Raw genomic sequence first — 72,089 nt, 5'->3', positions numbered from 1 at the left:
GAAATCCACATTTAGACCATAAACCATAAGACATAGGAGTGGAAGTAAGGCCATTCAGCCCATTGAGTCCATTCCGCCATTCAATCGTGGCTGATGGGCATTTCAACTCCACTGACCCACATTCTTCCCATAGCCCTTAATTCCTTGTGACATCAAGAATTTATCAATATCTGCCTTGAAGACATTTAGTGTCCTGGCCTCCACTGCACTCTGCGGCAATGAATTTCACAGGCCCACCACTCTCTGGCTGAAGAAAAGTCTCTGCATTTCTGTTCTGAAATTTGATATGTGGGAGGCTTTTAAAGAGAGGTTGACTAGAGTCAGGACAGACATGTCAATAAGGGATTGAAATGGCAGGATTAGGAAACGCTGGATGACAGATGAAATTGTGAGACTAGCTAAGAGGAGAAGGGATGCATACATAAGGTCTAGGTAGCTGAAAACAGACAAAGCTTTGGAAGAATATCGTGAAAGTAGGACCAATCTGAAGTGAGGAATTAAAAGGGCTAAAAGGGGTCACAAAATATCATTCACAAACAGGATTAAGGAAAATCCCAAATCCTTTTATTCATATATAAGGAGCAAGAGAGTGACTAAAGAAAGAGTTGGCCCACTCAAGGACAAAGGAGGAAAGTTATGTGTGGAGTCAGAGAAAATGGATGAAATTCTTAATGAGTGATTTACGTCGGTATTCACCAAGGAGAGGGAAATGACAGATGTTGAAATTGGGGATAGATGTTTGATTACTCAGGTTCAAGTCGGTTTAAGGAAGGAGGGTATTTTAAAAGGCATCAAGGTGCACAAGTCCCCAGGTCAGGATGGGATCGATCCCAGCTTACTGAGGGAAGCAAGAGAGGAAATAACTGGGGCCTTAATCGATATCTTTGTAGCAACCTTGAACATGGATGAGGTCCCAGAGGACTGGAGAATTACTGATGTTTAAGAAGGGTAGCCAGGATAATCCAGGTATGAACCAGTGAGCCTGATGTAGTGGTAGGGAAGTTGCTGGAGAAGATACTGAGGGATAAGATCTATTTACATTTGGACGAAAATTGATTTATCAGTTATAGGGTGCATGAAGTTGTGCAGGGAATGTCATGTCTTACCAACTTTATAGAATCTTTTGAAAAAGTGATGAAGTTGATTGATGAGGGAAGGGCTGTGGATGTCATACACATGGATTTCAGGAATGCGTTTGATAAAGTTCCCCATGGCAGCCTCATAAAGAAATTAAAGTCGCATGGGGTCCAGAGTGTAGTCACTAGCTGGATAGAGAACATGCTGGGCAACAGGAGACAGACAGTAGTAATGGAAGGTGTTTCTCAGAATGGAGAACAGGAATCCGTGCTGGTACCGCTCTTGTTTTTGATATACATAAATGATCTGGAGGAAGGTATAGGTGGTCTGATTAACAAGTTTGCAGATGACACTAATATTGGTGGAGTAGCAGATAGTGAAGTGGACTGTCAGAGAATGTAGCAGAATATAGACAGATTGGAGAGTTGGGCAGAGAAACGGATGGATGGAGTTCAAACCAGGCAAATGCGATCTGATGAATTTTGGAAGATCCAAATCTGGAGTAAACTGTACGGTGAATGGAACACCCTGGGAAAATTGATGCCCAGAGAGACCTGGGTGTTCAGGTCCATTGTACCCTGGAGGTGGCAACACAGGTCGACAGAGTGTTCAAGAAGGCATATGGCATACCTTCCTTCACCAGACGTGGTATTCAGTACAAGAGTTGGAAGGTCATATTAGCATTATATCAGACTTTGGCTTGGCCACATTTGGAATACTGTGTACAGTTCTGTTTGCCACATTACCAGAAAGATGCGGATGCTTTGGAGAGGGTGTAGAGGAGGTTCACCAGGATTGCCTGGGATGGAGGTTGCTAGCTATGGAGAGATGCTTAGTAGATTAGGATTATTCTCATTACAAAGTCGAACGTTGAGGGGGGACCTGATTGGGGTCTACAAAATCATGAGAGATATAGACAGGGTGGATAGCAAGAAGCTTTTTCCCAGAGTGGGGGACTCAATTACTCTGGGTCATGAGTTCAAAGTGAGAGTGGAAACATTTAAAGGAGATATGTATGGAAAGTTCGTCACACAGAGGGTGATTGATCCTGGAGCATGTTGCCAGAGGCAGGCACAATAACATCATTTAAGATATATCTAGATACAAACATGGATGGGCACAGAGCAAAGGGAGACAGACCATTGGAAAATTGATGATAGGTTTCAGTGGATGATATGGACCAGTGCAGGCTAGTAGGGCCATAGGGCCAGTTCTTGTGCTATAATTTTCATTGCTCTTTGTTCTTTGAACTGAGGAAGCTCAAAGGAACAGAGTGATCGTGGGTGCTTCTCCACTGATCACTGAATGTGGCAAGACAGGTTAATAGAGCAGTTAAGAAGGCACAGGGGACACTTGCCTTTGTCATGTCAGGTGTTGGCTATAAAAGCAGGTGGATATGCTGCAGTTAAGCAGAACATTGGTGAGGCCACAGCTGGAGTACTGTGTGCAGTTCAGGTCACCACATTGTAGGAAGGAGGTGATTGCACTGGATGGGGTGCAGAGGGAAATCACCAGGATGTTGTGTGGGATGGAACCTCTCAGTGATGAAGAGAAATTGGATCATCTCGGGTTGTTTTCTTCAGAGCAGAGAAGGTGGAGGGGCACCTGATCGAAGTGTATAAGGTGATGAGGGGAATGGACAGGGAGGAGAGAAAGCAGCTGTTCTCCTTCTTGGGAGGGTCAATAACAAGTTGGTTCACATTCAATGTCAAAGATAGGAGGTTTCAAGATGTTTTGAGGAAAGTGTTTTTGACCCAGAGGATGGTGGGGGGTCTGGAATACACAATCTGGGAAAGTAGTTGAGGTGGGAAACCTCACAAACTTTAAAAAGTACTTGGATGAGCAGTTGAAATATCCTAACATTCAAGCTATGGGCTTCATGTTGGAAAGTGGGACTGGTATAGGTTTAGTGTAGTTTGGCTGGTACACAGTTAATGGGCTGAAGGGCCTCTTCTATACTGTGTGATTTTATGATTCTGTCGTGGGTAGTTTCGGGCTCCTTATCTGAGGAAGAATGTTCTGGCTGTGGAAGGAGGGCAGCGAAGGTTTACCAGACTGATTCCTGGGAGGACAGCACTTAGATCTGATGAGAAACTGGATCAGTTAGGATTATATTCACTGGGGTTTAGAAATTTGAGAGGAATCACATTGAAACCTGTAAAATCCTAACAGGATAAGACCGGTAAACACGGGAATTGTGTTCCTGATGACTGGAGAGTCCAGAACCGGGAATTACAGTTTAAAGAAAAGGGAAAGGCCATTTCGGACTGAGATGAGGAGACATTTCTTTAGCCAGAGAGTGGGAAGCTTGTGGAATATTTTGTCACAGAAAGCAGTTGAGCCCAAATATTAAATGTTTACAAGAAGGCGAAAGGGATTAAAGGTTATGGAGAAAAAGTGGGAACAGGGGACTAAGTTGGATGATCAGCCATGGTCATATTGACTGGCAGAGCTGACTCGAAGGGCTGAATGGCCTCCTCCTGCTCCTAGTTCCTCTGTTTCTATGTTTGAGAGACTGTTCATAAACATGGAAACATATGGAATTATAGAGTCACAGAGTCATCGAGTCCTACAGCACAGGGACAGGCCCTTTGGCCCAAACTGGACCGTGCTGACCAAAATATCCATCCACACTAACCCCATTTCCCTCCATTTGGCCCATATCCTTCAAATTACATACTATCTATGTATTTGTCCAAATGCCTTTTAAATGTTGTTAATGTACCCGCCTCAATCACTTCAGCTGGCAGCTCATTCCATACGAGTACCACCCTCTGTGTAAAAATGTTGCCCCTCAGGTTCCCGTTTATTCTAACCTTCAACTGATGCCCTCTAGTCCTTGATTCCCCAACTCTGGGACAAAGACTGAGTGCAGTCACCCTATCCATGTCTCTCAAGATCTTATACACTTCTAAAAGATTCCCCTTTAGTCTCCGACACTCTTCAGAAAAATGTCCTAGCTTGTCCAACCTTTCCCAAAAACATAGATGTTGAAACCTGGCAACATCCTTGTAAATTTATTCTGCACTCTTTCCAGTTTAATAATATCCTTCATATAACAAGGTGACCAAAACTGAGCACAATACTCCAAGTGCAGCCTCACCAATGTCATGTACAATTGAAACATAACTTCCCAACTTCTACACCCAGTGCCCTGACTGATGACGGCCAGTGTGCCAAAAGCCTTCTTCACTGCCCTGTCTAACTGTGACTCAACTTTCAGAGAACTGTGCACCTGAACTCCGAGATCCCACTGTTCCACTACAGTCCTGAAGGCCTTACCATTCACCATGAAACTCCTACCTTGATTTAACTTTCCAAAATGCAAGAACTCATACTTAAACTCAATTTATCATTTCTTTTCCCACTTCCACAGCTGATCAAGGTCCTGTTACAATATCTGATAACCTTCCTCATTGTCCACAATACCGGCTATTGTAATGTCTTCTAAATCATTGATATTGATAACAAACAGTAATGGACCCAGCATCAATCCTGAGGCACTCCACTAGACTCAGGCCTCCAGTCTGACAAGTATCCTTCCACTGTGTCCCTCTGCTTTCTCCCATTCTCGCCAGTTAGAGAAAAGTATTTATCTTTGGTCAGGAATTAGTTTGGAGGTAGGAGACAGAGAGGAGGGATAATGTGTGTGCTCTCCAATGAGCAAAATCTGGATAGTGGTGTCCCCAGGGAATTGGGCTAGAACCTCAGCATTTCACGATATTTCTAAATTACTTGGATGAAGGAATAGACAGCCATATATCCAATTTTGTTGATCACACTGAGTGAGGCAGTTTGGAGGAAGTTACAGAGATAGGGAGAGTGGAGGACAGGGAGGGACTTGAGAACAAGGATGAGAATTTGAAAATCAAGGTGTTGCTGGACCAGGAGCCAATGTAGGCACAGGGCGCAGGGGGTTGGAGGAATGGGATTTGATGCGAGTTTAGATATGGGGCAGCAGAATTTGGGATGAGCTGAAGGTTACGGAGGGCAGTGGCTGTGATGTGTGCAAGCACAACATTGGTATGGTCATGTTTGGAGTCCCATGCACATGACAGAGATTTTCAGTGGCTGATCTTTGTGAGATGGAGGATATGGGGCTCAGATCAGCCCCAAAGATGAGGCCAAGTTTGTAAAGAGTCTGGTTGAGCAGCAGATAGTGCTCAGGGAGAGGGATGGAGTTTGTACCGGGAGCTGAAGAGGAATGGCTTTGATCTTCCCAATGTGTTTCCCAGTGAGCCTGGCTCCTCAGTCCTGACTGCTCTTAGTTGCTGTGATTGTCACTGATCAGACACTTATTAGTAGAGATTCTGACCACAGCAGAAAGCCCCAGTGTAAAAAATAACTGCAAAGACTGTCAGAGCACAAGGTTGAAACTTCACCAAAAGAGGAAGTGAAATAAAGAGCTCGGAGCAGCTGGACGTTTGTTACTGAGATGGGAGAAAACTGTGAACTGTCTGCACCCCCAAGAACCTGACAGCACAGGAGGCTGGTTCTGGGATTTTTCTTTTCAGAAACAGCACAGTGATGGGAAAAAGGACAGTCACTCTCTCACAAACACATACACCTGCACACGGAGATCAGAAACAGAACCCAGCAGCAGCTCTGTCTCCAAGCTGTAAAACCTGAACGGAATTGATCCCTCATTCAGTTTTTAATTGGCAGGATAGACCAAGCAGGGGAAGCAACACAGTGGTGTGTACAGTCAGAAGGGAGTTACCCTGGGAGTCCTCACCATTAACTATGGAACCCATGAAGCCTCATGACAGCAGGTCAAACATGGGGAAGCAAACCTCCTGCTGATTATCACATAGCACCGCCCTCCCCTCCAACCTCAACTGAGCAGTCAGTCCTCCTCCATGTTGAACAACACTTGGAGGGAGCACTGAAGGAGGGAATGATGCAGGATATACCCTGAGTAAGGGACTTCAAAGTCCACCATCCAGAGCTGCTCAGAATCATCACTACTGAGCAAGCTGGTCAGGTTCCACCTGATTCAGCTGCGAGACTGGACCTGGGGCAGGTGGTGAGGGAACCAACAAGAGGGAACAACATACTCACTATCACCCTCACCAACCTGCCTGCTGCTGGTGTATCTGTCCATGACAGTAATCAGTAAGGGTGACCATCGCACAGTCCGTGTGGAGACAAAATCCCATCTTCACATTGAGATTACCTTACATTTTGTTGGGCAAGAGATACGGAATCTCAGGAAGAATGTTTTTTAGCAGCAATTGGTAATGACTTGGAAATTAGTGCCCATTCAGGTGAGGCAGGTGAAGACACTCAGTGATTGCAATGGCAGATTGGATGGGCTCTTGATGAAAATAAACCTGCAAGGCTCTGGGGGTCGAGTAGGGGAGGGGGTGGGACTGACTGGATTGCTCCATGAAATGACAGCATTTACACACTTAGTCTCACCTTTACACAAAGACTGGGAGAAACAGACAAACCAGTTCACAGAAGTGTTTTCTCAAGCAAAACACTCTTGAACCAACTCAGAGAACACACCAGTCTAGATTTACTAGAATAAATCAGCAAATCAATGGCAAGGGAACAGCGAACCAAAAGTGATGGAACTAAACAGTATATTCAATAGCACAAACAACGAGAGAGGGAGGGATGAAGAGGGCAGAGAGGATACTCTCGGGGTCTGAAGGCTCTGCCGTCAATGATGGGATGGAGGAAGCAGTAATGGGCAGGAGACCAGAGACAGAAGATGGAAGGGGGAGGGAGGGAATGTGAGTCTACAGCAGGACACAGAGTGAGGGAGGAGGGAGGCCATGGAGGCAATTGGCTGGCAGTGAGGTCAGATTCTGGAACAACTGTAGTTGTGAGACAGGGAAGGGACCCTCCATATCAGACAAGTTGGGGTTGATGGAATGTGGCTTCAGGAAGCTGGGAGAAGACATTGAAATCATAGAGTCAGGAGGTGGGATGAGTAGGAATTGGGGATTCTGTGGTCAAGAGGCTGAGGTAGTGCAGAGACAAACAATGTTGTGCAGATTGAAATAAGGGACCTATGTGATGGACAGGATGTGGGGTTTGCAGCTCAGGAAGGAGGCCCATGTTTACTGTTTGTTGGTCCTATGGGAAGGTGCCCCATGTTTACATCATCATAGAGTCATAGAGGTTTACAGCGTGGGATCAGGCCCTTCTGCTCAACTCATCCATGCCGACCAAGTTTCCAAAACTGAACTAGTCCCATCTGCATGCATTTGGCCCAATCCTCTCTAAATCCTTCCTATCCATGTTCCTGTAAAAATGTCCTTGAAATCTAGTAATTGTACTCCCCTCCACCACTTCCTCTGGCAGCTTATTACACATACACACCAACCTCTGTGTGAAAAGGTTGCCTCTCAGGCCCCTTCTAATTCTTTCCCCTCTCAACTTAAACATATTCCTTCTCGTACTGGACTCCCCTACTCTGGGGAAAAAAACTTTGGCTATTCTCCTTATGTATGGCCCTCATGATTCTATAAACCTCTCTAAGGTCACCCCTCAATCTCCTGCATTCACTGGAAAAATCTCTGAGCTTATCCATCCTCGCCTTGTAATTCAAACTCACCAACCTTGGTAACATCCCTGTTAATCTTTCTTTTATCCAAACCAGTGCAGTAACTTCCTTCCTATAGCAGGGTAAATAGGAATGTACACAGTGTCCAAATGTGGCCTTCCCAATGCCTTGTACAGCTGTAACATGATGTCCCAGCTCCTGTACTTCCTGCTTTGACCAGTGAAGGCGAGCGTGCCAAATACCTTCTTCACCATCCTGTCTACCTGTGTCACCACTTTAAAGGAACTATGTACCTGTACACCTCAGTCTCTCTGTTCAACAACACTCCCCATGGCTCTACCATTAATTGTGTAATTCCTGCCCTGGTTTGTCTTACCAAAATGCAACTCCTTGCATTTATCGAAATTAAACTCCATCTGGATTTGTTGACCCACTGGCCCAGTTGATGAAGATGACATTGCATTCTTAGATAACCTTCTTCCCTGTCCACGATGCCAACAATTTTAATGTCAGCCACAAACTTACTGACCATTCCTGCTATTTTCTCATCCAAATTGTTCATGTAAATGATGAACAACAGTGGATCCAGGATCGATTCTTGTGGCAGACGGCTGGTCAGTGGCCTCCAGTCTGAAGAACAACCCTCTCTCACCAACCTCTGCCTCCTACCTTCAGGCCCATTTTATATCCAATTGGTTAGCTCTCCCTAGATCCTCTGTGATATAATCTTACTAAGCAGTTTACCATAGGAAATCTTGTCTAAGGCCTTGCTAAAGTCCATGTCGACAATGTGTACTGATCTATTTTTATCTATTTCTTCAAAAACTCAACTATCCACTTGTCTCTATTAGAAGGACAAGTGAATAGGAGGCCCACATTTCCTGGTCTTCTTGGAGTATCCAGTCAGAAGGACGTCCATGTTTACTGGTCTCCTTTGGAGAGTCCATTAGGAAGGAGGCCAACATTTCCTGGTCTTTATTGGAGGCTCAAGGAGGAATGATGTCCATGTTTACTGGTCTCCATTGGGGGCTTCAGTGGGAAGGAGGCCCATGTTTCTCCATGGAGCACTCTCGTGAACTGACGTCCATGTTTACTGTTGGCGTTGGAAATGCGATAGGTGGAAGGAGGTCATAGTGAGGGTGATAGGCCGGAGTGGGGGTGGGGACGGAAAGGTCAGGAAGAAGATTGCAGGTTAGGAAGGCGGTGCTGAGTTTGAGGGATTTGACTGAGACAAGGTGGTGGGAGGGGAAATTAGGAAACTGGATAAATCTAGGTTCATCCCTTGTGGTTGGAGGGTTCCTAGGCGGAAGATGAGGCGTCGTGTTGCTATGGTCTGTTGGCCCACGGGGTGGTTGACCAACCAACCCAACCACCCCGTGGCTCGACACTTCAACTCCCCCTCCCAATCTGCCAAGGACATGCAGGTCCTTGGACTCCTCCATCGCCAGACCATAGCAACACGATGGCTGGAGGAAGAGCGCCTCATCTTCCGCCTAGGAACCCTCCAACCACAAGGGATGAATCTAGATTTCTCCAGTTTCCTCATTTCCCCTCCCCCCACTTGTCTCAGTTAAATCCCTCGAACTCAGCACCACCTTCCTAACCTGCAATCTTCTTCCTGACCTCTCCGCCCCCACCCCCACTCCGGCCTATCACCCTCACCTTGACCTCCTTCCACCTATCGCATTTCCAAAGCCCCTCCCCCAAGTCACTCCTCCCTACCTTTTATCTTAGCCTGCCTGGCACACTCTCCTCATTCCTGAAGAAGGGCTCATGCCCGAAACATTGATTCTCCTGCTCTTTAGATGCTGCCTGACCTGCTGCACTTTTCCAGCAACACATTTTCAACTCTGATCTCCAGCATCTGCAGTCCTCACTTTCTCCTCCATGTTGTGCAAAGACAGGATGGATCAGTGGGTCAGAGCCTGTCCTGTCCCTCCAGCTCACACTGACGGCCTGAGGATCTCCTCTCTCTGCTGGGCCTTCATGGAATGAGGTTTGTGTCCAAACCAATCCCCAGTGAGAATAGGCCAACAGCACAAAACTGCCCTTCATTTACCAACAATCTGTCCATCTTTCTAAGAGATACCAAAACCTGGTCGATGTAGAAATGGGCCTTTACTCCAGGAGAAGACATGCTTCTGGGGTCAAGGGTTAACATCCATTAGTGGGGCAGAGCAGAGAGAGATTTATCCTGAATTCAACTGTCTCCACCTGGGACACTGTGAGAAAGAGAGAGAAGTGAGACAGAGAAAGAGAAGTAGAGGTCGAGTGGGATGTGGAGAAGGAGGGAGAGACAGAGGGAGAAATAGAGAGGGGCAGATAACATTTGGAGGTTTTCAATTGAAGTGAGAGATGGAGCGAGTGACAGAGACAGTGAGAGATGGAGAAAGATTATGAGACGGAGTGAGGAAGCGTGAGTGAGTTGGAGAGAGTGGCTATGAGACAGAGTGAGAGAGAGGGAATATGAGAGAGATTAACAGTGGGAGAGAGAGATAGATGTAGAGAGATCAAAGTAGCAGATGTGAGACAGATAGGGGAAAAGAGAGAGAGGGAGAGAAAGGTCCTAGTCACAACATTCTGGGAAGGATGTGATTATACTTGAGAGGGGGCAGAGGAGATTTCCCAGGCTGCTGCCTGGGATGGAGGGTTAGCTATGAGGAAAGATTGGAAAGATTGGGGCTGTTTTCCTTGGAGCATTGAAGGTTGAGAGGGACCTGATAGAGAGGTATAAGATCATTGTTGGCAGTGATACGTTGCATAGGAAGGCACTTTATACAAGAGTAAAGGACTCAATAACCAGGGACAGAGATTGAAGGTAACACAGACATGGTCTCATAGAGACTTGGAGCAGGAGTAGGCCATTCAGCCCTTTGAATCTTGTGTGTCATTCAGTATGACATGGCTGATCCTCTCTCTCACTGCTATATTTCTGCTTTCTCCTTATTTCCTTCATGCTGTTAAAATGCAAAACAACTATCTCTCTTTTTTTCTTGAATATATTCAGTTCCTTGTCCCCCACAGCCGTTTGTGGTAGAGAATTCATCAGGCTGACCATCCTCTGAGTGAAGAAATGTTTCCTCATCTCAGTCCTAAATGTTCTACCCCGTATCTCCCTGAGACTGTGTCCCCTGGTTCCAGACTCCCCAACCAGGGGAACCTCCTTACTGCCCGGGCCTGTTAGACTTTTATATGTTTCAAATAGATTCCGTCTCATCCTTATAAACTTGAGTGAATCCAGGCCCAGTTGAGTTGCAGAGTGAGAGAAGAATTGAGGAGAAATGTTTTCACCCAGAGGGTGGTGGGAGTCTGGAACTCACTGCCTGAAAGGCTGGTTGAGTCACAAACTCTCATGACATTGGAGCAGTGTTTAGATATTCCCTTGTGTTGCTGTTGCCTCCAGGGTCATGGGCCAAGAGCTGGAGGATGAGATTAGTGTCATCACATCTTTGTTTACCAGCACAGACACAATGGGCCAAATGGCCTCATTCAGTGCTGTTCACATCAATGACTCTGAGACAGAGAGAGTGAGATAGAGAGAGAGAAGAGGAAGTGTGAGGGGCTGACGTGGCTCTCTCTGCCTGATGCTATTTACATACTGAGGAACACCCAGTCAGACTCTCACAGGCTGGAGCTTTATAAAGCAGAGCCCAGTGAAGGGAGAGTTTATCAGGAACCAGGCACAGGGACAGGAGCACACACCATGATTTCACACATCCAGCTGATCTGGCCCCTGGCATTCTGTGTCGCAGGTACAAATCTCTCTCCTTCCACCTTGAATCTTTAGCTGCTCTCCATTTCACTCCAATTCCACTGACTTGTGATTGATGGGAAAATGCTGAAACCAGAGGAATGCTCAGTGTCTCCAACAATCTCTCATTTGACCGGCTCTTTCTGTGACAGTTCTGACTTCACTGTGTTTCTCTCTGATCCCTCAGGTATCAGTAGGGACATCATCATGACTCAGTCTCCCCCGGTGCGGTCAGTGGGACTGAGCCAGACCGCAACCATCACCTGTACGGCCAGTCAATCAGTTAACAATGAGCTTTCCTGGTACCAGCAGCGAGAAGGTCAGAAACCCTCTCTCCTGATCTATGCTGCAACAAATCGATTCACAGGAGTCTCCGATCGATTCACCGGCAGTGGATCAGGGACCAGTTTCACCCTGACAATCAGCAACATTCAGAATGAGGATGTCGCTGACTATTACTGTATGCAGGATTACAGCTGGCCTTAACGTTCGGTAAAGGAACCAAGCTCAGACTGAGTAAGTAAACCTCAATCCTCCGTTATTAACCCTTTCAATACTGAAACTTTCTAAATCACAAATGCTGAATTGATGCAGGTGTTAGTGGGGAGCTGCAGTGAATGATTGAGGAGCACTGTGTCTAACAGGGTGTCCAGCTGTATTTCTGTCGTCCTATTGCCCTGCTTAAGCAGCAAGATATAAGTCAGTCAGCTTTACTCACCATGTGGAGGAGCTCTGTCCATTTGCAGCCTGTGGTCCCATTCCTGCAGCATGGAGTGAAATCAGTGAGTAGCCTCCTGCCAGTCTCAGTGTGACGGACACGGGGCAGAGTTTGATGTGAGCTCTGGCTCCCTGTCCCAGTCCCTGATCTCACTGACCTCAGCAGCAGCAGCAGCAGCAGCAGCAGCAGCAGCACAGTGAGACACCGAGCTCCCACCTCCCCCAGCTTTAACTCTGCTCAATCACACAATCACAGAATTGTTACAGTGTACACGGAGGCCGTTCCACCCATCCTGTCTGGACCGGCTCTCCGAATGAGCAATTCACTGAGTGTCATTCTCCTGCCTTCTCCCTGTCATCCTGCACATTGTTCCTTTTCAAATAACAGTCTCATTCCCTTCAGAATGTTTCAATTGAAGCTGCCTCCACCACACTCTCAGGCAGTGCATTCCACACCTTAACCACCCACTGGCTGAAAATGTTTCGCACTCATCTCACTTTTGCCTCTTTTACTAATTATTTTCAATCCATGGCCTCTCCCTCTCAATTCTTTCTCAGGTGGGAACATTTTCTCCTAGTTTACTCTGTTCAGACCCCTCCTGATTTTGAATTTCTCAATCAAATCTCCCCTCTGCCTTCTCTTCTCTGAGGAAAACAGTCCCAACGTCTTCGGTCTATCTTCATAACTAACATCCCTCATCCTCAATGGGTCAGATAGCCCACTCCTGCTCCTATTTCTAATGTTCTTATTACCTTATCTTCCGATGTGAGAGACACACATCAGATTTCCACTTAACACTCTGTGGCTGTACCTTCCCAGTCTTATTCCCAACACTCCGTGCAGACCCATCCTTACACAGTGACCCTGATTTAGAATTTATTACTCTCTCTCCCTCACTCTGAAACTGGGTCAGAAGTTCTATTCCTTATTCTGGTGCTATCTATCTCTCCCAGGATTCTGTGCACCTCTGTGTTCCTCTCTGGTATTAGCTCCTGGATCCCACAGGCCAAGATAGTTTAAACCCTCTCCAACAGCACGAGTAAATCACCCCAAAGGAACTCAGTCCCAGGTCTGTTCAGGAGCAACCCGTCTGGTCTGTACATGTCCATCTCCCCCCAAAGCCAGTCCCAATGTTAAAATAATCGAAAGACCTTCCTCCTGGACTGTCTTTTCAGTTCCACCGTCACCTGTGCTATCCTCCTCTTTCTATTCTCAGTTGTGTGGGGCACTGGGGGTAATCTTGGAGATTCCTACTTTTGAGCTCCTGCTGCTAATTCCCTCTGGAACTCCCTAAATTCTGACTGGAGGACCACATCCCTTTTCTCCCACTGTCACTGGGACCGATGTGGACCACGACTGCTGCCTGTTCCCCCTCTCCCCTCAGGGTGCTCTGCAGTCGCTCAGTGACATCCTTCACCCTGGCACCAGGGAGACAACACACCATCCTGGATTCTCATCTGCAGCTGCAGAAACACCTATTGATGCCCTCACTCTCGAATCTCCTCTCACTATTGCTCTTCCAGTCTTCCTTGTGCCCCCCGTGTACAGCTGAGCCCCCCATGGTGGCAGGGACTTGGCTCTGGCTGCACTGCCCAGATGAACCATCATTCTGATCAGGATTCCAAACTGAATCCTGGTTGGAGAGTGGGATGCACTCATGGGATTCCTGTACTAGCTGCCTGGTCCTTTTGGACTGTCTGCTGCTCCCCCATTCCCTCTCTCCCTGCATACTCTGAAACTGCAGAGTGACCACATCTAGAAACGTGCTCTCTACGGAGCTCTCAGCCTCACGGACGTTCCTCACTGACACCAGCTGCTGCTCAAGCTCCGAAACCCGGAGTTCCAACTGCTGTCACTGACCACACTTCCTGTACTCATGGTATTCCAGGAAGCAGGACAAGCAGTTCCCTCATGCAACCTGATGCTCACTCTCACCAATCCCTGATTATCTTTTGTCAAAGTTCTTTTGAGAAACAGCAACAGCAGGGCCCACAAACCAGTACTTCCAATGTCCATACAATCACAGAATTCCTACAGTATGGAAACAGGCCATTTGGTCCAACAAGTCCACGCTGACCCTCCGAACAGTAACCCACCCAGACCCATTCCCCTACCTTTTTAACGTCCATTTACTCCTGACTAATGTACCTAACCTGCACTATGGGCAATTTAGCATGGCCAATTCACCGAACCTGCACAGCTTTGGACTGTGGGAGGAAGCCAGAGCACCCGGAGGAAACCCACACAGGCACAGGGAGAACATGCAAACTCCACACAGACAGACGCCCGAGGCTACAATCAAACCTGGGCCCATAGCGCTGTGAGGCAGCAGGGCTAACCACTAAGTGACTGTACTTCCAGTTTTCCAGGGATTCAAGGAACCTCTACATAAACCCAAAATACTTAAGATATAGGAGCAGAATTGGGCCAGTCACAAGAGAGTCTGCTCTGCCATTTGATCTTGTGTGATGTGTTTCTCAACCCCATTCTCCTTTTAACTTTTGATCTCCTTACTGATCAAGAACCGATCTGTCTCTGTTTTAAATACTCTCAACATCTTGGCATCCATAGACCTCTGTGACAATGAGTTCCGCAGATTCACCACCCTGTGGCTGAAGAAATGCCTCCTTACCTCAGTTCTGACGGATCATTCTTCACTCTGAGGCTTTGCCTTTGGGCCCGAGTTTCTTCTATTCGTGGAAACACCTTCTCCATGTTCTCCAGGCCTCTCAATATTCTGTAGTTTCAATAAGATTCCTCCGTCATCTTTCTAAACACAATTGTATACAGATCCAGAATCCTCAACCACTCTTTATATGACACCCCCTTCATTCCCAGGAGTATTCTTATTCTTTCTCTCTTTTTCCTCTGGACCCTCTCCAATGACAGCACATCCTTCCTTAATAAGGAGACCAAAATTCCAAATGTGGTCTGATTACAGACTTATACAAACGCAGCAGTACACCTCTGACGTTAAAGTTAATGCTAACATTGTAACTGCCTTTCAAACAGCCAATGGTGAATCTGCACGTTAACCTTCAGAGAAACTTGAGCAAGGACTCCCAATTCTCTTTGTGCTTCAGATTTCTGAAATCTTTCCTCACTTAGAAAACATTCTGTGTCTCTATTCTTCCCACCAAAGTATCTAGCCTCACAAGTCCCCGCATTGTACTCCACCTGCCACTTCTTTGTACATTCTCCCAGCCTGACCAAGTCCTTCTGCAATCTCCCCCACTTCCTCAACTCCACCTGTCCTTTCACCAATTTTTGTGTCATCTACAAACATATGAACAATATCTTCAGTTCCTTATCCAGATTGTTAATGGATAATGTGAATAGTTGTGGTCCCAACACAGATCCCTGAGGATCACCACAAAGCACCACCAGCCATCCAGAAAAAAATCCCTTTGTCCCTACTCTCGCCTTTGTGCCGGCCAGCCAATCCTCTACAATTCGCAGTGCCTTGCTCCTGACAGCATGGGCTCTGATTTGACTAAGCAGTCTCCTTTATTGTACCCTGTCAAAGGCCTGATGGAAATCCAAATGGATCACATCCACTGGCTCTCCTTTGTCTAACTCACTTGTTACCTCCTCAAAGATTTCTAACAGATTTATCAGGCATGTCTCCCTTTGATGAAGCTGTGCTGACTCAGCCCAATTTTGCCAGGCTGCAATTTTACCAGACTTAAGGGTGAGATTCCAAATACCTGCAATCTCACCCTTAGATAGACCTCTAAAATCTTACCAATGACCGAGGTCAGGCTAACCAGCTTATAATGTCCCATCTCTGCCTCCCTCCTTTCTTAAACAGGGATGTTACATTCACTATTTTCCAGTCTTCTGGGACCACTCCTGACTCCAGTGATTTCTGAAAGATCACAGCCAATGGCCCTACAATTACCTTAGCTATCTCCATCAGAACTCTGGAGTGTAGTCCATCGGGTCTGAATGATTTATCCACCTTCAGACCTTTCAGCTGCCTCAACCCCTCCACCTTAGTGATGCCCTTTCCACTCACTTTTGCTCCCAACTCTCTTGAAGGTCAGGTGTACTGGCTGATATTTAAGCATCATGGTTAGCCACAGGTGAGGTGCCAGAAGACTGGAGGATAGCGAAGATTGTGCCATTGTTCAAAAAGGGCTGAGAAACAAATGCCTGGGAATTATAAGCTTAACATTTGTGGTGGGTAAGTTGTTTGATAAGATAAGGTACACATGCATTTGGAAAGAGTGAATTTGATTAGGAGTTGTCAGCATGACTTTGTGAGTGGGAGAATATGCCTCACAAATTTGTTAAGGTACTTTGATGAATTTACCAGGAAGGTTGATGAGGGCAGGATGGTAGACGTGGTCTATATGGATTTCAGTGAGGCCTTTGATAAGGTTCCACATGGTAGGCTGTTATGGAAGGTTAGATCGCATGGAATCCAAGGTGACCTGGCAAATTGGATACACGATTGGCTTGATGGTAGAAAGCACAGGGTAATAGGGGAAGAATCCTTATTGTACTGGAGGCCTGTGACTAGTGGTGTGCCTCAGTGTTCAGTGCTGAGCCCATTGCTGTTTGTTATCTATAACAATGTTTTGGATGAGAATGTACAAGGCATGGTTAGTGAGTTTGCTGATGACACTCAAATAAGCAGCATTGTGGACAGTGCGGACAGTTATCAGAAATTGCAGCAGGACCTTGCTCAGCTGGGGAAGTGGGCCGAGAAATGACAAATAGAGTTTAATACAGACAAATGTGAGGTCTTGTATTTTGGAAATTTAAAGCAAGGTAGGAGTTTCATGGTGAATGATAGGACCTTAAGGAATATAATGGAACAGAGGGTCCTTAGAATTCAGATAAGCAGTTCTCTGAAAATGGAGTCACAGTAAATAGAGCAGAGAAGAGAGCTTTTTCTGCAGTGCCCTTCATCAGTCAGAGCATTGACTACAGATGTTGGGAAGTTATGTTGCAGTTATGCAGGACACTGATGAAGCCACACTTGGAATATTGTGTTCAGTTTTGGTCACCTTGTTCCAGGAAGGATGTTATTAAACTGGAAAGAGTGCAGAAGAAATTTGCAAGCATGTTGCCAGGATTCAATCGTTTGGGTTAAAGGGAGAGTACTTTTTTCTTTAGAGTGTAGGAGACTGAGGGAGGACCTCATAAGATCATGAGAGGCATGGATAGGGTGAATTCACTCGGTCTTTTCCCCAAGGTTTGCGAATATGAGCTAGAGCGCATCAGTTTAAGGTTAGAGGGGAAAGAATAAAAGGGAACCTGAGGGGCAACCTTTTTACACATAGGATTGTTCGCATATGGAATGAGCTGCCAGTGGAAGTGGTTGAGGTGGGTACATTAATAACATTTAAAAGGCATTTGGACAAATACAGCAAAGGAAAGGATTCAGAAGGATATGGGCCAAGTGTAGGATTAGCGTAAATGGACATTTTGGTTGGCATGGACCAGTTTGGTCCAAATGGCCTGTCTCCATGCTGTAGGACTCTGTGACATTGTTATGGGCCAGGCCAGACCCTTCAAAACATTTTAAGAATGCAGCCCAGACCTTACCTTTTCGAATTGTGTTCAGCAAATGTAACCTGGATATTCCAGGAATGATACAACTGGCCAAACCACTCAGCTTGAAGGAGAAGAGTATTTATTTACAATCAAAAGAAAACAGAATTTAGAATAACTTAACTATTTGAAAACCTAACTGACGAAAAAATGTAACTTGACAAAGAGTTGTTCCAATTTGCTGTAATAGCCTTGGCAAAAAGGTAAAGATAAACACAGGGGTTCTTACAGGAGAGGAATTTCAGACAGTGAGTCCACTGGAAAATGTTGAATTGGGGAACCTTTCTCACCAGCAGCTTTCTTTATCCAGGAGCTTCCAACCGACTGTTTGTCAAAAACAGCAAACTGGAAGAACTGGCCACTCTCCTTTTATTGGACAAGTGTTTAATATAAAACCTAAAAGCCTTTTCCCTGACTGTTGCCTTAGGCAGTATCTGTTAGACATGAGCAAAGTCCCTAACCCAGACAAATTGGAACCTCTGCCTTTACAACCCCTCTTGAAAAAAAAATCCAAGGACAACTCAAACTTGTGAAATGAGCAGCATTGCCACACTACTGTGAAAGCTGATTTAAGGCACCGATGCACTTTTTCCACCATTTCTTTGTTCCCCATTACTACTTCTGCCTTTTCCAGTGGTACAATTTCTATTATTGACTCCCTCTTGCCTTTCATATATCTAAAGAAAACCTCTTGCAATACTCTTTTATGTTACTAACTCGCTGACCCTTATATTTTATTTACACACCCATCCTTACCTTTTTTTTAGTTACTCTCTCCTGTTTTTTAAAGGCTTCCCAATCCTCCGGCTTCCCAATAATCTTCACCACATTGCATGTTTTTTCTTTTGCTTTTATGCTGACCCTGACTTCCCTCATCAGCCATGGTTGCCTTGGCCTCCACTCAGTACCTTTCTTCTTCCTTGGGTTAAATTCCTGCTCTGCCTCCCAAATTACCCCCAGAAATTCCTACCATTGCTGCTCCATTCTCTCTTATGCTCAGCTTCCTTTCTTACCAGCTCTGGCCAGCTCCTCCCCCATGTCTTTGTAGTTACCTTAAGTTAATTGCATTACCGGTACAACTGACTCCAGATTCTCTGTCACAAACTGCAGGGTGAATTCTGTCATATTACGGTCAATGCCCCCAAGGGACTCCTTTACCCTAAGTTCCCTAATCAGGTCTGCTTCAATACACATCACCCAATCCAGAATTGCCTGTTCCATAGTGATCTCTACCACAAGCTGCTCCAAAAACCATGTCGTAAGCATTCCATTAATTCCTACCCTTGAGATCCCCAAACAACTTAATTTTCCAGTCTCCCTGCATATTGAAGTCCCTCATGACTATTATAGCAGGGCCTTCTCTATCACCTGATTTATTTTCTTCCTCATATCCTGACTGCTGCTGGGGGGTCCTGTGCTAAGTTCTCATCATGCTCTTTCTCCCTTGCAACTCCTCAACTCTACCCACACAGATTGAATGCATTCCAACTCTAAATCCCTTCTTGTGATTGATCTCATTTCATTTCTTACCAAGAAGGTAACCCCACCCCCATCTGCCCATCAGCATGTCCTGTCAATCGGATGTGCATCCTTGAGTATTTCATTCCCAGCCCTCAACCCCTTACAGCCAGGTCTATGTGATACTCAAAACATCATACCTGCCAATTCCAATCTGCGCTACAAGCTCATTTACCTCATTTCGGATACTCCCTGCATTCAGGTACAACACCCTCAGTCCTGCATTGACTACCCTCCTTTTCATAGTTGTCCCCTTATGCACTGTGCCTAAAATTAATTTTCTGACCCTTTCCATAATCTATGTCCTATTAATTATTCTGGAAACTTTACTAACGTCTCCTGAGCCCTGCCTCACTTTAATGATTTTAAAGTCTTTGGGAACCTCAACTTGTGGCATCACTCTGTCTACCTTATTCCGAATGCGTTATCATACAAAGACTTTAGGTTATTTCTACTGTCTGTATTGCCTTGTTACAATATGACATTCACAAATTCTGATCCTTCCTTTTATTTTCTGGTAACAATCAAACCCATCACTAACCACGACTCCCACTTTCTCCTGTGCCTTTCATTTTCTCACGTTCTGTGCAAGTGAACCCATTTGCTTTCTCTTTGAGTTGACTTCAGGTCAATATTTATCCCTGAAACATCACTGAACATGCTTCATAATCTCATTTACGATTGCGCGATATTGCTGTGTACAAATTGTGTTTTCTGCATTACAACAGTGACCAGTGTCCAGACAAGTCCCTCACTCTCTGTAAATGCTTTGGGAGAGCCTGACATACAAGTCTCTCTTTTGATGCACTGGGAGCCTTTCAGATATCAGAGATGCCATTCCATGGCTCTATTAGACAGACAGCAGGACGGTGTCTCCTGGTGTCCTGGTCAATATTGATTCCCTAATGAGCATCACTAAAAATCGGATCCTCGCCTCATTGTCACCCAGCTCTCTGGGATCTTGCTGAGCACAGTCTGATGGAAAGAGCCACTGCGACATCCTTAGGTGGAGGCAGGTGCAACATAAATGCAAGTCTTTCTTTGTGGTTGGAGTCTCCTGAACCTGACCCTTGCCCGTTGGATACACGCTTCCATCTTCCAGGGAACATGGGATCATTAAGAGCAGTGACACTGTCTGATCCCGGGACACTGAGACTCTTTGCACCCTCACATTTGACCTTACCCCAGCGCTGAGCTGGAAGATTTGAAACAAAATCTAGAACGTTCTACATGGACACCCAACGTGACTCCTTCCTGAAGTGTGCTGATCCAACTCTGCTCCAATATTGTTGGATAAAGTTCTCCCGAGCTGTGAGTGATCAGAGGTTTGTTAAAGAGGTGTCGAACTCCACCCCACATACCAGCTCTTGCTCCATAGCTCTGGAGGCTTTGGTGTTTCAAGTGAATATCCAAGTGTTTTTTCAATGTGATGAGGGTTTCTGCCGCTCTCACCCTTTCAGCTAGTGAGGTCCTGATCCCACCAGCCACTGGGTGAAACAATTACTCCTCAACTCGCCTCGAACCCTGCCCCCAATTCATTTCAATCTCTCCCCATGGTTATTGCCCTCTGTGCTGATGGAAATCAGTCCTTCCTACCCACTCTATCCAAACCCCTCATCATTTTACACACCATCGATCAAATCTCCCCTCAGCCTCCTGTGTTCCAAATAAACTAGTCCCAGCCAAACCAATCATTCCTCAAAGCTAATACTCCTCATTCCTGACAAAATCTTCCACTGTCCCCATCTCTAGGGGGATCACATCCTTCCTGCAATGTGGTGACCAGAACTGCACACAGTTCTCTCACTGTGCGCTAACGGGGCTTCATTTGAGGTCAGAAGTCACATGACACCAGGTTATAGTCCAACAGGCTTACTTCAAATCACAAGCTTTCAGAGCTCTGTTCCTTCAGCACTGAAGTCGCTTCACCTGAAGATGGAGCAGCGTTTCACAAGCTCGTGATTTTAAATAAACCTGTTGAACTGTAACCTGGTGTCATGTGACTCCTGAACATGTCCACCCCAGTCGGACACCAGAGCCTCCACATCATATCAATAGTTTCACATCTTTGCTGAGACTCTCTCTTTGGGAGTGCCACTCTTACTCTTTTGGGAAAAGATTCTGAATGATCTCTGTGCCTGTCTCATCCTTGGAGACCTCCCACTGCCCTGTCACTGATCTCCCATCAAGTCGATGGTTCCAGTACTCTTTTATCAAATTACCACACAGTTTGGTAAAATGGATTGTTCCCAAATCAAAACTTTTACACTTGCTCCACGGTTCTCCATTTCCATCCCTAATCTCAATCTCACTGAGTTCCGATCACTGTCACTAAAATGCTCCCACATTGATAGCCCTTCCAGCTGCCCACATTCATTCCTTAAATGGTGGTCCAGGACTGTACCTTATCATTCTGCTGCGTCACCATCACCTTCTCAAGGACAATTAGGGATGGGCAGCGACTGGCTCTGCCAGTGCCGTACACGTCCCAAAAAGCAATTTTTAAAATGCCAGTGCTTTGTCAGGTCTGCTAGGTACTGGGTACAAATGTTCAAACGTTTTTGCAGTTAATGTTCAGAGAGTTTATGTACCTTCAAAAGGCAGGGATTAAAATTGTTTCTCTTGTCTTTCAGTCCGTGACAACTCTCAGCCCAAGCTGACCCTGCTGCTCCCCTCCCTGGAGCAGGTCAATGCCAAGGGCACTGCCACCCTGGTGTGCCTTGCCAATCACTTCTATCCCGATGAGCTGGAGGTGCAGTGGAAGAAGGACGGTGCAGTCATTTCGGATGGGGTTCAGACCAGCAACTACCTGCGAGCTTCGGACAGCACTTACAGTGTCAGCAGCCTGCTGACCCTCTCTGGGTCTGACTGGGAGTCCAACGCTCGCTTCTCCTGTGCCCTCACCCACGTGACCCTCCCCTCTCCCCTCAGCAAGAGCATCAGGAGATCAGAATGTGTGTAGAGTGTTTGAGACAGTCCACAGAGGAGACACAACTTTAAATAGAACAGGGCTGAGCTGGCAGGTCAAAGGTCATTGTCAGCACTGAATTTCAACTCTCTTCCTTCTCAGGACTGGCTTGGAGATATTTCTGAGCTTCAGGGGTTAAGGCTGGTTGTTGGGATAGTGTAGAGAAAACTTTACTCTTTATCTAGTCCCATGCTTTCCCTGACCTGGATGTGTTTGATGGGGACAGTGTTAACTTGCGATGTCAAGTAAAACCTCTCCGAAGATGCTAAAGACTGTCAGCTGTGCAAAAACAATGTGAACCTCAAACGTCTCTGTTTCAGTAAAACAGACCTCCTTTCTGCTCAGCCGCCAGTTCCAATTTAAGGTTTTGTCACTGTTTAAAGGGACAGGATTCTCATGTTATTGAGAAAATCTCCACAAGTGTTTTCCTCAAGCTCCATTGTGGCTGTGAATTTGTGCAGCTTCCTCTGTCTGGGCTGTTAATTGCTGACTGTTTTCTGTCAATGTCAATCTGGAAAAGAGAATAAAGATGAAGAAGATTCAGACTCTGTCTCTGTGTGTGCTTTGGGAATGGCCAGAGCTGAGTCCTCAGGGATAGGTGTACGAAGTGAAAAGCTCCATCCCACCCCCAGGTATGGAGCAGGAAGGGGAGAATAGAGGGGGCAATGGGGAACACAATAATCTGATGGGAATTCCCCTGAACACCAACACATCCTTTAAGCACAGCAAGATCCCGAGCCAAGCAGTTCAGTTCGCATTTTATTGATCAATTTGACCAGCAGGATCTTGCTACCCAGAACAACAATACCACAGGGTTTGCAAAGTAAATATTCCATACAGCATTTGATTTGTATTTGGAGAGAATGTGCAAAATCCACATAGATATTCTCCTGAGGCAGGGATCGAACGCAGATCCCTGGCACTATGAAGCAGCAGTGCTAACCACTGAGCCACTTTGTCACCCACTATACTAACTTGATCCATCCTTGGTACAAAGTATTCTGATGGCAATTCCCCCTCCACACCAACCCATCCATCAGGGACAGCAAGATCCTGAGCCAAGCAATTCAGATCAGGGTCACTGGGGACACTCTATTGATCAATATAATCAGCAGAATCTTGGAACTCAGAATAACAGTTCCACAGGGTTTGGGTAATAAATATTCCATAAATTAGAGCTGGGTTTTCTTTACTCTTCAAATGAGATGGAATTGCCCCGTGTGTCCCTGGGGTCAGATTGAGAATGTTCAGTCTGGGGGAGTCTGGGAGTCATGGCTGGGGGGGGTACAGTCAATGATAAACTGGTTCCACCTCCTGCTGTCATATTCTGTAGCCCCTGGGCCATCTCAGTGACAATCATCCAGGGCTCAGGGTGGATTCCAGAGCATCTCATTGTCCTGACTGTTGTGTTCCTCAGTTCACATGTGGCTCCAGCAATCTCACTCCATGGTTCTCGTATCAGTGGGAACCATGGGGCTGAAATCTTATCCAAACAGAATCTCACACAGCAAGGAGGCTGCTGGTGGATCAGAAACGCCTTGGATTCAGTCCCAGATTCCACTGTGGCTCTTTCATCAAACACAGCATTAGCACACTGACACCACATTCAGAGGGCAATCCTGAGATGGGGCAAGTTTGGTTCTTGATTCCAATGTGAGGAAATGGGGGCTGGGTGTGAAATGTCTAGTCTGAAACTGGTGGGGGTACTTTATAATGAAGAATAGAAACTGATGTCAGAATAAAGTCAGGTGTTGATGGGAGTGAGGAATATCTCAGTGATCTGTCTCCAGAATCCACAGCCTACACACATCCTTCTGTCAGACACTGAAGTCTGAGAAAGCAGCTCATCAACATCCAATATTTCTCCAACCTTCCCAGAAAAGGTGAAATATTCTCTGTCTGAGTGATTCCCCGGGCAGGGCATTTTAAAAAGGGCTGTGGGAAAGGAACCGTTGGCTCTCAATGACAAAGTCAATGGAAGGATGTGGAGCTGACACTGTGAAACGTAAGGGCGCAGAGGATGACACAAGAAGCAATTCAGTGTTGTCACTCTCTCCTTTGGTTTTCCCTCATAATGTGCTCTCTTGTATTCGATCCACCTGTCTTTTTTGCTTTGCTTCTTTTGACTTGAGTCTGTGGGTAGTTCCATCAAAACCCAATCTCCTCACACTCATCCTGGCCCCTGAAGGGATTGGTTAGAGAAGACTGGATTACAGCAAGTGACACAGATATTTCTTATCTTACCACATTGAATCAAACCATTGAGCCCATTAATCTTCAAAACAGATTCCAGCATTAAAGTCACATTTGTTGGTTATAAAAGTAACGTATTTCTCAGGCTGAAAGAAGGAAGCTTCAGACTGAGAAATGATCTAACTTAACCCAGATCCTGAGCATTGGCAAGTGGAACTAGATTGCGTTGGGATATCTGGTCAGCGTGGACAAGTTGAACCGAAGGCTCTGTCTCTGTGCTGTCTCTATGACTCTAATAGCACGACAGAACAAAGTGATATCAATTAGCACCAGTATAAATACAGGGCAGCCTATATCCTGCAGTTGACACTCAGTGCAGCTGGCACAGAGGGGGATGCTGGGAGGTTTGGTCAATGTGGGAGTTCGGTGAACTGTGGGAAGGAGGTCTACCTTTGCTTTTCCAAACTGGTTTGGAACTGTCACTTCAGCTGATGGGAGCCTGCACACGCACTTGGTTTGAAAATAGCAAAATAATAAACAAGGGGACAGGAGTCTGTTGACCAGATCAGCTGGGAAGAGCTTTGTGTAAGGAACCATATAAATAGTATGCTTAGGAAACCTCAAATAGGGAAATCCTAGAAATGAAAAGCACTGAAACATTGATCCAGAGACTGAGGACAATTACCAATTTCATGAAAGAATTGATTTCTTTCATTTGTAAGTAGGATCAGCATTTGTTCATTAAACTGAAATGATTCAGGGTAAATACATCTGTAGTGACTGTATAAATCTACAGCAACTCCCACTCAGGGGGTTTGGATTGGAAGCTGAGTTGTAAGAATCCTGATACATCAGGGAGGGGCAGCGATACCTGGAGACTTTGTTCCAGATGGAAGGTGTAAGCCTCAGGACTGGGCAGTCCGATTCCATGTTAGTAAGGGGCAGGAGGGTATGACCCAAGAGGGGGTCAGGTAAGGGTTTGGAGAATACAGTGGGACAGGAAAACCCCCCACTCTTCGAAACTCCAGTGAGATCAAGGCCAGCCTTTCCAATCCTTCCTCACCACACAGCCCCCTCATACCAGGGATCAGTCGGGTAAAACTCCTCTGAAACACTTCCAATGGATTTATATTCTTTCTGCAATTAGGAGACCAAAAGTTCATACAAACCTTGAGATGTCCAGGAGGAACTGAACCATCACATTCTCACTTTCAGATCCCTAATCACACCTGCTCTTACTTTGCACCAGCCTTGTTACTGTCCATCTCTCATTGTCATGTACACAGTGGCGCGGAGCTGCTTTCTCGAACTGTTACAGTCTGTGTGCTGTAGGTAGACCCACAATGTGCGGAGGAAGGGAATTCCATGAGTCTGACCCAATAACAATGTAGGAACAGCGATATATTTCAATGAGGGGAACTTGCAAAGAGTGGTGTTCCTGTGTATCTGCTACCATGTCCTTCTTGATGGACTTGGTCATGGGTTTGGAAGGTGCTCTCTCAGGATCTTTGCTGAACATCTGCAATGTATCTTGTAGATAGTGCTCACAGCTGTTACTGAGGGTCAGTGTGGAGGCAATGGATATATGTCGATGTGGTGCCAACCAAGCCGGCTGAAATTTGATACACAAGATTTAAATAAAACAAAATAACATAAAACAGGTTAAAATGAAATAAAATCATCAAAAACTGTGGCTTCTTTTTGATAAAACATCACTGAATCCAAAACATTATTCCCTCCTCTCTCTAAAGCGGCTGCACCTGTTCCCTTTCTCCAGCATCTTGTTTTATTTGAGATTTGCAGTATTTTACTCTTGTATCTGTTTTAATGCCATTGGTTATAAGAGAAGCATTGGTCAGCACACTGGGGAGAGTTTCCCTGAGATGGTCACAAAGCCCTTATATTCACATCGACCTGAGAGGGCAGTGGTTTAACCGATCATCCAGCAGATGGCGCCTTTGCCTTTGCCAGCCTCAGGATAGTGCTCCAGTGTCTGGAGTGGGGCTTGAAACCTGCAGGTTCAGGTGACGGTGTTACCACTGAGGCCGTCTATTCTTTCCTGGGATGTGGGTGTCACTGACAAGACCAGCATTTGTTCTCCATCCCTACCTGCCCTGAAACTGAGTGGCTTGCTCGGCCTTTCAAATGGCAGGGTCAGCCACATTGCTGGAGTCCTGGCAGAGTCAGATGTCTACAACAGGTCTACAAGAACAAGGCCCTTCGGCCCAATGAGCCAAAGCCAGCCGAACAACCACCTCACTATTCTAATTCCATGTTCCAGCAGTTGGCCCGTAGCCCTGTATGTCTTGGCATCACAGCTGCACATCAAAGTACGTCAATGTTATGGGAGAGCTTCTGCCTCAACTACCCTTACAGAAAGCAAGTTACAAATTACCACCACCTTCTGCATGAAAGTGTGTTTCCTCACATTCCCTCTTAATCTTCTGCCATTTCCCTTAAATCTATGCCCGCGGTCATTGATCATGAAATAACTCCACATCATCAAGTCACCCTTTATTTACACATCAACCATCCTTGACTGTAATGTCTCGTATAGAGTTAGGCACCAGAGGCACAGGGTCCCTAACACCCAACCTGTTTGATGTCAGTAAGTTATCTCCCTGTTAAATCCTTGTAAAGATTTGAGATTTTCTTGTGAAACTCCTTTGGGACTTTTTAATGACACAGAGTCTTCCACACACTCCCATCTCTCTTGATGCTCACCCTTGTCTGGTTAATTCTTCCCATTTCCTTCTCTTCTTTCAGTTCATTCCATTTCAGTAAAGTCTGTGATATTTCCACGGAGAATGTGTACTTGAAACCACCATAGAGAAGCTCCTATGAAGAAGCACTACAATGGAAGGAAGGCTGATATTTGCAGGAAGCCTGGACTGTGCCCTTGTGAACCTTTTCCAAACATTTCCATGTGATCTGTCAGCTTCCTTCAACTCTTCCCATTTCCTCCAAATCCAGTGGGTGGCCATGGGTCCCAGCTATGTCTGCTTGTTGTTGGCTACATCAAACAACACCTCACCAGTACATGCACAGGCACCGCTCCCCAAATCTTCCGCCATTACATCAGTGACTGCATCAGTGCTGCATCCACCACCCAGGCTGAACTGGAGCTGTTCATCTACTTTGCTAACAACTTCTAACCTGCCCTCAAATTCACACCCGGCCCAACCAACCCAACCACCCCGTGACTCAACACTTTAACTCTCCCTCCCACTCCACCAAGGACATGCAGGTCCTTGGACTCCTCCATCGGCAGAACATAACAACATGACGGTTGGAGGAAGAGCGTCTCATCTTCCGCCTGGGAACCCTCCAACCACAAGGGATGAACTCATATTTCTCCAGTTTCCTCATTTCCCCTCCCCCCACCTTGTCTCAGTCGATTCCCTCGAACTCAGCACCACCTTCCTAACCTGCAATCTTCTCCTGACCTCTCCGCCCCCACCCCCACTCCGGCCTATCACCCTCACCTTGACCTCCTTCCACCTATCGCATCTCCATCGCCCCCTCCCCCAAGTCCCTCCTCCCTACCTTTTATCTTAGCCTGCTGGACACACTTTCCTCATTCCTGATGAAGGGCTTGTGCCCGAAACGTTGAATTTCCTGTTCCTTGGATGCTGCCTGACCTGCTGCGCTTTAACCAGCAACACATTTTCAGCCCTGATCTCCAGCATCTGCAGACCTCACTTTTTACTCTTAAATTCACGTAGTCTATCTTGGACAAATCTTTCTCCTTTCTTGACCGCCCCATTTCCATCTCCGGTGACAGTCTAGGAACAGACATTTACTGTTAACCCACAGACTCACACAAGTATCTGGACAACACCTCCTCCCAACCAGTATCCTGCAAGAACACCACCCCGTTTTCCCAATTCTTCCATCTCCGTCACATCTGCTCGAACGAGGAGACGCTCCCCTCCTAAGTGTCCAGATGTCCACCTATTTTTAATCATGTACTTTTCCCAGCTCTGCCATCCAGAAAGCCCTCCACCGCACCTCCTCCATTCTCTGCTCTCCAAATCTAAACACCCCCCTCCAAAATTCAATAAAGACAGGGTTCCCCTTGTCTTCAACTTACACCCCACCAATCTCCGCATCCAACGTATCATCCTCAAACAATTCTGCCAACTCCAGCTAGACCCCACCACCATGAACATCTTACCCTCCCCACCCCTCTCTGCCTTCCACAAGGACTGTTCCCTTTGCCAATCCTTGGTTTTCACCACACTTCACACCTACCCCCACCTCCCCCAACAAAACCCTGGTACCTTCCCCTGCAACCGTAAAAGATGCAAAACCTGCCGACACACCACCCCTGTCATTTCCATCCAGGGCCCCAGTCCTTCCAGGTCAGACAGAGGTTCACCTGCCTCTCCTCCAACCTAGTTTATTGTATCCGGTGCACCCGTTGTGGTCTTCTCTGCATCAGTGAGACCAAACATAAACTAAGGGCATGTTTTGCTGAGCATCTCAGCCATGCTCACAAAGGCTGACCTGGCCTCCCAGTCACTGCCTATTTCAATTCCCCTTCCTATTCCCTCTCAGACATGACCATCCTCTGCTTCCTCCATTGCAACAAGCAATCAGACTGCAAATTGGAGGAACAAATAATCATCTTTTGCCTGGGAAGCTTACAACCCAGAGGAATCAACATTGAATTCTCTAGTTTCAAAAAGCCTCCCTTTCCCAACTTTTGACTCCCTTTCCAGTCCCCCTCCTCCATCTATTCCACTTACAGACCCTCCCTTTTAGCCACCAAATGAATTCATTCCTCCCATCAACCAACCACTTCAAACCCTCTACCTGTGTTCATCCATTAATGCCTACCACTCCACCATTACCCCCACCCGCCCAAACAACTGATCCCACCTTGATTTGCAGCTCCCCCTACCCCCACCTGCAGTTCTGAAGAAGGGTTATACCCGAAATGTTGACTGCTCCACCTCCAGATTCTGCCTGGCTTGCTGTGCTCTTCCAGCCTCCTGTAAGCCTCCATCCCAGCCTGGTAACCATCTCGGACACTGGAAGGAAATGCCCAGGGCGCAGGTTAACATGGTGCAAAAAGCCTTTCAGCTGAAGCTTCAGTGTTTGCCTTCAGTGTGGATTTTCAGTTACTGATTAGCTCCCCTGTTATGTGACAGGAAGAAAGAACACTTGTTGGTGCAGTGTTTTTTTGTAATCATCCCAGGATATTTAAAGCTGCCTGCACAGTGCAATCACCTTCACAAGACAAAATGCTGACGTCCCAAAATCAGCAAACGAATGATGAGACAAATCTTTTTGGTGGCATTAGTTGAATATTGAGCAGGATACCTGAGGGAATCTCTTCAGAATGGGACTTGTCGAGCCCCCTGAGGTGGAGGGATTGGGGTCTGGGTGGTGCTGGTGGGGCTTTAAATGAGCATCTCATACATAACATTGTGCCAGAGTTCACTGCAGTCTCAACCTGGATTCTGTGTTCTCATTTCTGAGGTGACCATTTGACTCTGAAGCAGGAACATTGCCCATGGAGTCACCGTCAGTAACAATGTAAACTGTGTAGCTCTGAAAGCCTAAGTCTGTATTTCAGCTTAGAAGGATATCATCTCATTCATCAAATCTGTTTCTGCCCCTCTGCAGGCTGACCAGGCTGCCGGTGCCTTTCCAATACTCCCACGTTTCCTCTTGTGCCACAGCTCATTCTCCTGAAGGATAGTTTACTCGGAGTCAAAAAGTGTGGCGCTGGAAAAGCACAGAAGGTCAGACAGTTGTGCTCAGGCCGAGGACATGACCTTGTCCCTCTGTCAGACCCTCTTCAAGAAACCCATGGCTCACCACCGCCCTCTCCAGGACAGTTAGGGAAGGGCAACAGCAAGGATAGAGATGGGGACGCGGTGCTGCAGGTGCTGTACTCTGCAGTTTGGTGACCCACTTTGATAGCTGTTTGCTCGATCTTTGAGAGTAATTCATTTTTTGCTGATCCCAGTGTCAATCCAAAGGACACTTCACCTTTCAGTCTGACAAACCAGGGTCACCCATGTCATGGCTCTGTTTCTGGCTGAGAGTCCAGTCTTTCAAAGAGATTAATTCAAGCCTCACCAGTTTGATTATTTTAATTTTACATCATTTCTCCTGATTTCTCCCGGGATGGGGCAGGCGTTGACGTGTTGGTTATTGGTTGCCTTTCCCTAATTGTCCTGGAGAGGGCGGTGGTGAGCCATGTAATATCTGGAAAGGAAGGCGCTGGAATCTGTACAAAATAGACATGAAATTCAATGTGATGTTCACAAATGTTCTTTCGGTGAGGGAGCCCGGTTTGTGACTCCTGCCCCACTGTGACATGATCCATTTTTAATGACCCCATGATCTGGCTCAGCAAAGAACTTCGTCCAAGCAACTGGGGGTGGGCAATAATTATGAAGCTCACCAATGATGAAGCAGAAATAATAATGAGAAGGAATAATGCAGCTCCTTGCTCTCTGCCTTTTAGCCTCTGAGCCAGCACACTCTCACCGTTCTGGGTTTCTAATCCTCTAACATTAATTCATTAGAGTGTGGGAATATATGAAGAGGTTTTATTTTGAACTATAAGGTCTCTTTTCTCCGTGACTCTCTCCTTTTCAACCCCCTACAATCCTGTCACCAGATGCTTGTGCTGACAGCCTTGTTGTGCAGAGTGAAAGCTCTCGGTGCTCTCTGAGGCCTCACTGCCCTGTGTCTGTCTCCACTGCAACATAAGGCAAATGATGTGTTTCTAAAACCCTGCTGAAATTAAAATCCAGCAAAGAAAATGACTGCAACAAGAGTTGAGTTGGTCTTGTTAAAGAAAATAATTTTAACTTTTGTCATTTTTGTCAGTGAGTGACAAAGGAAAGCTGGGGGTCCAGGATTGCTGCAGCCACTGCCAGAACATAGGGCCCAGGAGCAGGAGCAGGCCTTTTGGGAGCTGCTCTGTCAATAAAGAAGATCACTACTTATCTGGGTGTTGTCTCACCTGTACTTTCTGCTTCCCCACCCCCTCCCATTATCCTTAATTGCCTTGTTCATCAAAAAATCTGTCTACTTTAACCTTGTGCCAACTCCATGAGTGAACCTCCATTCCCATGTACAGAACAGAATTCCACAGGCTATCAACCCTCAGCAAGAAAACCCCTCCTTCCTTTTCAATGGGAGACTACTTTGTGCTAAACTGGCCCTCCAGTTTTCGTCTGCCCGATAACAGGATCCACCCTCTCAGTATCCAGCCTGTGATGTCACCTTCAGATCAGAAACTGTTAATGAGAGAGAACAGGCTACATCAGCGTTACTTTTCCCCAGAGATGATGAACAATGTTGATGTAAATTGCTTTCTCCAGTCCCAGAGTCCAGTACAAGAGGCATGTCAAAATTGTAATTCAGGCAATTTCAGGAAAATTTCCTTCGGATAGAGTGATGGAAATCTGGAACCCTCAATCCAAAATAAAAAGCTGTTGAGGTTGGGTTTCAGTAGCCATTTACTCAGGGCAGTACGGTTTACAGGACAAAGGGAGAATGTATTCCAGGTCAGCCATGGCCTGATTAACTGGGGAACTAGGTCAAAGCAACTGATTGGTCATTCCCACTAGAATCCACTGGAATGACTACTGGTGTGTTTGCAGCTAATGGAAGGAGTCATTACCCATAGTCTTCAGTAGCTGTGGAAGTCCTCCATAGTAACTAGAAAGCAGCTGTTTCAAAGTCAGAGGACACACTACACCAGGTTCTAGCCCAACCGATTCATTTGAAATCACAAGCTTCCGAAGCGCTGCTACTTCATCAGGTGTACCCCAGTCCAACATCGGCATCCCCACATTACTGAACAGTCCAAATAAACTGGGGCTGTGTGAGGATCTAACCAGCTCGATCTGTACAAACGAGGAAAGAGAAAGAGAGAGAGAGAGAGAGAGAAAACATCTTTTGAACCAGGATACCTAATTGCACCACAATGAAAATGGTCTGCGTGCTATGATATATCAAAAAGAAGTAATTTTGTGTAACTTTTGATTGTCCTCGTAGTGTGCTGTTTTATTCATGATGTGACACACGGAGACTACGTCAGCATTGGGTGGCAAAAAGTATATTTTCTCCACTAAAACCTTTCCAAAACTCTCCTTCAATCTTGCTTTAATCCTTATTGACTCTTCTACAATTGCCTCTATTTCCTCATTCCTTTCCGGTCCCAAAGGAACATATGGACAGATTTCATGACCCCACTCTGTCTGAAATTTCGTGTGTAGTGTGTTGGAGCTTGGGCCCCTCCCTCAGGCCCAGGTGTAGGGGCCTGTTCAACAATCTGCACATTGTCCTTTGTCTCTTTCTGACTGAACTGGATCAAGTTGCAGTAACGAGCTGGCAACAAGGTGTCTTGTCTAAAATGTTCCCAGCACTGGGCACAGAACTGGTTGAGTCAGAGGAGACAGAGGGTAGTGATGGAAGGATGGATTTCAAAATGGAGGCTGTGTCTTGTGGGGTTTTGCAGGGATCAATGATGGGACCTTTGCTGTTCATGGTCTCCAGTGATTTGGACGAAAACATGGCTAGTCTCATTGATGAGTTTGTGGATGCCACAAAGATTGCTGGAGTTGCAGTTAATGATCAGATTATCAGAGGCTACAGCAGGACACAGATCATTTGGATGCATGGATAGAAAACGGCACATGACATTTAAATGGCACATGATATATGTGAAATGATGCATTTTGTAAGATGAAATACAGGTGGCAGAATACCTGCACAGTGAATGGCAGAATCCATTGGAGTATTGAAATGCAGAGGGATCTGGATGTACATGTTCACAGATCACTGATGGTGGCAGCACCTAAGGTAGTAAAAAAGGCCAATGGCAGCTTTGGCTACATTGGGAGGAGCACTGAGGATTAGGATAGACAAGTTACACTGCAGCTTTACTGAACTTTAGTTTGGCCACACTGGGAATATTGCATATGGTTCTGGTCACCATGACCAGAAGGATGTCGATGCTTTGGAGAGGGTACAGAAGAAAAAAATACCAAGAATGCTGTCTGATATGGAGGGTTTTGGTGATGAAGGAAGGTTGGATAGACTGGATTTGTTTTCATTGGAATCAGGAGGTTGAAGGGCAACCTAATAGAAATGGATGAAATTGTGAATAGCATGGAGAGAGTGGGAAATATGAGGGTTTTTCCCAGGGTAGAGGGGTCAGTTACTAGGGGACACAGGTTCAAGGTGTGGGGGGGGGGGGGGGGGGGGGTTGCGGTGGGGATTTAAAACAGATGTGTGAGGTAAGTATTTCACAGAAGCGGTGGTGAGGGGCTGGAACACACAGCCAGTGGACGTGGTGGAAGCAGACACAATGGCAGCATTCAAGAAACATCTGGATGAATACATGGATAGGAAGGGAATAGAGGGATATGAATCCTGTAGGTGAATACAGTTTCAGTCAGGAAGGGCAAAATGTGTCAGCACAGGCTGGGAGGGCCAAAGGGCCTGTTCCTGTGCTGTATTGTTCCTTGTTCTTTGGTCCCTGCTGTTGAATTGGATTCTCGGGAGCCAGCTCCGTATGAAGAGCCTGTTCTCATTCTTTTGTTGGAGTTCATGGGGCAGCTGCTGCTTCCTTGCTACGTCACTGATCAAACCAACAATATGGGAAGACTCATGATGGAGTGGGTGGTTTTTGATTTCTCACTTGTGTTGATACAGTTTTAAATGTGTCAGTGTACCTTCCCCTCTCTCTGTGGAGGGCATCACTGTCACTATCCCCACCCGACCTTTCCACTCTCATAGTGATAGCATTTTTGGCATTCCTTCTGTTTGGGGATCCTGTCATTCCCCCCTACCCCCCAACATTACAACAATGACTAGACTTTGGAAGTATTCCATTAGCTGTAAAACATCTTTGAACATCCTGAGCTCATGAACGGTGTAACAGCAATGCAATTCTCTCTCCTTTTTGTTTCCTCTCCATGCCTTCCCATCTGTCTCCGCACAACATCCCTCCCTTGTTTAAAATCTGGAATGAATTATGAATCTCTGGGAGAACTTAATCTGTGGCAACATTGAGACTAACAACAATAGACAATAGACAATAGGTGCAGGAGTAGGCCATTGGGCCCTTCGAGCCTGCACCGCCATTCAATATGATCATGGCTGATCATTCCTAATCAGTATCCACTCCCTGCCTTATCTCCATAACCCTTGATTCCACTATCTTTGAGAGCTCTATCCAACTCTTTCTTAAATGAATCCAGAGACTGGGCCTCCACTGTCCTCTGGGGCAGAGCATTTCATACAGCCATCACTCTCTGGGTGAAGAAGTTTCTCCTCATCTCTGTCCTAAATTTTTAAGCTGTGTCCTCTGGTTTGGCACTCACCCATCAGCGGAAACATGTTTCCTGCTGCCAGAGTGTCCAATCCTTTTATAGTCGTATATGTCTCAATCAGATCCCCTCTCAGTCTTCTAAACTCAAGGGTATACAAGCCCAGTCGCTTCAGTCTTTCAGTGTAAGGTAATCCCGCCATTCCAGAATTGACCTCGTGAACCTACGCTGCACCCCCTCAATAGCCAAAATGTCCTTCCTCAAATTTGGCGACCAGAACTACACACCGTACTCCCGGTGTGGTCTCACCAGGGCCCTGTACAGCTGCAGAAGCACCTCTTTGCTCCTATACTCAATCCCTCTTGTTATGAAGGCCAGCATGCTATTAGCCTTCTTCACTACCTGCTGTAACTGCATGCTTGCCTTTATTGACTGGTGTACAAGAACACCCAGATCTCTCTGTACTGCCCCTTTACCTAAATTAATTCCATTGAGGTAGTAATCTGCCTTCCTGTTCTTGCCACCAAAGTGGATAACCATACATTTATCCACATTAAACTGCATCTGCCATGCATCTGCCCACTCATCTAACTTGTCCAGGTCACCCTGTAATCTCCTAACATCCTCATCACATTTCACCCTGCCACCCAGCTTTGTATCATCAGCAAATTTGCTAATGTTATTGCTGATACCATCTTCTATATAATTAACATATATTGTAAAAAGCTGTGGTCCCAGCACGGATCCTTGCGGTCCCCACTGGTCACTGCCTGCCATTCTGAAATGGAGCCGTTTATCACTACCCAATGTTTCCTATCAGCCAACCAATTTTAAATCCAATCTAGTACTTTGTCCCCAATACCATGCGCCCTAAGTTTACTCACTAACCTCCTATGTGGAACTTTATCAAAAGCTTTCTGAAAGTCCAGGTACACTACATCTACTGGATCTCCCTCATCCATCCTCAGAGTTACATCCTCAAAAAACTCCAGAAGATTAGTCAAGCACGATTTCCTCTTTATAAATCCATGCTGACTCTGTCTTATCCTGATACTACCATCCAGATGTGCTGTAATCTCATCCTTTATAATAGACTCCAGCATCTTTCCCACCACTGAGGTCAGACTAACTGGTCTATAATTTCCTGCTTTCTCTCTCCCATCTTTCTTAAAAAGTGGTATAACTTTAGCCACTCTCCAATCCTCAGGTACCGATCCCGAATCTATCGAATTCTGGAAAATCATCACCAACGTATCCACGATTTCCCGAGCCACCTCCTTCAGTACCCTGGGATGTAGACCATCAGGCCCCGGGGACTTATCAACCTTCAGACCTAACAGTCTCTCCAACACCAAATCCTGGCAAATACAGATTCCCTTAAGTTCAGGTCCTTCAGTCACTGTTACCTCAGGGAGATTGCTTGTGTCTTCCCCAGTGAACACAGATCTGAAGTACCCATTTAATTCTTCTGCCATTTCTTTGTTCCCTGTAATATATTCCACTGTTTCTGTCTTCAAGGGCCCAATTTTAGTCATAACCATTTTTTTGCATTGCACATACTTGAAAAAGCTTTTACTATCTTCCTTTATATTATTGGCCAGTTTACCTTCGTACCTCATTTTGCCTCTGCGTATTTCCTTCTTAGTAATCCTCTGTTGTTCTTTAAAAGCTTCCCAGTCCTCTGTTTTCCCACTTATCTTTGCTCTGTTATACTTTTTCTCTTTTAACTTTATATGGTTCTTAACTTCCCTCGTTAGCCACGGCCGCACATGCCTCCTCCTGGGATCTTTCTTCCTTTTAGGAATGAACTGATCCTGCAACTTCTGCATTATACACAGAAATACCCGCCATTGTTCCACCACGGTCATCCCTGCTAAGGTATTGCACCATTGAACTTTGGCCAGCTCCTCCCTCATAGCTCCATAGTTCCCTTTATTCAACAGAAGTACTGTCACTTCCGACTGTACCTCTCCCTCTCAAATTGCAGATTGAAACTTATTGTATTATGGTCACTACTTCCCAATGGCTCCTTCACTTCGAGGTCTCTGACCAATTCTGGTTCATTACACAACATTAGATCCAGAATTGCCTTCTCCCTGGTCGGCTCCAGCACCAGCTGCTCTAAGAATCTATCTCTGAGGCACTCCACAAAGTCTCTTTCATAAGGTCCAATACCATCCTGATTCTCCCAGTCTACCAGCATGTTAAAATCCCCCATAACAACTGTAGTAACATCTTTACCACAGGTCAATTTCAGCTCCTGATTTAACTTTCATCCGACATCCAGACTACTGTTTGGGGGCCTGTAGATGACTCCCAAGAGGGTCTTTTTACCTTTAGTATTTCGCAGCTCTATCCACACTGACTCTACATCCCCTGACTCTAGGTCCCCCCGCGCAAGGGACTGAATATCCTCCCTTACCAACAAGGCCACTCCACCCCCTCTGCCTGTCAGTCTGTCCTTACGATAGCACGTGTAGCCTTGAATATTCATTTCCCAGGCCCTGTCCACTTGAAGCCACGTCTCAGTTATCCCCACAATATCGTATCTGCCAATTTCCAAAGGAGCCTCAAGCTCATCCATCTTATTTCTAATGCTTCGTGCATTCATATACAGTATTTTTAATTTGTTACTGCTCTCACCCTTCCCATCAACCCCTATTCCACTCAACCTTACAGCATGATCCCTTTTCAAATTTTCTGCCTCATTGCTACAGTTGTCCTTCTTGACTTCTCTTGTTCTAACTTTCCCTTCAACTTCCTTTTTATACATCCAGTTTGTCCCCTTCTTGGTGGGCTTTGAGTGTGAATGTCAAGAACACTCTCGCTGGGACTTGATCTGGGTTGTCTCCAGTTAGTCAGTGTTATTGTCCTGGGGCCAGACATTACTGACCAACCTTAGACCCTGTGATCTGATTGAGATGACGGATGACCTGCGCTGGGCTTTAACACTCTGTTACCACAGCACAGAGTGAAATCATGTAGCGCTGGAAAAGCATGGCCGGTCAGGCAGTATCCCTGGAGCAGGAGAGTCGATGTTTTGAGCATAAGCTCTTCATCAGGGGAATGGGGAGGAGGGAGTGAGGAGTCGGAGAGATAAATGGGAGGGAATTGGGGTTGGGGAAAAGGTAATGAAGATTGCAATAGGTACGTGGAGGTGGGGGGTGACAGTGATAGGTCAGAGTGAAGGGTGGAGTGGATAGGTGGGAAGGAAGATGGACAGGTTCAAGAGGGTGGTGCCAAGTTGGAGGGTTGGATCTGGGATAAGCTGGGGGAGTGGAGATGAGGAAACAAGTAACATCAACATTCAGAGTATTGAGTACAGGAGTTGGGAGGTCATGTTGCGGCTGTACAGACATTGGTTAGGCTACTGTTGGAATAGTGCATACAATTCTGGTCTCCTTCCTATCGGAAAGATGTTGTGAAAATTGAAAGGGTTCAGAAAAGATTTACAAGGATGTTGCCAGGGTTGGAGGATCTGAGCTACAGGGAGAGGCTGAACAGGTTGGGGCTGTTTTCCCTGGAGCGTCAGAGGCTGAGGGGTGACCTGATAGAGGTTTACAAAATTATGAAGGGCATAGATAGGATAAATAGACAACGTCTTTTCCTTGTGGTTGGGGAGTCCAGAACTAGAGGGCATAGGTTTAGGGTGAGAGGGGAAAGATATAAAAGAGACCTAAGGGGCAACTTTTTTCACGCAGAGTGTGGTACGTGTATGAGCTACCAGCGGATGTGGTGGAGGCTGGTACAAATGCAACATTTAAGAGGCATTTGAATGTGTATATGAATAGGAAGGGTTTGGAGGGATATGGGCCGGGTGCTGGCAGGTGGGACTAGATTGGGTTGGGATATCTGGTTGGCATGGACGGGTTGGATCGAAGGGTCTGTTTCCATGCTGTACATCTCCATGACTCTATGACTCTATAACATTGATTCCATGTCATTGGAGGGTCTCAAGGTGGAAGATGTGGTGCTCTTCCTCCAGTTGTTAGATGGCTTCAATTTGGCAGCGGAGGAGGCCTAAGGACTTGCATATCCTTAGCAAGTGAGAGGGGGAGTTGAAATGGTCAGCCACAGGGTGGTGGGGTTGTTTAGTGCGTGTGTCCTGAAGATATAATCTTCCAATCTTCCAATGAAGATGCACTGTCCTCACCAAAACATGTTGGCAAATCTCTTCATAACACATAAAGGGAGAGAAACATTGAAAACAGAATTATCATGAGTGAGAGTCCATTTAAAACAAGGCTTATGATGTTAAATGTTCCTAGCTGTAAAAAACACTGGTGTATTGATATCATTATCTTATTAAACAATATTAAAACCTCAGCCAAACATTTTCCTGCAGACAGTGTACTTAAAATATCAAGAGGCTTTCCCCATTGTTGGTTTGATCAGTGACGTAGCAAGGAAGCAGCAGCTGCCCCATGAACTCCAACAAAAGAATGAGAACAGGCTCTTCATATGGAGCTGGCTCCCGAGAATCCAATTCAACAGCAGGGACCAAAGAACAAGGAACAATACAGCACAGGAACAGGCCCTTCGGCCCTCCAAGCCTGTGCTGATACATTTTGCCCTTCTATACTGAAACTATCTTCATCAACAGGATTCATATCCCTCTATTCCGTTCCTATTCATACATTAGTGCAGGTATTTCTTGAATACTTCTATTGTGTCTGCTTCCACTCCCTCCTCTGGCAGTGTGTTCCAGGTACTCAACTCCCTTTGTGTGAAATACTTGGTTTGTACATCTCTTTACAATTAATTCCCCCCAAACCCCTGCACCTTGAACCTGCGTCCCCTAGTATTTGACCCCTCCACCCTGGGAAAAGGCCTCATATTTTCCACTCTGCCTATCCCATTCACAACTCTGTAAACTTCTATCAGGATGCACCTCATTTCCCTGCATTCCAGTGAAAACAAACTCAGTCTCTCCAACCTTTCTTCAGAACTATAATCCCCCCATACCAGACAATATTCTGGTAAACATTTTCTGCACCATCTTCAAAACATCCACATCCTTCTTTTTGGACTGTATGCAGTTATATGCAATCAGAACAGTATACCATATTCCAAGCGTGGCCGGAATAAAGTTCTATAAACCTGCAGCATAACTTGTCTATCCTTACACTCAATGCATCTTCCAATGAAGGCAAGCATGCCCTAAGCCTTTTTTACTGCCTTACCTCCCTGTGCTGGCACCTTCAGTGATCTGTGAACATACACACCCAGATCCCTCTGTATATCAAAACTTCAAAGGATTCTGCCATTCATTATATAATTCCCACCTGTACATCACCTTTCAAAATGCATCACCTCACATTTGTCTGGATTAAACTACACCTGCCATTTTTCTGTCCAAGCATCCAACTGATCTCTATCCTGCCATATCCTAGATAATCCTTCTCATTATCTCCAATTCTACCAATCTTTGTATCAATTGTAAACTTACTAATTAGACCAGCTACGCTTTCCTCCAAATCATTTATGTAGACCATATACAGCAGAGTTCCCTGTGGAACCCCACGAGTCACAGCCCTCCATTCTGAAAACCATCCTCTCATCACTATCCTCTGTCTCCTCCAACACAGCCAATTCTGACCCCAAGGACACACGGGACAATTCCATCTCATTTGAAGAGTAAAGAAAACCCAGGTCTAATTTATGGAATATTTATTTCCCAAATTGTTATTGTGCAATTGTTATTCTGAGTAACAAGGTCCTGCTGGTCATATTCATCAATATAGGGTTCCCAGTGGCTCTGGCTCCCAAACAGTTGATTTGAATTTCTTGGCTTGTGATCTTGCTGTGCCTAAGGGATGGATGAGCGTTGATGGGGAATTTGCATCAGATTATTGTGTTCCCCATTGTCCCCTCCTGATCATGATCCTGATTACTGCTTGGAGACCTGGACATAACTTTAATCAGATTCTTTATCTCTTGAGGTTCCTCAACTCTACTCACCCAGATTCTACACCTTCTGACTCTATATCACTTCTTGCTATTGATTTAATTTCATTTCTTACTAACAAGGCAACTCTTGCCCCTCTGCCCATCTGCCTGTCCTTTTGATAGGACATGTAACCTTGGATATTTAGTTCCCAGCCCGGATCCCCTTACAGCCATGTCCCTGTGATACCCACAACATCGTACCTGCCAGTTTCAATCTGTACTACAAGCCCATTGTGTATACTGTGTGCATTTAAGTCCAACACCCTCAGTCCTGCACTGATTGCCTTCCTTCTCATCATTGTCCTCTTAACTCTTGTGTTCGATGTTCAACTCCTGATCCTTTCCATATTCTCGGTCCTATTACATCTTCTAGAAACCTGAATAACTTCTCATGAGCCCTCCTCCACTTTAACTAGTTTAAATCCCTTGGGAACTCAATTTACCTCAATTTGTGGCATCACTTTGTCTCCCTTATTCGGAATGGTTCACACATTTAGATAAAAACTCTTTGAGTTTGTTCTATTATTGATTTTCCCTGCACTTTCAAGGTTCCTTTGATATTCAAAAATTCTGCCCCTTCCTTTTATTTTCTGGTAACAATCAATCCCATCACTAACCACCAACCTACCTGCTCCTTTCCACTCTATTTCCTCATCTTCCATCCAACTGAACCCAATTGTTGGGTCTTTGGGTTGAGTTCAGGACAATATTTATCTTTGAACCATCATCATTAACAGTGGTCTTTGATCTCATTGCTTTTTATGGGATCTTGCTGAGTAGAAACTGGCTGCCACTTTCCCGACATTGTAACAGTGACTGGTTTTCAAACAAAACTGTCAATAAATGTCTTTGGGAGAGCCTGAGGTGTTAAGGGTTCAAGTGAACTTCAGTTGGAGTCAGAGATTTGTACAGCACGGAAACCAACCCTTCAATCCAACTCATCAATGCTGACCAGATATCCGAAATTAATCTAGTCCCCTTTGCCAGCATTTAGCCCATATCCCTCTGAACTCTTCCTGTTCATATACCCATCCAGATGCCTTGTAAATGCTGTAATTCTACCAGCCTCCACCACTTCCTCTGGCAGCTCATTCCATACATGTACCACCCTCCTTATGAAAAGGTTGGCCCTTAAGTCCCTTTTAAATCTTTCCCCTGTCACCTTCAACCTATGCCTTCTAGTTTTCAACTGCCCCACTCTGGAGAAAAGATCTTCTCTATTCACCCTATCTATGCCCCTCAAGATTTTATGAACCATTATATTGTCACCCCTCAGCCTCCAAAGTTGCAGGGAAAATAGCCTCAGCCTATTCAGCCTCTCCAGATAGCTCAAACCCTCCGACCCTGGCAACATCTTTGTAAATCTTTTCTGAAGCATTTTAAGATTTACAACATTATTCCTGTAGCAGGGAGACCAGAATTGCACACAGTATTCCCAAAGTGCCCGAACGAATGTCCTGTACAGCCGCAACAGCTCCCAACTCCAATACTCAATGCACTGCCCAATAAAGGAAAGTACACCGAACAACCTCTTCACCACACTATCGACCTGCAACTCCACTTTGAAGGAACTATACTTTTTTTTGGATGAACTGGGAATCCTTCAGTTGTGAAAGATGCCATTCCATGACACCATTGGAGGAAGAGCAGGCAGTTCCCCCAGTGCCCTGGTCAATACTTATACCCCAATCAAAATCAATAAAAATCTATTTCCCTGCTAATTATCATAATGTGTTTGGGATCTTACTGTGCACACTCTGCTGGAAAGAGCCATTGGGGCATCCTGAGTTGGGAACAGGTGCTACACAAATTCAAGTCTTTCTTTAAGGTTGGAGCTTCCTGATCCTGACCATCACCCATTGTCCGTGTACTCTCACCTTCCAGGGGTCATTGAGTCATTAGGAGAAGTGACCTTGGCTGACCCTGGGGCAGTGAGACTCTTTGTAGCCTCACCCTTGATTCCAGCCCATTCGTGTGCAGCAAGGTTTGAAATGTAATCTGGAACCTTCCACATGGACACCCAATGAAGTGTGTGGATCCAAGTCTGCTCCAATGTTCTCGGATAAAGTTCTCCTGATCTGTGGGTGATAGCAGGTTTGTTAAAGATGTATTGAGCTCCATCCCACTTTCCAGCTTTTGCTCCATAGCTCTGGAGGCTTCGCTGTTTCAAGTGAATGACCAAGTGTTTTTTCAATGTGATGATGGTTTTGGCCTCTCCCACCCTTTCAGTCAGTAAGTCCCAGTTCTCACCAGCCTCTGGGTGGAAACAGTTACTCCTCAACTCCCCTCAAACCCTGCCCCAATTCATTTCAATCTCTCTCCATGGCTATTGCTTTTCTGCTGATGGAAATCAGTCCTTCCTACCCACTCTGTCCAGGGCCCTCATCATTTTACACACCTCGAATGCTCCACCATTCAATATGATCATGGCTGATCATCCAACACAATCCCCTGTTCCTGCTTTCTCCCCACATTCTTTGATCCCTTTAATCCTAAGAACAATATCTAATTCCTTCTTGAACACATACCACATCTAATTCCCTCATGCTGGAAGAATGGATGAGAATTATTGGGTTGTTATTTTTTGATCAGTATGGACACAATGGGCTGATGGGCCTTTTGGGTCTCTATGATTCTATGATTGTATATTATGAATAACTGGGTTACCAAGGACTGACCCCTGTAGTATGACAATTGGTAACTACCTGCCATTCAGGAAAAGACTTGTTGTTTCTGTCCTGTCTGCCAACCAGTTCCCAATCCATGTCAGTACATGACCCCCAATCCTCTTGTTCATTGGGATTTCCCTGATTCAGTTGGACATACTTCATCCTGTCAGCTCTTTGCTTTCCTCAGGTCCTGTTCAATGTCACCCCTGCATTTTCTATCCTCCTCTCAGCTTTCTGCAGGTTTGATCTCCAGATAACCAACATCACCATCACTGTTTGGTCTTCCCTACTCTGCTGCCTTTTGACATCCCAGGCTGAGAGTCTAGATTTGGGAGTCCCACCCTTACTCATTGTGGGAACAGATTCTGAACAATCTCTGTCTCATCATTCGAGGCCCTGACACTGATATTCCATCCACAGTTTCAGTCCACTTTTGCTAAATCACTGCACAGTTTAGTAAAATAGTACATTCCCAAATGAAATCTTTTACACTTGCTCCATTGTTCTCCATTTCCATCCCTACTCTCAGTCTCACTGAGTTCTGATCACTGTCACTGAAATGCTCTCCCATTGATAGTCCTTCCAGCTGCCCATATTTATTCCCTAAACAATGGTCTAAAACTGTCCCTTCTCTTTCACCATCACCTTCTCCGGGGCAATTAGGGATGGGCAATAAATGCTGGTCCTGGCAGTGACTCTCATATCCCAAGAAGCAATTTAAACAATACCTGTTCTTTTGTCGAGTTTATTCTGTATTGACTATAAATGGTCAATAAGATTGTATTGCCAGTGAATATACTGAGAGTCAAAATCCATTTGTTTGGCAGGGATTAAAATTGTTTCTCTTGTCTTTCAGGCCGTGAGAACTCTCAGCCCAAGCTGACCCTGCTGCCCCCCTCCCTGGAGCAGGTCAATGCCAAGGGCACTGCCACCCTGGTGTGCCTTGCCAATCACTTCTATCCCGATGAGCTGGAGGTGCAGTGGAAGAAGGATGGTGCAGTCATTTCGGACGGGGTTCAGACCAGCAACTACCTGCGAACTTTGAACAGCACCTACAGTGTCAGCAGCCTGCTGACCCTCTCTGGGTCTGACTGGGAGTCCGACGCTCGTTTGTCCTGTGCCCTCACCCATGTGACCCTCCCGTCTCCCTCAGAGAGAGCATCAGCAGATCAGAATGTGTGTAAAGTGTTGGAGACAGTCCACAGAGGAGACACAACTTTACTTAGAATAGAGCTGAGCTGGCAGGACAAAGGTCATTGTTAGCACTGAATTTCAACTCCCTTCCTTGTCAGGACTGGCTCAGAGATACGTCTGAGGTTTGGATGTTGAAGTCGGTCACTGCGACAGTTTTGAGAGACATTACACTATGTCAAAGTTCATGCTGTCCTTGTCCGGGGAGTGTTTGATGCGGAAGTGTTGACTGTATGCCAAGTAAATTCTCTTGAATTTGCTGAAGACTGTCAGCTGTACAAAACAATGTGAACCTCAGAAGTCTCTGCTTCATTAAACCAGATCTTCTTCCTGCTTAGCTGTCAGTTCCAATTTAAGGTTTTGTCACTGTTTAAAGGGACAGAATTCTCATGTTATTGAGCAAATCTCCACAGTGTTTTCCTTAAACTCAATTGTGGCTGTGATTTTGAGCAGCTTTCTCTGTCTGGGCTGTTAATTGCAGTTTTTTTTCTGTCAATGTGATTCTGAAAAAGGGAATAAAGATGAAGATTCAGTCTCTGTCTCTGTGTGCTTTGGAAATAGATGACCTTTCCCGCCGCTCAGTTGATTGGCTGCATTTCAGCAGGTCATTGTCATAATTGGTTGCTTGGCTTGTCAATCAATTACAATCATCATTCATTAATCATTTTCACATAATTCCTTTGGTCAGGAATTTATGCAGGTTACAAGATTCCAAAAAGAACAGAAACTGAAAGTTGTTAGGACTCAATAAGTACAATCTGACGCATTCCCTCCAGGCCCAGCTGATGGGATTGCACTGTGCAATCTCTGTGGCATGTTGGGTAGCCCCTGAAACAATCTTCAGTCATTCACAGACTTTGTCGGCTGTGTCTCTCACAGTGTGAGTGTTTAACTTTATGCAGCCTGTAGGTGTCTCTCTCAGTGTGAGTGTGTTACTTAGTGCTGCCTGTAGGTGTCTCTGTCAGTGCGAGTGTGTTACTTAGTGCAGCCTGTAGGTGTCTCTCTCAGTGCGAGTGTGTTACTTAGTGCAACCTGTAGGTGTTTCTCTCAGTGCGAGTGTGTTACTCTGTGCTGCCTGTAGGTGTCTCTGAGGTCTGTGTCTCCGAGCGATGGATTGAGAATGGGCTTTGTGCTGGGGATTGAAGATTAGACTTTAATCTTCTCAAATCAGGAATCAGCTCAGCTAATTCAGTCTGAGAGGCAGTTCATTCAGATGGCCAAAGTTAAAAAGCACACAATACCAGGTTTGAGTCAAACAGGTTTATTTGGAAGTAGAAGGACTCGGTGCGCTGTTCCTTCCTCATGTAGATGGAGGGGCAGGATCACAGGACAGAGTTTATAGTATATTCAGATGGCAGCTGAGAGTGTATTCTCGGTAAGGGAGTGATTTCAGAGGCAGTGGGCACTGTGCTCCCTAATGAGTTGCCCAATTACAAGGGGATTTTCTGGATACAGGCTCAGAGCAGTAGTGGCTGCCTGCCCAGCCAATGCTGGCTCACCATAGTTGTATTTCAGTTGTTAATTAGCCCAAAATTAGAAGCAGCAATATTACATTCCAGGGTGGGAGGGAGGTTGAATTCTTGCAGCCCCAAGAGAGGTTGCAGTGGATTAATGACAGGTATGACCACCATGAAGGTGCCAAGTTCTCTCCTCCTGTCCCAGCTGTGATGCCCCTCAGGTTAAAAACGTGACTGTGCTCCTTTAGGATGATGACCATGTTCCTGGGTGAGGTAGGGAGGGAAGGTCAGCCTCTCCCAAAGGCAGCACAAGCTGGATCGAAGGGGCATCAAGCGTAAGCATGGGGAGATTGAGGATGACAGAAGGAGGGGGTTGGTTCGCAGGTTGTTATTCAGAATCAGGTCCTAGAGTATCAGTCCTTCTGACAGTCCCATTTTCTTGTTTTTAGAACCTCTGACACTCCTGTTTATTTTATTTCTCTATTACCCCCACACTACGGCCTAACTGCTGTAGTGCTTATTTTTTCCCCAGCACCCATGTTGTGTGTGTGCAGGTGTGAGAGACAGTGAGAGAACAAGGTGTCTGAATCTTTATTCAGTTTCCACCACCAGGAAGAAAGGAAACACCCGAGTGGCCTGTGACAAGCAGTGCCCTTCGCATCAAAGGGCAATGCTGTGTGATCAAACAGTGAAGGGGAGGGCAGGGATTAAATCAAAATAGAGTTGGAGAAGGAGATAATGCACTCCACTCCCTGCGGCGCGCCCTCTCTCCCTGAACAACTCCAGGGTGTTGGTGGAGACCGCATGCTCCTTCTCCAAGGACACCCGGGCTTTAACATAACCACGGAAGAGGGGCAGGCAGGCGGCCTTAGCGACCTGCTCCATGGCTTGCTGCCTGGACCTGTTTATGGCCAGTTTGGCCAGGCCCAGGAGCAGACCCACGAGGAGGTCTTCAGACTTGCTCTCCCTCCTCCTAACCAGGTGCCCAAAGATCAGGAGCGTGGGACTGAAGTGCAACCAAAAGCAGAGGAGGAGGTTTTTAAGAAAATCAAAAAGGGAGTGCAAACGCCCACACCCAATATATGTATGTTCCACGGACTCCACAGCACCACAGAACAAGCAGTTGTGCTGGGAGTCCATGAACCACCACAATCTGCGGTTGCAGGGGACCGCTGTGCGCAACACCCCAGATCCCCGAGAGAAAGGGAGAGGACTCCTGCATAGAGAGCCTTCCACTGGGGATCCCCACCGCCGTGTGGCACATGGGCATGCCAAGGCGTGTCAGGACGGTGGATGAGGGAGAAGAGGTGGACGGTGTGCAGCAGCAGTCAATACAGGGCCCGCCTTTTTACATCCTAAAAAGGGACAAAATTAAAATTCCAGTGACGGCTCTGGTTGTGGGACACAAGCTCCCACGGGAAGTATGGGACCTTGGGGCCAATGTGAAATTCCGTCCAGGCTGGGGTGAGCGTGGACGGGATCCTACCGCACACCTGAGCATCCTCCAACTGGTGCAATACGTTGGGTCCGAGCACTGCCGTTTGACAGTCCCCTTTTCATCTGTCAGCCAGGACTCTCTGATTGGACAAGGTTAACTGTCCCTGTCAGGGAACTCATATTATATATAAAAGAATAAAACATTTATTGAACAAGGATCATAAGAGCTAAATGGCACTAGACAAAATGAATGGTTTGAAAGGTTTCATAATTTGTTGAAGAACATTTTAACTCAGCGGGTGGTGGGAATCTGGAATGGCCTGTCATAGAATCTCTCCTGTGAGGAAACAGGTTATTTGGCCCAACAAGTCCACACTGACCCTTGGAAGAGTAACCCACCCAAGACCCAATCCCCTATCCCATTACTCTACTTTTCCCCTGACTAATGAACCTAACCTACACATCCCTGACCACTATGGGCAATTGAGCACAGCCAATTCACCTAACCTGCACGTCTTTAGATTGTGGGAGGAAACCAGAACATCCAGAGGAAATCAACACAGACATGGGGAGAATGTGAAACTCCACACAGTCAGTTGCCTGAGGCTGGAATCGAACCCGGGTCAAAACATTCGGACCTGCCTTGACTTCGCTCCAGCTTTTGCATCCACCTCTGGCCCTACCCACTCTGTAACCAAGACTCTGACTACATTTCCCAGAGTCACTCTGAGTCTAACTGCCTACCTTCAGCCAGCCAGCACACTCGCTCTCCCTCCTCACCCACACACCCCCACATTGCACCCTCTCCCTCCACTTCTCCCTCTTCACCTCATCCCCACCTTCCCACTCCCCCACCTCACTCCGCAACCCACCTCCGCCCCAATCTCCTTTCTCTCCCACACCCATTTCCCTGTGCTACATCACAATCAACCCTCACCCACCATATGCCATCACCCTTCCCCCCCCTCCTTCAGCCACCTTGGGCCCTCCCCAAAAACCTCACCCCCGAGCCTTGCCCCACTTTTGCTATTCCCCCCACCCCCGACCTCGAACTCTCTGAGGCCAAAAGGTCCATCTTCAGGAAAGGGCTCACAGTCTTTCCTGCCCAACTCCATCTCAACAAAACCCGCACCCACCAGGACATGGAGCTCTTCTTCCGCCGCCTCTACCCCCGTGTCTTCTTCTTTAACAAAAACTCCCAACCTCCCTCTGAGGACCCCTCCTCCCACCTCCAACCTTCCTTCTCCACTTGGTCACTGCCCCCCATCCCCCACCACCAGTTGTATACACATCCTCGACCTCTTCAGTGCTGACAACTGACATGACATCAGCCACCTCAATTTCTCCACCTCCCCCCCACCCCCATCACCCTCTCCTACCACCCCCCCCCCTCTGATTGATGACTCCATTCTCTCTGCACCAACCCCTGGTTCACTATCAAACCCACTGACAAAGGTGGGGTGGTGGTAGTCTGGAGAACAGACCTAAATGTCACAGAGACCGAACGCCAATTCTCCAATACCATGCCCTACTTTTCCCTTGCCCATGACCCCGCGGTGACCCATCAGGCCAAAATCACTTGCATTATCAGTGCCCTCATTGCCTCCAGTGATCTCCCCTCCATTGCCTCCAATCTCATAGTCCCCCAGCCCCACAAGGCCCAGTTCTATCTGCTCCTCAAGATCCACAAGTCCAACTCCCCCGGCTGACCCATTGTCCCAGCATGCTCCTGCTCCACCAAACTCCTCTCATCCTACCTCAACTCTCCTCCTTGGTTCAGGCACTTCCCACCTACATCGGCTACACCAACCACACCCTCCATCTCTTCAGTAACGTCCAGATCCCCAGCCCTGAGCGCTTTATCTCCACTATGGATGTGCAGACCTTATATATATCCATACCCGATAAGGATGGCCTCCAGACCCTCCACCTTTTCCTCTGCAACAGACCTATCCAGTCCCCCTCCACCAATACCCTCCTCCACCTTGCTGAACTAGTCCTCACCCTCAACAACATTTACTTTAACTCCTTCTATTTCCTCCAAATCCAGGGGGTGGCCATGGGCACCCAGATAGGCCCCAGCTACGCCTGCTTCTTTATCGACTATGTTGTCCAGTCCCTCCTCGGTATCTACACAGGCACTGTGCCCCAACTCTTCCGCCATTACATCAATGACTGCATCAGTGCAGTGAACTTCACCCAGGCTGAACTGGAGCAGTTCATCGACTTTGCTCACAACTTCCACCCCGTCCTCAAATTCCCTTGGTCCATCTCGGACACCTCCCTCCCCTTTTTTGACCTCTCCATTTCCAATTCTGGTGATAATCTACAGACAGACATTGACTACAAACCCACAGATTCCCATATCTAACTGGACTACACCTCCTCGCACCCAGTATTCTGTAAGAACTCCATCTCATTCTCCCAATTCTACTGCCTCCAACCCATCTACTCAGATGAGGAGATATTCCACTGATCACAGATGTCCAACTGTTACGGACAATGTGCTTTTCCTCCTTCTGTCATCCACTGCACCACGTCTATTTCCTGTTCCACTGCTCTAAACCCACCCCCCTCTAAATACAATAAAGGCAAAATCCCTATTGTCGTCACCTATCACCCCACCAATCTCAGAATCCAATGCATCATTCTTAAACACTTCCATCAACTCTAACTAGACCACACCACCAAATACATCTTCCTCTCCCCACCCCTGGCTGCCTTCCACAAGGACCATTCCCTTCGATAATTCTTGATCTGTGCCACTCGCACTGCAACCATCCCAAACCCCTTGGTACCTTCCCCTGCAACCTGAAAACATGCAAAACCTGCTGGTACAGCAATCCCACACCTCCATTCAGGGCCCCAAACACTCCTTCCAGGTGAGACAGAGGTTCACCTGCTTCACCTCCAACCTAGATTACTGCATCAGGTGTTCCCCATGTGGTCTTCTCTACATCGGGAAGAACAAACGTAAACTGAGGAACATTTCACCGAACATCTCAGCCGGACCCCCAGGGGCCGAGCAGTCCTACCAGTCAGCACCCATTTTAATTCCCCTTCCCACTCCATTTTTGACATGACCAACATTGGCCTCCTCCATTGCCACAATGAACCAAACCACATATTGGAGGAACAACATCTCATCTTCCTTCTGGCAGCATACAGCCCAGATGACTCAACATTGAGTTCTCCAATTTCAAATAACCTCCCTTCACATCCCCCGACCCCCTTCCCAGCACCTCTCCCTCCCCGCCACTACTCCCTTACACCTACCAGATTCATTCCTCCCACTGACCAACCAGGTCATACCCTCCACCTGTCATCACCTATCCCCACTTCATCATCCTGTCCCCCGCCACCTCTTTATCTGCAGCTCTCCCTACACCCACTCCCATTCCTGAAGAAGGGTTCCACCTGAAACATCAGCTTCTCCACCGCCTGATGCTGCCTGACTTGCTGTGTTCTTCCAGCCTCCTGCCTGTCATTGAATGGAACCAGCAGGAAAGGGTCAGACAATCAAGGGTCAGGCTCACAAACAAATGGGAATGGGACGTGCTACAGACAGATGCATTGAGACAGTCAATCACAAAGAGAAGACCAAACTGGAAATGAAACACTAATCCACAGTGGATGGAATTTAATATCAGAAAGTGTGAGACCATGAACTTGGGTCAGAATAATCTAAAGGCCGACTATTATTTAAATAGTGAGAGATTCCAACAAAGTGCAGTACAGAGTGATCTGGGTAGTATTGTGCATGGGACACTGAAAGTTAGTGCAGGTACAGCAAGTAATTGAGAAGGCAAATGGAATTTTCACCTTTATTGCTGGGGGTTGGAATTTAAAAGTAGAGAAGTCTTGTTAAAACTGTACAGGGTGTTAGTGAGGCTGCATCTGGGGTATTGTGTGCAATTTTGGTCTCGGTATTTAAGAAAGGATGGACAGCCGTTGGAGTCTTCCTCCAACTCCCATTTCCCATGTCCTTCTGTGCTCCAATGTCCTTCCCTCACAGCAGAGCTGGTTTGTCGCCTGCCTGCAGTAGCAGCCTCCAGTCTCTGGGTGGTGCTACCAAATGATCTGCATTGCCCAGGCTGTCACAGTTCCCACATTACAATAATGTCTGGTTTTTGGAAGCATTCCATTGGCTGTAAAATATTTTCAAACATCCTAAGTTCAAGGAAGGTATAACAAAAATATAATTCTCCCTCCTTTTATATTTTATCTCGATGCCTTCCCACCTGTCTCCTAACAACATCACAGACTTGTGTAAAATTTAGAATGAATCATGAATCTCTGGGAGAAATTACTCTGTGACAACACGGGGATTAATGACCACCTCCTCAGTGGGCTTTGAGGGTGAAGGTCAATAGCACTCTCATTGGGACTTGATCTGAGTTGTCTCCAGTTAGTCAGTGTTATTGTTCTGGGTCCAGACAGTACTGACCAACGCTGTGTTCTGATTGAGATGAAGGGTGAGCTGTGCTGGGCTTTCACACGTGGCTTACACACACATAGTGAAGCAGGGATTACCCATTTCATGAGAGTAAATGGAACTAACAAAATGGGTGGATGTGACACCCCCAAACTCTCCCTAAGATAGTGGGGACAGGAACAGTTATATTCTCAGACAGAAAGAATGATAGAAATGGTACCCCACAGACAGAGGTGGGACAGGAAAAGCAACGCTCCCGAAAGACAGGGGACAGAAACTGTCTGTTCCCTACTTTCTTGTTGTGACACATGACCTTGGGAAATTGGTTTGATTTCTATTTTCTCAGGTGCATTTGGGTTTGATGAGGTGATTCGGGAACAAGTATTCCAATTCCATATTTCCTGTCACAGCAGATCCACTGAAGGTCATCCTTTCATTTGGAGCTTGCCCAGGTTTCTGTCCAGGAAACCTACAGCATTTTCTAAAAAAGCCAGGGAATTCCTAGAGGCATGGCATTCATCCACAAACTCCATCAACAAACACATCGACCTGGACCCAATATACCAACCACTACAGTGAGTAAAAAATGAGGTCTGCAGATGCTGGAGATCACAGCTGCAAATGTGTTGCTGGTCAAAGCACAGCAGGTTAGGCAGCATCTCAGGAATAGAGAATTCGACGTTTCGAGCATAAGCCCTCCTGATGAAGGGCTTATGCTCGAAACGTCGAATTCTCTATTCCTGAGATGCTGCCTAACCTGCTGTGCTTTGACCAGCAACACATTTGCAGCAGCAACCACTACAGTGGACAGCTGAAACTGACACCCGGAAGTGGCAAGGACAGACCACTATAAAATGCCGGAAGAAACTTCAAAGAAGCGCTTCGCAGGAGGCTCCAGAGCACTGATGATGTCTCCTAGCCAGGGGACGAAACGTTTGCAACAAAAACTTCCAGCTCGGCAAACAGAACCACTACAACATTGTCCATTTGTATCACAGAATGAACAAAACAGCACACTGTGAAGACAATCACAAGCTACACCAAAGTACTTTTCTTATCACAGGGGACATTTTCATTGTGGTACGATAAGTACCCTGCTTCTGAAGCTGGACACACTCTCTGCATCTTTACAGTTTATTCTTTACTGATCAGGGACAGTGAAGCAGCTGCCCTCTAGTGGCGAGAGAGCGCTTGCACTGCTGCTGAGGATTATGGGTAAAGTCCCCTTCCATTCGCGCCCACACAAACCAGCAGCTACTTCAGCTGCTTTATTGAAAACCACAAACTTTCAAGGGGCTGCTCTTTCAACGGTGTAACATCAGTTGAGGCCAAGCCAACTTGTCATATAGCTGAGCACATCTTCCTGGCTTTTAGCGACACACAATTATACGAATTAGGGACAGATGAAGGAGATTCATCCTCTTGATCCTGTTCCACATGGTGGATCTGATTATTCCACATTCTTGCCTAACTCTGATAGATTACTGATAAGCAGGGGCTGAAAGGCTGTCTAATTCTTCATTACAAGTATTCAGAGATTTCTGTGGACCTTTGGAACAAGAGTTTCAAAGACCTATGACTGTACGCAAGACAAAGAATTCTGCTTTTCTCATTCTTAAATGAGGGAATATATTTTAGTTTTGCATTACCCACGAAAACGTAACATTTTTTTCACATCCAGACTGTATTCTATGCTAATGTTGATATGGCATCTGCTTTATCAGCTGCTCTCACATGAAAACAGCTGCCTGTGCTGACACCTTCAGTGACTAATGCACATAAGCATCCAGGCCCTACTGCCCCTACAGCTATCCATATTTGGATCCTTTAGTTTGATTTGTCTCATCACATTTTCCATCCAGTGGAGAAGAAACATTCTCTGGGTGGAGCCAATGTTGTCAATAGAAATTAATATTTTAGCAATAATACTCTTAACAATAGCAATACCAACAAAAAGACCAACAAAAACAATAGCAGCATACATAGCCATATTGATTAGCCAGTTGTACCATGAGCCAAAACCCCAATCTCCCAATCCTGCACCTTCATTCATTTGGTTGACGAAAGTGTGGATGCTATCTATATACCTAGTAATGTTTTCGATGAAATTACTGACCACCATGATACACTTTCCTTTGACTATGGTTCAAACTCCACCTTCCTTCACAAGTATGTAATCAAAAGCATAGTGATTTTGTTGGGTAAAGAGGCACAATTCTGAAAGCATGTCCCTAATTTCTATTAGGGCAGCAGTGTCTCATTTCATGAAATCATGAGACCACAAATGAGATAATTATGGTTTTGATGACTCATAACTCCTGAAGACCCTCCTACAGAAAGAACACTAAGAGCTGCATATGCCAATGAGAGAGTTTTATTTTTTGATAGAACCCCTGCATTCTTCCATTCTGCACAAAAGTCAGGAGAAACTGGATGTTTAATCAGGGAATTTGAGTCTTGTTGCCAGGTAATTGGACAGGGAACAGTAGTTGGAAATAGTGTTTCTACAGCTACATCATGATGTGTACCTGCTCTGTTCAGGACAAGGTAGGTATACGCCTTATTGTGACCGAAAAAATACTATCCAGGTTTAGTATAGATAATGGAGGGACCTTCCCAATAAGAATCGGGCCTATCTTTGTAACTTCCTGGAGTACCTGTGTAATTCATGATTACATAATTTGGCCCTGAACGTAAAGGCTGAAAATTATTTCGTTGAATGAGGTGGGTTTCTTGATAAGGGACGTGGTCGACATAGAACATAGAACATAGAACATAGAAAGATACAGCGCAGTACAGGCCCTTCGGCCCTCGATGTTGCGCCGACCGAATCCTACCTAACCTACACTAGCCCAATAACTTCCAAATGCCTATCCAATGCCCGCTTAAATGACCATAAAGAAGGAGAGTTCACCACTGCTACTGGCAGGGCATTCCATGAACTCACAACCCGCTGTGTAAAGAATCTACCCTTAACATCTGTCCTATACCTACCACCCCTTAATTTAAAGCTGTGTCCCCTAGTAACACCTGACTCCATTAGCGGTAAAAGGTTCTTAGTGTCGACCCTATCTAAACCCCTAATCATCTTATACACCTCTATCAAATCTCCCCTAAACCTTCTCTTCTCCAATGAGAACAGCCCCAAGTGCCTCAGCCTTTCCTCATAAGATTTTCCTACCATTCCAGGCAACATCCTGGTAAACCTCCTCTGCACTCGTTCCAATGCCTCCACATCCTTCCTATAGTATGGCGACCAAAACTGCACACAATACTCCAGATGAGGCCGCACCAGAGTCTTATACAGTTGCAACATGACCTCAGGACTCTGGAACTCAATTCCTCTCCCAATAAAGCCCAGTACACCATATGCCTTCCTCACAGCACTATTTACCTGGGTGGCAACTTTCAGAGATCTGTGTACATGGACACCAAGATCCCTCTGCTCATCCACACTACCAAGTAGCCTACCATTAGCCCAGTAATCCATCATCTTGTTACTCCTACCAAAGTGAATGACTTCACACTTAGCTACATTGAATTCCATTTGCCACCTTTCTGCCCAGCTCTGCAACTTATCTATATCCCGCTGTAACCTACCACTTCCTTCCTCACTATCCACAACTCCACCGACTTTTGTGTCATCCGCAAACTTGCTTACCCAGCTTTCAAGCCCTTCCTCTAGATCATTTATAAAGATAACAAAAATCAATGGTCCCAAAACAGATCCTTGTGGTACACCGCTAGTAACTGCACTCCAAGATGAACTTAGTCCATCAACTACTACCCTCTGTCTCCTGCCAGCCAGCCAATTCCTAATCCAAACCTCTAATGTATCCTCAATGCCATACCTCCGTAGTTTTAGCATTAGCCTACCATGGGGAACCTTATCGAACGCCTTACTAAAATCCATATACACAACATCTACTGCTTTACCCTCGTCCACTTCCTTAGTCACCTTCTCAAAGAACTCAATAAGGTTTGTGAGGCACGACCTGCCCTTCACAAAACCATGCTGGCTATCCTTGATCACGTTATTCCTATCCAGATGTTCATAAATCTTATCCCTTACCATTCTCTCTAAGACTTTGCCCACCACTGAAGTCAGACTCACTGGCCTATAGTTACTAGGGCTATCCCTACTCCCTTTCTTGAACAAGGGGACCACATTCGCTATCCTCCAGTCCTCTGGTACTATTCCCGTTGACAATGACGACATAAAAATCCAGGCCAATGGCTCTGCTATCTCCTCCCTAGCTTCCCATAGGATCCTAGGGTAAATGCCATCAGGCCCAGGAGACTTATCTATTTTCATCCTCTCCAATATTCCCAGAACCTCTTCCCTGCATATTTCCAGGCCATCCATTCTAATCATTTGTGACTCCATATTCACGTCAGCAACAGTGTCCTGTTCCTGAGTGAATACTGATGAAAAGTATTGATTTAGTGTCTCTCCAATCTCCTCCGCCTCCACACACAACTTCCCACTACTATCCTTGACTGGACCGATACCTACCCTAGTCATCCTTTTATTCCTGACATACCTATAGAAAGCCTTTGGGTTTTCCCTAATCCTACCAGCTAAAGACTTTTCATGTCCCCTTCTCGCTTCTCTTAGCTCTCTCTTTAGATTCTTCCTGGCTACCTTATAACTCTCTATCGCCCCAACTGAACCTTCATCCCAGAATAGTTCTACCCATCCAATAATTGGGAAAATATTGGTGCCATTAGGGGTATCATAACGAAGGTGGGTGTTGTTACCCACCTTACAAAGGGTTTGAATACCAGTGGTAATAGAGACACATTTCTCCATAAGGCATACACATGAGATGCAAGGTCCTTCAAGGAAGCAGTGATGACTGATACATTTAATCATAGTACAGGGGATAATTTTAGGCACTTTTACATAAGTGCATCCTCCTCATCCCTGGAAGAATAAAAGGGGTCAGGGAGTCTCTTGCTGAAGTAAGGGCATAACAAACTACTTCATCCTTTCCAAATATTTTATTATGGGTTGTTAGAAACATATTGCTAGTGAAGGATAACATCCCCCCTTTGTCTATTTTAACATGATCTATCCCAAAGGGGGCAAGGCTTGCCAGGGATGCCCATTGTACAAATGTAATCAACTGGCACACAACACCTTTACAGGGTAAAGACCATTTAGACTTGTTCTGCAAATTTACTGTTCAATCTTTTTGATGCAGTTGATCACTGCAATGGTCATTCTTGGTAACATTCACCTTCTCGGCACACAAGGACATCTTCCTGGCGTCGTTGGTACACAGTCTCTGTTTGCTCAGGATCGCACAGGTAAACTGTCCCTTCTTATGCACCAATGCTGCCAATGGCAAGTCCACACAGCAGGTCAAGTTTGATCTTTATCATCTCCCCCTTGCAAGGTAGGAGGCCACGGAGTGTCCATTGTAATAAAATATAAACCGTTTCCTCCTTGTATATACAATATACACATAAGCAATTAAAATAGGCAGCAGCAAAGAAGGAACACAAACTCATCTCGTAAGAGTCACCCATATTCTGGTTTGAGTATTGAGGGAGTACCCTATTTGAGGCCATAATTTGTGCTCTTCAGCAGGCTAAGAGCAATTTTGAAATAAAAAATTCTCAAATTAATCAAGTTCAAATAGCCCACTTGAGTAAATATATTGCCCACACTGGCAAAAGGCTCGTTCATTTTAAACTCTGCACTCGAGATTCCTTTCCTACCCATTATTTTCTTACTTTATACGGAGGAGCCCAGGCATGGGTGAATTAAGCAAACCTATATTTTTTAAATCCAGCTTTGCTAAGATGTAATACTCCTTGAAGTTTTGCTACTAAAAACATCAATATTACCTAAAATTTAGATTAGTACTGCAATATATTGTATTCTCTAAAAAAAAATACATTAACCTTTAGCCCAATCAAATGGCCTGAGCTACAGCTGTAGTTGATAGTATTTAGAATTCAGTGTAGAAACCAGATGGTGATTTTGAGCAGAGAAGTTGGTGATGAATATTGCATGGAGGGCAATGCTGCCCCTAAATTACGGTAACATGACACAAAGCTTTCAATCCAATCTGACATTTTCTAATCTTGAGCTAACCCTAGAATTTAGACATTGGTACCGTCTTAAAATTATAAATCATCACTGTTCAGTATCAAATATTTAAATGAAGATAATAGCTCAGCCAGACACTCCTTCTTCGATCTAACAGCCCAATCCAAAGATAAATCAAATTAACCAGTGTGCATTCTTATAAGCTCCATACACAAAGCAACGACATTTAGGCTTAGTGCCTACGTATGAAACTAAATCACTTGATAATTCATGCAGTAGTACCTTGTAATATAAAGTACCTGTAATTATTGCAGAAATGGAAATTTGCAAATTACTTCCAAATTTGTAAACAATATGGAAAGCAATTCAAACACTAAACCTGTATGATTACAGACAGTAAGCAATACAGAAATCAACCTCTACATTGTGAATTGGCACCGAACAGACAGTCTCATTCCTCCATGATTTCTGCACCTTACCCAGGTCTGGCACACACGTCCTTATACTGTGTCTAACCGGGTTTTGCTAGGGACCCAATGGGATCAGAAGTTTGGGGTGTAAGGCTGCCTGCTTGGCAGCTGCATCTACTTGCCTCCTACTTTAGAAACAGTATCAGTTTCTTCAGCATGAGACGAACATATTGATAATTGTCAGATTGATTGGACAAAGTAACATTACTATAACACTGCCCCCTTGAGGTTAAAAGTCTTCAATGTTCCCACAAGGCTCCAAAATCGTGGATCATATTAAAAGCACAATGAAGAATCAATGCATATTAGTAGATTTTCCTTTAGATAGGATGAAAACATGTCTATTCCCAACGTCAGCACAGATGTACATTACTCCCCATTGGCCACATTTCAACAGTTAAAGCAAGGGCCAGGCATTTGTCCCTGGGGGATTTTGCTGTCTTATTGCCAGTCTCAAAGGTGAAATACTGGGGCCTGCCTGTCCCCATTTTCAGTCCTGTCTGGGCCCAGAACCAAAGCACAAACTAACTGGAGACAACCCAGATCAAGTCACAATGAGAGTGTCATTGACCTTCACACTCAATGTTGCCAAAGAGGACATTCTCCCAGAGATTAATGATTCATTCTAGATTTCAAACAAGAGACTGAGATTGTGAGGGGTGTGGTGGAAAGAACATCCACTACTCTAAGAAAATTACCAGGAGATGCAGAAAATCCTTGATGAAGTTAAGCTTTTATTTGCAAATACAAGCTGTGGCAATCAAAAACTATATGTCCTGTCTGCCCACCCTCCTCCTGAAGTCTCTCCAGTTTATACTGCCCTAGTTTCTACACTAATCTGATAGCATTAGCATAACCAATCATACTAGCTTGCTTTGTCTCTCTAAACTAATCATCGTCTGACACACTGGTCTACCGCTTACATTTAACCTATCACATTACACCACCATAGTCTTTAGCATTAGCTCATCTATCGTGTGATTTAACTAGCCTATATCAGAGTGTGCTACCATTATCTGTTACCTGAGCCCTGTAACGTGACCCTATGCATGCATTACTCCACTAAATTAATGACATAACTGCCAAATTAACTTCCATATATTCCATACTAGTTACTTTATTTCCTAGACTAGCAGCCCGAAGTTTGCACCACTGCATTTATAGTATCTATGAGCTCCTCCAAACAAACGATTGTGCCGGCATATGCATTGTTGCAACAACTAGTTTATTCATGTCTTTAATGGATGGAAACCTGATGTTCTCACCTACTCTGACTTAAAGTGGTTCAGATTCCTTTCTACATAGGTCATCCTTGATTCTGTCAGCAATATCTAATTTGCTAGATTCCCACCCCCCCAAAAAAAACCCAAATTCTTTGTTTCCCAACAAGAAGGAAACATACAGATCTACGATGGAAAAGTGTTTCATGTTTGATGCTGTTCTGGTGCCTGCTTTGTGATGAGTTCATGGTTTTTGCATTTGCTAACCTATTTCTATTGTTATTCAGATGGAATTATTCTTCTGGTGGCTGATTCATTTAAAATAAATTCATATAAATGGAGAGGCTGAGCTCAGCAGGTAATAATGAAGGCAAAGTGCTGTTGGTCTTTATTTCAAAGGGAGCAGTGTGTAAAAATAGAGAGGTCTTGCTAAAATTATACCTAAAATCAAACCTAAAGTACCATGAAGAGTTTGATCCCCTTATCTGAGGAAAAATATACTCGTATTTGAGATAATCCAGTAAAAGTTCACTGTTAGTTCTGTGGATGGAGGGATTTTCTAATGACAGGTTGAATAAGTTAGACTCGTATTGATTGGAGTTTAAAAGAATGAGAGGGAACCTCATTGAAACATAAGGAATTTTTAGAAGACTTGACAGGGTAGATGCTGAGAGAGTGTTTCACCTTTGTGATAAAGTCTAGGGCCAGGGGCATAAACTCGGAGTAAGGGGTCGCTCATTTGAAACCAGTTTGGAGGAGTTCCTTCTCAGGGCAGTGAATCTGTGGAATTCTTTACCACAAGATTGTCAGGGCTGGGAAGCTAAACATATTCAAAGCTAAAATTAATTTTTGTTCAGTAAGAAAATAGAAGGTAATGTGAACAGGCAGGAAAATGGAATTGCAGATTATCAGATAACCCATAAGCTTACTGAAAGGTGAAGTGAACTTGGGCTGAATGGTCTGTTTCAGAGGTGGGGAACCTTTTCATGTTGGAAGGCCACATTATGTTAGTTGTAATCTAATAAGGCCTCATCCAAGAGACTTCCATTGTATAAATGGTGATACTGTTAAACTGTGTAACTATTCTCAAATTTCACTTCAAATGGAAAGCCACGTGCACTGTTGTCATCAGTAGATAAACACTGGTGTACTGGATACACACAGGCTCTCGCCAACCAGCCTCAGGCAGAAGTGGCTCCAGTCAGGCAGGGAAGATAACGTACATTCTAGAGTCGCATTATAACTAAATCATGAGCATAGCAGGAGTTGAAATAGCCCTTATTACTTACCAATTTTTTAATTGTGGCGTTCAGTTTGTGAGGATTATTTTGCTGAATTTTCTTTTACTCTCTGGTATTTTAAATACATTCATGTTAAAATTAAATTAAAATAATAAAGGATGAAAAAAAAATTAAGAAAAAATAAAAGGTTTGTTCTGCAAAATTTGGATTCATTCAAAAGGCCACACACAATGGCCTGGAAGGCCGCAGGTACCCACCCCTGCTCTGTTTATTCTATGTCTTATTATCTTTTGGTCATTCATGACACAAGTATCACAAGCGTAGCAGCATGTATTACTCTTCATTGATAGTGTTTCATAATGTGGTGAGTTTTGAATTGCAGTCAGAGTGAACTTTGCAGATGTTTGACCCAGTGACAGTGAAGGAATGTCTTTATAATTCCAAGTTTCAGTGGTACACGGTTTGGAGGGGAGCTCCAATATACTTGTTATCTTTGCTTTCATAGGTGGAGGTCAGGAGTTTAGGTAGTGTTGAGACACAAGCCTTGATAGGTTCCTGAACTGCCGGCATTGTGCAACAGTGACTGAGGAATATTAAAGGCTGTATATTGGATGCCATTCACCCTGGCTACATTGTCCTTGATTTCAACTTCTTGAAATGTTTTTTGTAATAATTCCTGTTTTTCTGCAGGCAATACATCTCAAAAACAATCACATTTGTTTCAACAAAATGTAGTAGACAATATATTCTGGTCCAAGGAAGGATTGGACTTCTTGGCAATGATCTGAATTTGTATCTGGAATTTTAATGGATTCGTTTTTTAAGAATATTGTGTGTTTTACTTTTGTTGTGGAAGTTTTCAGCAACTGCATTGCACATTATCAAAATGTGAGCAGAGTTTTCAGAGCAGATTGTAGGATGTGGGTTGGACTGAAGCTTTCTCAGTGAGAGGAAAGTATTAATAGAAAAACTATTTTTTTCAGTTTTCAACCCAACAGGGGAAAACCTCAAAGAAGGGCTATGTAATTGGAAGAGCATTGAGTTGTCAGTGTGACAGAGGGATTTACTGTACTCAGTGCCTTCTTCCCCAAGCTGCATTCATCCAGACATCCTGATGTGTAAACAAAACAGAAATTTCTTAAAATCTAGCAGGTCTGGCAGCATCTGTGGTGAGAAAGCAGAGTTAATCCCTTCTGAAGCATCCTGACTTGTACCTTTTGCATCAGACTTCGCCGAGTCAGGAGGTAAATTACTTCACGCAGAGTTTCCAGCCTCTGATGTTATCCTGTAAACCTTGTTTATTTGGCTAATCCAGTTCCATTTCTGGTAAATGGTGACATCCTCCAGGATAGTGTTAGTGGGATTCAATTATGGTAATGTCGTGAATGATGAGGGGAGATGACTGGATCCTATGTTTTGGTCATTGTCTGGCACTGTTTGTCACCAATGTTATTTCCAACCTATCAGCCCAAGACTTCTTGAATGTTGTTCAGGTTTTACTGATAGTGACTCGGAATACAGCTGAGGAATTATGAATGGGATTCAACGGTGTGAGTCATGAAGCATCCTCATTTCTGACCTTATGGAGAAAAGGACTCTGAAGATGATTGGATCTTGGACAATGCCCTGGGACTGAGGTGTTTGAACCTGCAACAGACACAACTATTTCCTAATTCCATTGGCTTCAATTTTTCTAACACTCCTTGATACAATACTTCATCAAAAGCTCCCTTAATGTCAGCCCAATTATTGGATGTAATGAGGATTGGCATTGAATGGTCCTGACAGAAGCCAAACTGGGCAACAGTCAGCGTTTTATTGAGGAATGTATTTCTTAATTGCATTGTTAATGATGACCAACCATTTTGCTGAAGATTAAGCAGAGACAGATGGAGCAACGTTTGAATAGTTTGGACATTCCTCCATTTTGAGGGCAGGATTTACCTGGGTAAATTTACACATTGTTAGTAGTTGTCAGTGTTGTTGCTGCATTTAAACAGATTGCCAAGAGATATGACTCATTCTGGAGCACAAACCACCAATCGTACAGTTAATATGTTTTCAAGCCATATTGCTATTGCAGTGTCCTCTTATCCCTTCATAAGAATCAGAGAAGGATGGAGTTAAGTTGGTTATTTTCCCCATTGGTTTTGTTACTATCTGCTGCAGACCAAGTCTACCAAATTTACCCTTTAGGATTGCACCAACCTGGCCATTAGTGCTGCTATGAATGTATGTTTGGTGATGAAAACTGAAGTCATGCACTTAGAGTACATTCTGAGCCCTTGCCACCCTCACTACTTCCTCAAAGTGGCGTTCAACATGGAATACTGATTCACCAGTTAGGGGGTGGTGGTATTCAGCAGGAAGTTGTCCATGGTTGACCAGATGCCCTCAGACTTTATGGAATCTGAAGTCAATATTGAAGTCTCCCAGAGCACATCACTCCCAATTGTATGATCCTGCCACTACCTCTGCTGAGTCTGTCCTGCTAAGGAGGAGTGTGCAACATTGGCTGTAAATTGGGTGGGACTATGTCAGGCTGAAACTTGAGTGTTCTGTGGGGCAATTAGACACAATCCCTGACTATGAGTAAGGAGAACTTTGCAGAGTCGTCTGGGCTGGATATATTGCTGTTATTTCTGGTTCCTTGATTGTTATTAGATTACTTACAGTATGGAAACAGGCCCTTCGGCCCAACAAGTCCACACCGACCCGCCGAAGCGAAACCCACCCATACCCCTACCCCTACATTTACCCCTTACCTAACACTACGGGCAAATTAGCATGGCCAAATCACCTGACCCGCACATCTTTGGACTGTAGGAGTAAACCTGAGCAGCCGGAGGAAACCCACGCAGACACGGGGAGAACGTGCAAACTCCACACAGTCGCCTGAGTCGGGAATTGAACCCGGGTCTCAGGCGCTGTGAGGCAGCAGTGCTAACCACTGTGCCACCGTGCCGTCCACGTACCCTTAGCAGGATAGACTCAGCAGAGGTAGTGGCAGTATCATACAATTGGGAGTGAGTTGCTCTGGGAGACTTCAATATTGACTTCAGATTCCATAAAGTCTGAGGGCATCAGGTTATCACATGGTGAGTTTGGTTTTATTATTTACCTTCCCCAGCAGTTTATGGAAGAATTAGGTGGCTTACTTGACTACTTCAGACTGAAGAGCCAACCATGTTGCTGTGGGCTTGGAGACATATGGAGACCAGAACGGGTGGGGAAGACAGATGTTCTTACATAAGGGATGGCAGAGTTTTCAAAGTGGTGACCCTGGGAAAGTGTCTGGTATTGCCAGGGGCATATGGGTGTTTTTAGTATTCATGGGATACCTTTTGAAAAATTTATTATTTCCTGTCTGTTTTCTGGAATGTTTTCAGTGTTGCTGGGGTGTCAGCATTTTAAAAATGTCCCTGAGAATGTGTTGGTATTTGGTATTTACATGGACTCTCATGGAGGGTTTCAGCATTTATTGAGGCTCCCTGGCAGCGTGCTTTTAGAATCTTCATCCATGTATTTGAATGTTTATTCAAATAGATGGAAATAACTATTTGTAAAAATGGAACCATAGCAGATGAAAGAAATTTAAAATTCTCCATGACATTTTTCATTTTCCCAAACTAGATTTGTTCACTTTGCACTGAATCAACACTCTTGTGTAAATTAGATCAAGATTCTTTTAAGCGATGTTTATTTCAGATATTTCTGGAAGTTTCCAAAGATGTCACCTTTGTTCCTAGACTTGAGTAAGGGTTGTGGTTTTTGTCCTAGTACCTAGTAGAATTTATGATAGTGGAGGTGCTGGTGTTGCACTGGGGTGGACAAAGTTAAAAATCACACAACACCAGGTTGGAGTCCAGCAGGTTTACTTGGAAGTACTGTACTAGCTTTCAGAGTGCTTCTCCTTCATCAGGTGGTTGTCAAGCAGGATCATAAAACAAAGGATCTTATGATCCTGGACCACAGCTACCTGATGAAGGAGCAGCACTCTGAAAACCTTTTGGACTATAACCTGGTGTTGTATGTTTTTTAAGTCTGTAGAATTTCAGCAATGTTTGGAGAGGAGTATCTTTTGGTTGTAGTGTACTGATGGTGTTTCGCCTCTGGTTTTCTTCAGTTTCTTCCTGTCAACTGATGTAAATTTCAGTCTCAGCAGTCTACTGGTTTCCTCATTCTGTTGCAGTATTTAGAGTTCTCAGACATGTGCAGTTTTGGCGCGGTTTCACTTAACAGGCAATCATCCTGATAACATGAGCACCTTTTTGAACAGCAGTGGGCCTTGTAATGGTGGTAGGTGATTTGAGATTAAATAGAGTTACCAGTGATGAAGGAGCAAGTCAGAGACCGTGTGTGGAGGTGATGTGCCTAAGGTGCTGACTCATTTGTAGTGTCAGAAGTATCTTTGAAGTTTTCAAGTTGGCAGGGTTAGTGTTTGAAAATGTCAGACTGTATCTGAAACCAGAAGTATCTAGAAAATGAAATGTGCCATCATAACCTTTTTAATGTAGAAAGATGATTATTCCTGTAAGGTGTTGACCCTGACCTCAATTTCTTTCTCTTGGAATGGAAATTTATTTTCTCAATTTTCTTCCCTGTTCTCCCTATTCTGACTGAGAATTTGGCCAAGTAATCACTTTCTTTTTCTGAGCCTTTATTATGTGTTGCCGGGCAAATTAGAGAAGGAATCAGAGGGCTGATCCATCCCACATGAGTGCACTTGGCAAAGGGGAATCACTGGATGGATTTTCTTCCCTTTCCTGCCGAAGTTGAAGCCGTTCCCTACAGCTTGGAGACTGATCAGTTGCAGAACACTTCAGCTCGGTGGTGTGTAACAATATCACAGTGTTGTGTGTAATCGTATAACAGGGCCTGTGTCTGTTGTCTGGTATTGATCTATGCAACTTCAGAAAAGAAAAGAAAACTTGTTTTAAATGGCACCGTTTACAATCATGGAAATTTCTTTATGTGACTTACAACCAGTGAACACTTTGTAGTTTATGAAATAGCAAATACAAAATACAATTTGAGCATATTAGGTTCATCAAAATAGCATATTGTTGAATAGGATAGTCTGTTGAAATAAACATTGACCAGAATGCTGAGGTCTTCTGCATCCGTCTCATCTGAAGGACACCATCAGTAAAATAGTGCAGTACACCCTCAGTACTGTACAGGTCATTCTGCTATAACGTGCATTTCATTAACACAAATTTGCTATAACACAATCGACAAATTGGGGACATTGTTTCTAAAGCACGAACTCTGAAAACGTGTGTTGGCTGTAACCTGATTACATCGCGAAGACTTTAAGTGCTGTTTCTAAAATGTGACTTTCCGATATCATGGGGGTTGGACAGCAATGCAACCATTATGTTATAGAAGAACTACCTGGAGTGAAATGTCTGCCTGAGAGATCTGCTCAAATCTCTGGTGGGATTTGAACCCACAATCTGCTGTCTCAGGCTACACAACTGCTATCTGGTCAGTGACGGACCTTTCCTGCTCTTAAAATAAGTGGCACAGTTGTGATGAAATACCCTTTGGGTGTGGTGTGCACATTATATCATATTGCTCCCATTCTGATCCTCTTTATTTGTCTAAATCAATAGAGAACCAACTAATTTCCTGAATTATCAACCCTTCCACATATTCTCATGTCAATAACTTTTATTCATTGCCCTGAAGGCCTCAATTGATAGAGAACAGCGAAAGACCAAGCAGATTATCAGACTTTATTGTTTAAAATATTAAATCTCTTTGATTTATAGGATATTTGATTAATCTACATGCAGAAGAGCCTCGATTATCTGGCATTCGATTATCTGAATTTCGGATCATCCAAAGTAGATCGTAAGATCCCGATGCTTGGCTAAACTGTATTACCCAGCATTCAATTATCCAAACAAAACACTCCTTACCCATGTCGCTCGGGTAATCGAGGTTCCTCTGTAAATTGTTCCATTGTTTTAATGTTGTGCTTCCTTGTAAATCTACATTATTACCTGAAAAGCACATGGCTGTTCTGGGTTGTGTTTAATTGTTTGCAGTGAACAGTACGTTCACAACAACATCAAGTGTCCCAAACTAATCGTCATCAAATTGATTTACCTTTCTCCCTCAGTTATTTTTTAAAAATTGGAACTATCATTTAACCTTCAGAGTAGTCACAGCATATAACCGTGTGTCAGCTCTTTTCCAGTTCCTGATGAGAAACATCTCTGCCATGACACAAGCCAACCTCTAACTTTACAGTCACTTTCAAATAAATGTTTGTTCGAACCATTCTTTGTTTCTGTATCAAAGGCATTTGCTGTAACAGGCAATAATATTTGAAGAGCTCATTTATCCACCATTTTCCAAGGGCGGGTGGTGGAGGCTTTCCTTGGCTAATTCTCTTTATTTTCACCATATAAGGGAAGTTGACCTGCCAGACACAAATTGGGCATTTGTGTCTGAGCATAAGTTGGACTTTCTCTGCAGATTGCAGCTGCAGTAACATATCCCTATTGTGACCTTTTACCACCTGCTGTAGTTGCTTTATCAAACTCCCTGTTTGGTTATGTATATCTCATGTTCGGAAAAGATTTCCATGCTGTGGCTGTCTGTGACTATTGGACTCTTTGTGACACTCTGTGACAATCTATTTCTCTCTGTGACTCTGTCTCAATCAGAATGACAAATGTTACAATGTATTTATTGCACATTTCTGATAAATAATTTGTCTTGTGGAAAGGGAAGATGCATTTAACGTGAGGTGAACTGATAGAGTTGTGAAAAGAGGTCTGTAATGTAAGAAAAAAAATGTCAATCATGGTTTAATTTTACTAACGTCAGTAAATGACTATTAACCATTAATTTACAGAAATGGAACATTTACATTGCGAGAAGGAAGAGAGACGAGATAATGTAGGGACCAGGAAATGGGACTTGGCCAGATTAGCAGTTGTTTAATGAATGGTAGAGTCTCAGAAAAACAACCAAATATTTGCAGGGGCAAATATTTGGCCAAAGGACTGTTATAAAGAAAGAAATACTTACATCTAAATAGTGAGTTTTGTGGTTCTGGGGCATCTCAAAATAGCTCTCTGCCAATGAAGTACTTTTTGAATTCTGGTCATTGTTCCAAGGGAGGTATTATGACGTCATAGTTCCAATTGTTCTGCCATAATAGCCACTTGGTGATCATGATAATCTGGATAATCAGATTCCCAGCAAAAACTTGGTTGAATATACAGCACAGACACCAAAAGAGCTGCTGGAAATCTGAAACAAAAACAGAAATTGCTAGAAAAGCCCAGCAGGTCTGGCAGCATCTTTGGACAGAAATCCGTGAACATTTCTGATTCAGTGACCTTTGTGGTTATGGGACATCTCAAAATGGCTCTCTGTGAATGAGGTATTTTTTGAATTCTGGTCATTGTTCCAAGGTAGGTATTATGATGCCATGGCTCAAATTGTTATGGCAAAATAACCGGGGAACAAGGACTTGGGCTTCTGCTGATGGTTACTGACATTATTTGATTTTGGTTCTGGTGTATACACATACAGATGCTCCTAGTTTGAACCTACTACTTACTACTTGCACATTCTTCACTGAAGCTACATTATCTCTCAGGACTGGAGAACATCCCACACTGGTGAAGGATTTGATGCTCGATGTTGGTATACCAAGCAGAATTCAATTGTTTATACAAAATGTTGTATTTTATTATCATTAAATAATGTCTACTTAATTTTACTTTTTTTGACCAAATGTCGTAATGCAAATAAACATTGAAAATCCAAATCCAAAATAAATATTTGAGTTTCTGATTGCAAGCTTGGAATGTAATCTAAGCTGAATCTGAAAATCTGTGTTGTTGATTATCTTTGCTTTGCTTTTGTTTTAGGTCAGTTGACAAGTTGTGGAGTAGAACATCTAACAAGTCAGTCCTACTAAATCAGAGACTGATAAAGAGTCGAAGTACGAGACAAAGGTACAGTGGTGCTGATTTGCAAACTACTCCAGTTAGTTGTAGTGCCTTCAATCACTGTTGTGGTGACTATTGGGTTCAGTCATCAATACTGTGTGGCAGATTAGAGATAATTTGATCCTATCGCCAAAGGACCGTTATAAAGAAAGAAATATTTACATTTAAATCGGGAGTTTTGTGGTTATGTGATATCTCAAAATGGCTCTCTGCCAATGATGTATTTTTTGAATTCTGGTCATTGTTACAAGGAAGGTATTATGATGTCGGGCTCTGATTGTTATGACATAACAACCAGTTGGTGTTAGTACTGGATAATCAGATCCCCAGCAAAACCTTGATTGAATATACAGCACAAAAACCAAAAAAACTGCTGGAAATCTGAAACAAACAAAAAAAAAATTGCTGGAAAGCTCAGTAGGTCTGGCAGCATCTGTGGAGAGAAATCCTTTAACATTTCTGGTTCAGTGATCTTTGTTATTATGGGACATCTCAAAATGGATCTCTGCGAGTGAGGTATTTTTTGAATTCTGGTCATTGTTCCAAAGGAAGTATTATGATGTTGCGTGTTGTGGCTCCAATTGTTATGTAATAAAAGCCAGGAGAACACGGGCTTGGGCTTCTGTTGATGCTTACTGACATTATTTGATTGTGGTTCTGGTGTATATACACACAGATGCTCTAGTTTGAACTTACTACTTAATTCTTTTACATTCCTCACTGAAGCTAATTTATCGCTCAGGACTGGAGAACGTCCCACACTGGTGAAGGATTTGATTGTGCTGTAAGGCTCAACATTGGTATACAAACCAGATTTCAATTGTTTATACAAAATGTTGTATTTCATTATCATTAAATAATGTCGACTTAATATTGCTGTTTTAGACCAAATTGAAAATCCAAATCCAAAATAAGTATTCAAGTTTCTGATTGCAAGCTTGTAATGAAATCTAATCTGAATCTGAAAATCTGTGTTGTTGATTATCCTTGCTTTGCTTTTGTTTTAGGTGAGCTGACAAGTTGTGGAGTCAAACATCTAACAAGTCAGCCCTCCTAAATCAGAGACTGATAAAGATTCAAAATACGAGGCAAGGTACAGTGGTGCTGATTTGCAAACTACTCCAGTTAGTTGTAGTGCCTTCAATCACTGTTGTGGTGACTATTGGGTTCAGTCATCAATACTGTGTGGCAGATTAGAGATCATTTGATCCTATGGCCAAAGGACTGTCATAAAGAAAGAAATATTTACATTTAAATCGGAAGTTTTGTGGTTATGGGACATCTCAAAATGGCTCTCTGCCAATGATGTATTTTTTGAATTCTGGTCATTGTTACAAGGAAGGTATTATGATGTCGGGCTCCGATTGTTATGACATAATAACCAGTTGATGTTAGTACTGGATAATCAGATCCCCAGCAAAACCTTGATTGAATATACAGCACAAAAACCAAAAGAACTGCTGGAAATCTGAAACAAAAAAAAATTGCTGGAAAGGGTCAGAAGGTCTGGCAGCATCTGTGGAGAGAAATCCGTAATCATTTCTGGTTCAGCGATCCTTCCTCTGAACACTGCAACAATAACTCTTATTTCTCTACATGTTGTGAGGAAGAGTCACTGCACCTGAAATGTTAACTGATTTCTCTCTACAGATGCTGCCAGACCTACTAAGCCTTTCCCGCCATGTCTGTTTGAAGATACAGTAAATGTTTTATTAACTGTCACCAATGGGACCAGGAGCGCTGGTTGATCAAATATTCCAGTGTCAAACAGACTGACATAATCAATGCTTAGTAATAGAAACCTAATGCAGGGGTATACACATCACTTTATTTGTTGTATATCTCACTGAAGCAAGCATGCACATTTGCCTTAAATAAAACTTAATGGCAGAGTGCCTTCTCACTTACAGCCTCAACTGACTACTCTGACACCATGAAAATGCGGTGACCTTCGAGTATTTCAGGTGTATGATTTTTGTTGGTTTATTAAGAGCAACAGTTCATAAAGTGCCAGTTAAAATAACATTTGCTGTCCCATGATTGTTTTTGGCTGCCTGGTTGAATTACTAGCACATATTGCAGTTCACCATCTACATTGCACAATTCAGTAGTGTGATGGAATACTTTCAACTTGCCTGGATGAGTGCAGATCTGGTAATACTGAAGAAGCTTGACACTATTTGGGACAGAACAGCTGAGGGCTAACACCACATGCACAAACCTGCACTTCCTCCACCTTCAACACTCAGCACCAATCTGTACCATTTGCTTAATACACTTACAGAAGCTCTCTAAGACTGACAGGGTGGCACCTACCAAAACCATTCCAAAACTTTAATTCCATGCTGTACATTTCTACACATTCTATCTTCTGCATCATCGCCCTGCTCGCTTATCACCCTCTTGTTACTTAATTTCATTCTCTGCCTTAACCCAGTCCTTCAGTTTCAAAGTTCCTATGTACAGATTTGTTTGTGGCTCCCGTTTACTTTTCCAACTCTTTTCTGCCCTGCCCCCCTCCATATCTCAGGTCATTCTGTCTGCTGAACATTTTAGCTCCATACTTCCCAGTCTCACCCTGACATTTCCTGCTTCTTAGCTTCCAGTTTCCCTCAAAATATATGTTTGACACCCTGCATGTTTTCTAGTTCCCCTTTGATTCCTGCCTGGCTCTATCCTAAGAGTTTTTACTGCAGGAAACATACTATTTTAACTTGCATTGTGTTTGATTCATTATTTTTCTTTCATCCCAAGTTGCGGCACATAGAAAACAGGCTTGAAGCTGTACCCACCACTACTGCAGTGACAGACACAGTGATGGATACTAAGAAAGCTTTGAGCAGTGCTACTCGAAAAATTAGCGGACTGGGTAAGTGGAAGGAATACAAAATGAATTGTTCATGGTAATTAGATCAACAGTTACTCTTGACCTCATGCTGGCCATTGTTAATCAGATAAAAGTAATAACCCTGGTGAAATTAAGTTAAGTGGTCGAGGGTCATGCACTGACATTTTGCAGTGTTTTGAAAGCATTTGCAACAGAGACTGAGGCTATGGAATCTTTTCCTTCTCACTAATTTATGGAGCTTCATTGGTAAGGCTTAGCAGGCAAAGTCAACCCTCCATTCCCTTCCTGAAGTGGTCATCTCCCGCTTCCATCTGTGTCAACACCTGTTGCCCTTTGCAGATTCCCCCCAAATGTCTGGTTTATCACTTTGTGCTGGTCCACAGAATTTGAGGAGGTGGACAAGAAGAATTAACTTAGCATCTATCTCTTCTATATTCTGACAGCAACAGTTTAAGAGAAACTTGTGCTTACTAACCAATCCCATTGATTGTGATAATGGAATGCATGCTCCTTTTTGACTT

This window comes from Hemiscyllium ocellatum, chromosome 9 (assembly GCF_020745735.1).
Source record: "Hemiscyllium ocellatum isolate sHemOce1 chromosome 9, sHemOce1.pat.X.cur, whole genome shotgun sequence".
NCBI classification, from domain to species: Eukaryota; Metazoa; Chordata; class Chondrichthyes; order Orectolobiformes; family Hemiscylliidae; genus Hemiscyllium; species Hemiscyllium ocellatum.
Note: the sequence above shows the minus strand (reverse complement) of the source record.